General features: G+C 32.8%; 5 protein-coding genes across 7 annotated transcripts in view; 3 read left to right on the top strand and 2 right to left on the bottom strand.

Annotated features, from left to right (window-relative positions):
- The window catches only part of LOC108194493 (uncharacterized), a 19,010-nt gene extending 2,652 nt beyond the window's left edge, over nt 1-16,358 (top strand). Inside the window, exons 6-12 of one of the 3 annotated variants that reach the window (XM_017361451.2) lie at nt 4,131-4,169; nt 4,694-4,786; nt 5,013-5,111; nt 11,779-11,880; nt 14,977-15,060; nt 15,281-15,346; nt 15,998-16,358. In XM_017361451.2, coding sequence (XP_017216940.1) covers nt 4,131-4,169; nt 4,694-4,786; nt 5,013-5,111; nt 11,779-11,880; nt 14,977-15,060; nt 15,281-15,346; nt 15,998-16,081 — 567 coding nt within the window. In that variant the 3' untranslated portion in view covers nt 16,082-16,358. The remainder of the gene's footprint in view (nt 1-4,130; nt 4,170-4,693; nt 4,787-5,012; nt 5,112-11,778; nt 11,881-14,976; nt 15,061-15,280; nt 15,347-15,997) is intronic. The other 2 variants (XM_017361453.2, XM_017361452.2) reach the window with 2 other exon arrangements.
- Nucleotides 16,359-25,520: 9,162 nt separating this feature from the next.
- Nucleotides 25,521-28,079, top strand: LOC108194477 (berberine bridge enzyme-like 24). The gene has a single exon (XM_017361425.2). It carries the CDS (start codon nt 25,590-25,592, stop codon nt 27,216-27,218), a length of 1,629 nt encoding a protein of 542 aa, XP_017216914.1. The 5' UTR covers nt 25,521-25,589; the 3' UTR covers nt 27,219-28,079.
- Nucleotides 28,080-38,233: 10,154 nt separating this feature from the next.
- LOC108194554 (tetrahydroberberine oxidase) lies at nt 38,234-40,102 on the top strand. The gene has a single exon (XM_017361515.2). It carries the CDS (start codon nt 38,284-38,286, stop codon nt 39,916-39,918), a length of 1,635 nt encoding a protein of 544 aa, XP_017217004.1. The 5' UTR covers nt 38,234-38,283; the 3' UTR covers nt 39,919-40,102.
- Nucleotides 40,103-42,685: 2,583 nt separating this feature from the next.
- LOC108194491 (ribosomal RNA small subunit methyltransferase, chloroplastic) lies at nt 42,686-47,318 on the bottom strand. The gene is made up of 10 exons (XM_017361445.2): nt 46,960-47,318; nt 46,705-46,854; nt 46,249-46,305; nt 45,861-45,956; nt 45,513-45,608; nt 44,747-44,831; nt 44,032-44,084; nt 43,422-43,505; nt 43,232-43,342; nt 42,686-43,153 (listed from the first exon to the last, which is right to left on the bottom strand). The coding sequence occupies exons 1-10, from the start codon at nt 47,194-47,196 to the stop codon at nt 43,058-43,060; spliced, it is 1,065 nt and encodes a 354-aa protein (XP_017216934.1). The 5' UTR covers nt 47,197-47,318; the 3' UTR covers nt 42,686-43,057.
- A 4,501-nt stretch (nt 47,319-51,819) lies between these two features.
- On the bottom strand, nt 51,820-53,899 carry LOC108194490 (gibberellin 20 oxidase 1-D). Its single transcript, XM_017361444.2, has 3 exons — nt 52,950-53,899; nt 52,538-52,859; nt 51,820-52,404 (listed from the first exon to the last, which is right to left on the bottom strand). The coding sequence occupies exons 1-3, from the start codon at nt 53,492-53,494 to the stop codon at nt 52,144-52,146; spliced, it is 1,128 nt and encodes a 375-aa protein (XP_017216933.1). The 5' UTR covers nt 53,495-53,899; the 3' UTR covers nt 51,820-52,143.
- Between the last annotated feature and the right edge of the window lie 7,049 nt (nt 53,900-60,948).

Here is a 60,948-nt window from a genome sequence, read left to right on the forward strand (position 1 = left end):
GTCCCAAACACCATTATTCTTTTTCTTTGTCTATATGCTTAGAAGAGAGCATGCTATTGAATGTCTAAGATGTTTGCATATACAATTATAGCCAACACTTAGGATTTGTTGTAGTTATAACATGTTAAATAATTGCTACGTTTTAATAATGTATACACTTAGCATGCAAGCGACAAACAACCAAGAAAATGAAAACTTACTGATGCTTATATCTGGATTTTGTGACCTGGATATCTATAGGAGCTAGTTCAAAAGAAAGACATATTAAAAACCAAAATAAAATGGCATCTAAAATTTTACCTTGTCTACTTAATGTGCATAACAAACTTGTAAGGAAGTCAGACATAGTTTTTGATTATCAAAGTACAAAATATCTAGCATAATTAGCAAAAGCGATACTAAACAAATAATTTTGAGAGACTAAACACATCCAAATTTATGCTGAGGAGCCTGTTAATGCTAGCTCCAAATTGAAATTTAGAAATTGCTGATAAGACCTACATCAACATCATTCATACACCAAGTACCATGTACCTTTAACCCCACAAGATCCTTTGCCTATTTCCATATTAAATGAGTGTCCTACACAAAGAACTTGAATTGTGAGTATATGATTAAGTAACTAAAATGCACAAATTTCGAATTTCGAAGGCATGGATGAATTTGATTTTAGGATTTTTGAAGTTCAGTGAGGCAATACAACATCAAAACTGAATAAAGTACTTAAACAAAAGAGGATATTTAACAAGGAAAGCCAGAAGGTCATTACTTTAAATCCTTAACTTTCATATATTCACTTAAAAATATATTTGTAATTATATATTAGAATATATATAACATAACAAGAAAGAATATAAGGAAATTCTTAATGATACTTCAATATATCCCTTGATAATTATTCCCATGCTAGTTATTGAACTCACCATATTTACATATATGTAACTTCCATACACAACTTGTAAAGCGAAAACATATAATATAACTACAAATTATATATGTAGAAATGTAGTGAAGAATCTAACACATAATTAGCTGGGATAAAGAACAATTGCATACCTTAATGGAGCAAGGGATTCTTCAAAGCTACAAAATCTTCCGATGGTCCAAGATCCCATATCTAGGATCGTCTCAGGTTCTCCACAATCAAGATCTAATAAACAATTTTCATCTTCCAAAAGTATTATCATCAAATCATATTTCCAGTATCCCAATGGATATAGACCAGAGCAGGGCCCATAATTGAACTTTAAAACCCAAGAACTTTCAACACCATAATCAGTCATAACCCATAATTGGAATTCACCAGTAAATCTCCAATAAATCATGGCTAAATCTTCATTTACCTCTGCAATTTGCCAACAATTGAAATATGAATCTCTATTATGATCCACAGCCTTGATCATCCCTAGCTCCTCATTTTTAAGATTAAAGGACAATATATAGGCTCCTCTACTGTATGTGGTACCCCAATGGAGACACCCATTGGAATATACAGAAGTTTTCATAGGCTTTATACCAAATCCTTGGCCAAAAAAGGGAATCAATCGTCCAACAGTTGTATTGTGATTAATCGACCATGAATTTGTACTCATCTTGTACAATTCAATGTCAATATCTTGAGAATCACGATTTTTCGAAACATTGACAACCATATATTCATTAATTTCCCTTATAAAACCAAATTGAGTAAGAGGAAAATCACACTTACTACGATTCTCAAATCTTGGGAGATATCTAGTTTGTCTAGTAACAGGATTCCACAACAAATAGTTACCTTCTGAAACAAAAGCACCACTAAGAACATTAAAACATATCAAACCATTACAAGAACCAACAAGAGACAATGCACCAACATATGGAATTGTAAGAGTCAGGGGGGATGAACTAAGAATCTCTTTGTCATCATCAATTGATAGGAGACTATTACAGCCTTGAATGAATGGGATTCTAGTGATGTCAATGAACCCTAATAACAGTGATCGCGAAGTTTCGGTGGTGATGGGCCTAGGGAAACTAAGATGAGCATTTACAAAATCAGGGTTCCGGATGATGGTACAAAATGATTTACACACACATTTGCAAATTAATACACACTTTACCGACAACCTCACGAAGATTTTACTTTGTAGATCTTCTGGTAGTTCAACAAATCGACTCTGATGACTCATCTTTTAGTAGATATAATCTAAGAGATGTGACCCCGCTGGATTAATAATACCCCAATTCCATGATAGAATTTTTTGAAGATCACCTTGTGGCACCGAATTTGAGGAAGATAAATTGAACAAGTATGGTTGTCTGTATTTGGGAGTTGGGATGTAAAGTTTTAAGCCTAAATTGGGGTTATAAATTATAACTATGATATAGCGGTTTCTGAATATCTCGGCGAAGCTCTTGAATTTACTAAATATAAATAAATAAACTTCTACACAATGGTTCGGGACAAAACTCAGCCTTCATAGCTTTTCTTTCTATCTAGTATTTTCTCCTAAGAATAATATTAAACCTTATTGCAAAATTATATATCTCCTCTCATAGACAACCTCCATGGGCCGGGCCCAAAACCAAAAAAGAAATAAAGTTGATAAACAGTTATGCATATGAAAACGCCTTCATATTATAATATGTTATAAACATGTGAACAAAATAGACTGTGATTTCATTTTTTATTTCTTTTTTGGTTTTGGGCCCGGCCCGTGGAGGTTGTCTATGAGAGGAGATATATAATTTTGCAATAAGGTTTAATATTATTTTTAGGAGAAAATACTAGATAGAAAGAAAAGCTATGAAGGCTGAGTTTTGTCCCGAACCATTGTGTAAAAGTTTATTTAGTTATATTTAGTAAATTCAAGAGCTTCGCCGAGATATTCAGAAACCGCTATATCATAGTTATAATTTATAACCCCAATTTAGGCTTAAAACTTTACATCCCAACTCCTAAATACAGACAACCATACTTGTTCAATTTATCTTCCTCAAATTCGGTGCCACAAGGTGATCTTCAAAAAGTTCTATCATGGAATTGGGGTATTATTAATCCAGCGGGGTCACATCTCTTAGATTATATCTACTAAAAGATGAGTCATCAGAGTCGATTTGTTGAACTACCAGAAGATCTACAAAGTAAAATCTTCGTGAGGTTGTCGGTAAAGTGTGTATTAATTTGCAAATGTGTGTGTAAATCATTTTGTACCATCATCCGGAACCCTGATTTTGTAAATGCTCATCTTAGTTTCCCTAGGCCCATCACCACCGAAACTTCGCGATCACTGTTATTAGGGTTCATTGACATCACTAGAATCCCATTCATTCAAGGCTGTAATAGTCTCCTATCAATTGATGATGACAAAGAGATTCTTAGTTCATGCCCCCTGACTCCGACAATTCCATATGTTGGTGCATTGTCTCTTGTTGGTTCTTGTAATGGTTTGATATGTTTTAATGTTCGTAGTGGTGCTTTTGTTTCAGAAGGTAACTATTTGTTTTGGAATCCTGTTACTAGATAAACTAGATATCTCCCAAGATTTGAGAATCGTAGTAAGTGTGATTTTCCTCTTATTCAATTTGGTTTTATAAGGGAAACTAATGAATATATGGTTGTCAATGTTTCGAAAAATCGTGATTCTCAAGATATTGACATTGAATTGTACAAGATGAGTACAAATTCATGGTCGATTAATCACAATACAACTGTTGGACGATTGATTCCCTTTTTTGGCCAAGGATTTGGTATAAAGCCTATGAAAACTTCTGTATATTCCAATGGGTGTCTCCATTGGGGTACTACATACAGTAGAGGAGCCTATATATTGTCCTTTAATCTTAAAAATGAGGAGCTCTAATGTGATGCACGCCACGCGATACAAATTTCTGTAATGTGCAAATGAGCAATGTTTCTTTCTTTCTAGGACTTCTGTGATGCGCATAAATGCATAAAGTTTCGCTGTACTTGCAGTTAGGTTACTAGAAATTTTTGAGTAATTATTATGAGGTAAAAGTTGTCCTCTTCAGAATTGGTAAATTCCTATTGAATTATAGGATCTTTGGGTATCCACTTGCAAAGTTTAGCATATGTTGTTTAATCAACTTTGTGCAAATATGACACTTTGCAACATTTTCTTTTGCTGCAGAAATCATCTGCAGTGGATGTATCAGAAGAAAGTCTCAAGGTATAATATGCCAGAAGTACAGATCACCACAAAATAGGTCTTTTGTAGATTTGTGTTGACACGAAATTTCATTACTATTTCAAGTTAGTTATGACTTTATATATTCATCAATTTAAGATTGAGACTGGTAGAGATGAATTCATTATTACAACTGAATAGCGTATCTGCAGTTAAGGCATACATTATCAATTTATTATTGTTTCTACCTTCACAGAATTGTCGTGATGGTCAGACTAAACTTACAACTTGGTTTAACACTAGGGTACCCATTTGGCTGACTTATCAGATTGGATCATCATTTCCCTAACATTTTGATTGGTATATATATTTTGAAGCAATTTGTTCATAAATATTTAGTAACAGACTCATTTCCCCGGGGTCATTAGCCACATGTTCTGTTAAAACTTATATTGAACTATAATCACATGATACAGATAGTGCTTTACACATAATCTTACTTCTTTATCTTGTGAGTACCCAGCTCCCATAAACGTCCTAATATTACCCTTCTATGATGCAAGTAGGCAGCTTTTGAAGTTAATGTTTTAGGGCCGATTTGTCTTACACGGCTGCTGGTTCCCTTCATGCTGGACCGTGGGAGGGGACACTTTGTTGTGGTATGTGGCAAAAAAACTTTCCATTAATATCAAAAGTACCACAATTTTGCTCGTACTCTACTATATGTTATATAAATTCATACTTTTCATCAACAGATAAATGGTTGCTGCTGAATATCAGGGTTCTTCCCATTTTTCTTCGCATTATATTAATTTTTTTTTATGTATGCATTTACTGGTTGTTTTGCACCAATAAGATTTTATATTTTGTTTGTTTGATATGCAGATGAGCAGTGCTGCTGGCAAGACTCCTGCACCTGGTCAAGCAGTATACTCTGCTACCAAGTATGCTCTAAATGGATACTTCCATACCTTGCGCTCAGAGGTATACCTGTAAATGTATATGGACGTTAATATATAGGATTTACATTGCTTTTGGAAGCAAGGAACATAGGATAAATGTTAGATGTCCCTAATTAGCCTAACCTGATTCCATAATATCCCTTTCAGGAACAACAGTGCTGTTTGGAATGAGCTTGACAGTTAGAGTAGTCATCTTATTACCAGGAAATCATGTAGTTTACACCATCTTCAAAGAAACATATTGACTCCTTTAAACAGAAACATGTAATATGTAGAAGTCACTACATTGAAATACATAAAGATGATAGTTATTTCTCCTAGTAATATTAATGTCGCTCAAGCATATTTGAACTTGGTATCTTGTTGTGCGTAAGTAGATATCCCTATAGTCTTCGATGGGAACCACGTAGGTTGCCCTTCCCCTCTAATAAGTTTGACTCCCATTCAATACATATTACCTCTACCTAACTACGTCATTTTCTTGTAACAGAATCTATGCAATAGAAGTCTAGGTTTGATTCGACTCTGCCTCTTTGCCAACCATTGATATCATTTAAGCATTACTATGTAAATATATATATATATATATATATATATATATATATATATATATATATATATATATATTTGTCGGGTTAAATATCGAGGTGCTCACTGAAGTGAATAATGTTTCATTTAACTCATCAAATTCCATTCGGGCTCTCTAAAATAACTCAACTCTATGTATATATCATTCTGTTATCTTAGATTTTATGATGTAACAGAAGGTCTGACGTGGCAATTAAAGTGATAAATAGAATGATTACATGGCTTAACCTGCTCATTGTGCCATTTATTACCTATTTATGCCTTCAAGTCTGTAACAAAAATGCTATTAGAGATCTCAATTATGACTATTATATGTTCTCTTTACTCTTGAATATATTTTGTATTCTTTTCGGCTTCGTCAACTCTTTTAGCCAATATTACATATCCATCCATATGCAATTTTCTGAATTTTTTTTTTTTTTTTGTATTGAGATATGTAGATGTTGTCACCAAGTGTTTGAGTTAGACACAAATGTGGTATAAAGAAGTCTTAGACAAATATTGTCATTAAAATGAATGACCGGAGAGTAGCAACCCAACTTTTACAATAGCAAACTTCTTAGAAGCTATGAATGACAGTCATGCTATGGAATTCAAATATGAACATTCTTCTCTCAACTTATAATTAGCTGTCCAAGTAGTAGTAATAAAAACATAGTTTATGTGTCTCTGGTGATCACAAATCATAAAATAAAAATTATAAAAGAAGGTAACTTTATAGTCTAAGTCTTGTCACTGAATCAGCTTCACCTCGTTAACATAGTTATATCAAAAATTTAATTTGCAACCCAAAATAACTTGGAAAGACAACACACTGATACGTAATATTAATCTAGTAGTACAAACCTAAAAGCATCTTAATATTATGAAAAATACAATGACAAACTAGACTTATAAAAATAAAACAAACTCTTATATCAAACTTCATATCAAATTTCATACTATTAAACATCGGAAAATATATTTGTTTTGTTTAATAGTGCTCTCAACCTCCAAACAAACTTTCTTTCAGGCATGCCATTAGAAATTTCCAAATAAATTACAGCAAAATAATAGGCACTTACTCTAGCAAAATTTAACAAATGGTCTGGGATGTGCAAAATTCAATCAGAAATTCTAAGTCATACATAATTATTTAAATTCAATCAAATGGTCCAAGCCGTACATAATTATTGATTCTTCTGCAAGATTAAATGAAAGATTGTAAAAATATAATTACATAATCATTTAATCTTCTGGAAGAATAAATGCTTAATGAAGCATCAAATATTTTGCTACAAGGGGTTTCATTTGGTAACTTATTGACTCAGGTGGTTTCAGGAGTTGTTACCAAAACTGCACTTTTCGCTGTACCCTTTCTGATCGGTAATTTAGGCCTTCTAGCATTCTGATCTCCACATTGTTTTTTTTACCTTCATGTACACTCGGAGCATTTTCACCTTCACTTTGAGCATTTCTAGTTTCTTCATCAATCAGCTTTAATGGGCATTTCATTTTTTTGTGACCAGACTTTCTATATATGCTACAATGCATAATCCTCCTATGACTAAATCTTTGAACTTGAGTTGTATCAGTTTGACCTACCCTTGTTTGTCTGCTAGTTCCACCCTCCCATCCCTCCTTTCTTCTCAACCTCTTGGGCTTGCCTTGGAGTTTTTTAGGAATTACAGGCGGCTACAACTTTTCAGTCGGTTGAACCTCCCAATAATCTTCCCCGTCTAAGGCCTCAAGAGAATAGCTATATGTTGCAAGATATGCATCCCTCTTGTAGTAGTTAAAGAATAATCAACTGGTTGTTCCCTTTTGTCATGAATTGCAGCTTTAGCGTGCAAATAAGGAATACCAATTAAATCAAAGCTGTTACAGTTACATGATTTTTTAAATAGATCAATTGTGACAGCTCGTGCTTTGCTTAACCTGTATCCAAAACCCTAAATTAATACTAAAATTAAATGTGAAAAGTCGAATCAACAATGAGTTGAACTTGTTACCGAATATTTGCTTTGTCCCAAGTAGGGGTGTTAACGAAACGAATTCGAAACGAATACTATAGTTTTTGTATTTGTATTCGGTTTAAATATACATATTCGGATTTGTATTCGTTTATTATCCGAATAGTTATTTGTATTCGTATTCGTATTCGGTTAAGTTCACGAACTATTCATATTCGTTTAAGGCACTCATTTAAAAGAAAATAAAAAAAATAACTAAACTGCTGACACGTGACAAAAGTTATAAACTCCCATATTTCACCAATTCAAGCAAACTATAAAAAGTACTAATAATACAGACTACAGTCATCCAACTCAAATAATATAAAATTCAAATTACTGATTGAACAAATCTGGATAAACCAGAAGGTGTGACATTTTGTTTCTGATTTGTCGGTCTGTGGCTATAACTAGAAGAGCTCCCCTTACCAGTACATAATCTTATTAAATAAAAATATAATATTTTTCTATATAATATAAAATAATATATATATATATATATAATTTAATTTCCGAATAATTAAACGAATAGCGAATACGAATATTTATCTATTCGAATTTGTATTCGTTAACAAACCGAATATTTTTTAAGATTTGAATTCGTATTTGTATTTGTTAACAAACGAATACGAATAATGTTAAACGAATTCGAATACCGAATATTTCATTAAATACTCGTTTCGTTAACAGCCCTAGTCCCAAGCTGCTCTCCTTTCTCCTGACAGAGTAACATTTTTATCCAATCTCTTTTTAATCCTTGGACACACTTGATTTTGGCTACTCAACATTTCATCTTGTTTGTCTCTTATTCTATTCATCAACTTAAAATGAATCTCTTGTAACATGTTTGGTAATGGCAAATACCTGCGTATTCAAACAAGCAAAAACTCTGATTATAAATAATTTGTTTTAGCATTTTAATGAAATTTAAGAATTATGTACCTTTCATTTATAATCCATGTGTTGAAGCATTCAGACAAATTATTTTCAACATTGTCAGCAATTGAATGAGTTGGAAATGAATGCCTTTGACCACATTTTAGGATGTATCTTTTTCAAAGCTTCATAAGCAGGTTTGAGATAGTTTGTATCTGCTTCATAGCATTTTGGTGTGCTACAGGGTGTGTAGCAGTAGCAGCCATCCAAAATGCATTCTTTAGAAGTTGGGAAGGGTTTCCAAAAAAAATAAAAAAGACAAACATAAGTAATTATATATTATTTTATAGTTAATCAATAATTGGAGTTACTTTTCTAAAGTTACTATATATATGCTTGGTACAAAATCTTTGTTTAGCATGGGGTAGTTTTTCTTTCATTGCATTTTCTAGATCCTTATGTTCATCACTGATGATGGTTAGACCTGTGCCATCTCTAAGATACAGTCCTCTTCTAAAAACTCAATGAACCATCTCCATGAATCTGTGTGTTCGGACTCTACAACCGCATATCTTTCCGTCTCTTCTGACGGCAGATAACAATTGACCACCAACTAGTGTTTTTAAGAAGCACCCATCTATACCCTTGACAGGTTTGCATCCATTTTTCCACCTCTCTTTTAAAGCAGCATAACATATATAAATCCTTTGGAACCTATTGACATCATTCTCATTTTGTCTTGTACCATTTATAATGACCTTATTTTGTGGATTACATCATAAAATTTGATGTCCAAAATCTCTCAATCTTGAATAATGCTCCACCAAAGATACGTGCACACCCTCTAATGCAGCTTTGCTCAATCTCATAATCTTAATTCTGGGGACTTCAATTCTAATTCAGTTCGCATTACTTATATTATTTGTTTGACTCTCCACTAGGGATTTTTTTGTATCCTCTCACCATAAATATTATTGAGGTATCTCACAGTTGCTAGTCTGCTGTTATACGGTTTTGTACAAAGATGATTATCAAATAAGGTCTTTATTTCAACAATGTCACTATCTGTTCTTATGCTCGCCCATATCTTAAAAGGGCATCCCTTATCACACTTTACTTGGCATCTTTCTCCACCAGTTGTTGCAAGTACAAAGCCCTCCTCTCCTAATCCCGTACTCCCTAACAATAGTCCTGAATTCTGTCATGGATACAAAAGACATCCCAGCTTTCCACCTGATCATTTCGTTCTTTTTAAAGTTACTAACACTTACAACCCCCCTTCTCTTCTTATTAATGGCAGGAGGCCCAACATTGCCAAATTTAAAGTTTTCATCTTCACTGGAGGATCCAATAGACCTAAACTCATTGGAGTCATATTCTGGCTCATCACTCGTGTTGTCGACCATTGCATTATTCATCTCATGCTTAAATAATTTCTTGTTCTGTTTGTTGAATAATAGCTCTTCATCACTTTCCACATCTAAATTTTCATCAACCACATCAAAATCACTATCACTTTCATCAGTTTCACCATCATCTACATCATCAGGGTCATCAAATCTTTATCACTTCTCAAATTATTTTCATCATCACTTTTATCCTCAAGTTCAGGGGAAGAATGATCAGCATATAATTCGATCCTACCATAAGGACCACACACCTCAATCATATCCCTGATTGTCTGTCATATTAAACAAGTCTCATTTAATTTTGAAAACTATGCCCATCATTTTTTAAATACATCAAACAATTAGAATTGTATTTATACAATTTAGCCCAATTTTCCAAATCTCGAAATGAAAGCAAATCAGTATCTATGTCATTAAGTACTTCAATATTTCCACCAATATAATAACATTCAGGATAGTCGAGAAACTTGCCATGATGGTGAAGTTCGATGTTCACTGTAGAAATATCACTCACGTTTGTAGTCAATCTCTCGTCAATATGATTGCATACAATTAGGGTTTTGGCCCCATTTCTAAAAAACCTGCAGTTATCTCTAAGTTTGCTTGTATGTTTTTCATTTTTTTTTCTTTTTTAATTGTCTTTTTCTTTCATATGTTTACCTATCTAAAGCCATGTAGGATACACGGTGGCATGTCTAATCACCAGTTTTAACTTTATATTTTTTAATCTAACAGAGTAATCTCAATGTTAACAGCTTTTGTTAAATCATAAGAAGTGAGATAATAAGATGATATATAAAGGGAGTTGAGTGATTACAGTGAGCCCTCGTAGAAATCAGCAAGTTAAATGAGACATTTTAGTCACTTTAATGAGTACGTCGATATTTAACCCTATTTTTGTATGTGTCTGTGTCTGCATCTGCATCTCTGTCTATGTCTTTGTCTCTGGCAGATTCTGTGTGTGCCTGTATTCATATCCATGTCTTCGTTCATGGAACAACATTACAAAGATGAATACCAGCTAGTATATTCACTATAGTTAGTTCCGAAATATATTCGTACATTATAAAGTGTAAACAAACTTTTGGAAAATCAGTTTAATTTTCATGATTAAGCCACATGGATCAATGATATACTAATACAATAGTAATTATTTGGAGTCAAACTATCACCGATTTGTCATAAAAATTATCTTTTGCATTTACAATTTGCAACTTTTGTGAGTGAAGTAAGGGAAAAACTCAAAATGCTCTGGCAGTATGGTTAAAATTTTAAATTCTTGGCAGTTCAGGTTCTTATCTTCGTCGAATCATATCATAAGACGCACAAAAGTTTTGGCCTACGTTTATCTCTTAACCCTTAGTTATAATATATGTTAGAAGGTATGCAATCACTTTTTAGGTAAACTCAATGTATGAGTTTATTAGCTTTAATTTATCGTTAGCCATATAATCATAATATATAATCATAATATCATTGCAATATGACATAAATAATCCTTTTTGGAAGTTTGAAGTACCCAGAAACCTTATGTAAAGGCATATTGTAGCTTTTAGGTTTATAAATGGTGGTTTATTTCATCGAAAACCTTTTCCCAATAGTTCTAACTAAATAATAATACTTGTGATATACAAATTTCTGCAATGAGGTTTCCCCTACTTTGTTAGGAAAATTGCTGACCTTTAGAATTATGACAGGAACTAGTCCGTGATATTAAATAAATTAATATAATTATTTTTAGTATTCAGAGATGACCAAGTTTCTTTATATATTGATTTTTAAATGGCACAAAGATCATTAAAGCATATAATATCTTGCCCTGCAGTTTTGTCGTAAAGGGATTAATGTTACAATAGTTTGTCCTGGGCCAATTAAAACTTCAAGTGCTTCTGCAACAAGCAACTCACAAGAAAAGGAACTTGCAGAGGTACATCCTGTTAACTCTTGATATAGTAAGAAGTTAACACTAAACTCATGTTTTGCTTAATTGAAGCTTACTAAAGAACTTTTGATCCTAGAGTCATCCTAGCCTCTTAACTTTCCTGATTTTCTAATGATATAAATAGGCTATTAATGGAAATTGTAAAGTATGCTAATGTTCCAAGTTCCTCTTTCCCCATTCTATGCATTGGCTGAATCTTATTTCTGTATATTATCGGGCTCGATGCCTTGTAAATTTGGATAGCCATCAACTACTGGATCTATATTTGGCTAATTTCTTTTGTCAATGATTTGGTCTGATAATTTACCCATTTATCATTGTAGTCCTTTGAGTTAGTTTAACCCAGATCTTCCTACCAGGTCTTGGGAATTAGAAGATAAAGCCCTTATTCTAGTTCTATTTATCTTATGGTATGCTGAAAGACTTTGATACTAGAAGTGATTCCCCATTAGCAGACTTTTGGGTGAAGTGGCTGAGATCTATTTGGCAAGGTTTTAACTTTTTTAATGAAAAAAAAATTGTGAAGTGGAACCGCAGATCACACTGCATGCTCGCTCGCGATATTCCTGTCCCTGGCCCTAAAGAAAAGGCCACAACAATCAAGCAGATGAGGATTGGAGGGCGAGTACTTTTCATTTTATGATCAACAGAGAGAAGGGCTACTCCTAATCATTATTCAATTGCTATCTGTTCATGCTCCAGAATAAGGCTGTCTGAAAGAACTTTGGGTACATTTTATAGCCTTCAGAGTAGGGGATTTGGGTGAAGCATAAATAGGGTTTCCGTTAGGGCTGTGCATTCGGTAAAAACCGAACCGAACCGAACCGAATTTCGGTTAACCGAAACCGAAATAATGGAAAAACTGCTGCCGAAAACCGAACCGAATTATGTTCGGTTTTGGAACCGAACCGAATTGTTGATTTCGGTTAAAACCGAAAACCGAAAAACAAAACCGAAATCTAAAATACAAAATCAATACAATTGCTTACAAATTGCAAATCAATTAAATTACAAAACTGAAAACTGAAAACTATAACCTTTAAACTAACAATTAAAATCAATAAAATTGCAAATCTTTAACCAAAAACACGAAACACCAGCTACAAGATCCAAGCGACGAAAATATTACAAGATTCAAGCAACGAAAAATCAAAATACCTTGACTTGATTCAAGCTCCGAGCGTCGTTTGTGGCCTTGTTGGGTATTAGGGTCTGCGTCGCCTTTCAGATTTGGACTCAAAATCTTAGTTAGATTGCCTTCTAAATTAGGAACTAGGGTTTATGCAGTGAGTCACTAGATCGGCTATTCGGTTTGGCGAGAATCTCTTCTGCGGCTGCTGGGTGTGTGTTTTGTTTCAGGTAAGTTAGGGTAGAATGGACTTAAGTCAAGTGAATAACCGAATGAATATATCAATTGTTAAGTAATGTATATGTATATTCGGTTTTTTATTCGGTTTTTCGGTTAACCGCGGTTAAAAACCGAATTACCGAAAAACCGAATTTCAGAAAAACTCCTACCGAAAACCGAACCGAATTATGAAATATGGTTAACCGAACCGAATTTTTTTCGGTTTTTCGGTTCGGTTTTCGGTTAACCGAACCGTTTGCACACCCCTAGTTTCCGTCACACACATTTTCCTTGTCCTCAACTCCTGAAGACTCATTACATCTACCAGATCCTGGAACCTGGAACAGAGAGTTATTACGATTATCATTTACAACGTGTATGGTTGTCTGTGTCAGATAAAGTTCCTTCCCCTCTAAGCATGTTTATAGGTTGCTAATGGACTGCACCTGTGATTCCACTCAGCAGTATCTAGAACACCCCTTAAATTATTAAACAGTGAAGATTGTTCTGAGAGCTATGCCCATGTGGTCTCTGATGTGGCAGTCTTATTTCATAGGTTCCACGGCCCTCCACTGACCTTTGATATTCCTTAAATTGTTGATTTTGGAAATGGACTAAATAAATTCCGGGTTACCAATAAATTCCTTATGCAAGGGAGGACTACTAGCATTATTATATCCTCCATATAATTAGTGTAAGGGAAGGGTCCTACAATGCTTAAAAAAGAAATACACACTTTTTCAATTTAATATAAATAAAAATAAAAATACAACTAAATTGACAACATTTTATAATTTTTTCCTAATATCCTTATTATATGAATTTATGTAGATAAAAATGAAGTAATAAATTAAAAATAAAATAAAATAGAATGTACGGACACCTGATATCATATAGTATTGAAAGAACACGAGTTAATTTTAATAAGAAAAACGAAAAACAGAATATAACATAAAATGTAAAGTATAACATATTAGAAATAAACTTTGCTTTGTGGGGGATATAAGCTGGATTATGATAGATCACTTGGTTGAAGTTTCGTTCATTATTACTGTGTCATATGGTGTAGAGCTAATTTTCTGAGTCAGTGACTGCGAAGGTCGATAGGGATATTTTTCTATGTGTGTGTGTGTATAAACATCTTTTTTTTTACTGCTATATATTGGCAGTTACTGCATGATACTAGATTTGCATTTGTCTTATGTTGAATCTTTTTCACGACTTGATAGATGATATAATATGATTGGTTTAACTCAATTTCTTGGTTCTTGATTGTGGCCTTGAACTAATTAAGAATGTTGTACAGAATTTATTAAATGAAATTTTAATGAATACTCTCATCCATAGGTATCTATATATATCCATAGCTATCTACATATATTACATATCATCATCATCATCGATTTGATATTATTATTATTATTATTAATTATTTTTTTTTTCTTGGGGAGGAGTGGGGGAGGCTTAGTTACGGATGATTCAGAATTTCCCTTCATGTTTAATGGTGTTGTGCTATATGCTGAAATTTTGAAAAATAAACTTGAGACGTTCAAGAGCAGTAAGGAAATTTTAAACTTTCTGTATCCCAGTAAGGAAATTTTAAACTTTCTGTATCCTTATTCATTGTTGTTCAAACACTATTTGATTAATCAGTCATGTTTTAGACGATACAGCACAGTGACAGGAGTTATTCGTTATTATCTTTTAATGAGACTTTTTCATATATTTTTCAGAAACGTGTTTCATCACAGAGGTGTGCTGAACTTACAATTATTGCCGCAAGCCATGGTCTAAAGGAAGTCTGGATATCATATCAGGTCAATAATTGATTTTCTGTAATGCGATGGTTCTCTCACCAATTAAGTTCTATTGCTAAGCTAAGAATTTATGATTCTTTCTGTTTTGGTGAACTTAAGTCAGTCTTTCCAAAGTCTTCTGGTCCGAACCATATCAAATACCAAAGTACTGACATATAATTTCACTGAGTGTTTTTAAGATTATTACTGTAGTTAATATTTGCTTATTTTTTTTATGCAGCCTGTGCTTGCAGTAATGTACTTGCTTCAGTATATGCCATCTATTGGCTTTTGGCTCATGGATAAGGTAATCTTTAATATCACCTCATGTCAAGGTTTGTAGTTAGGGCTGTAAACAACTAACTTGGATTTTGGATTTAAACGTAACATGATTTTGTGTAAATTTCATTACTCAAACATGTATATAAGATTCCATGTTGGCTTCTACACAAGATTCCTTTAATATTTGATTATTAAGATGTAGATGAGATTCGATATGTTAAGCTTAATTGTTGTTAAATTTTGTGAGTCTAACAAATCATATTTTTATGAATAAATGAAGTTTTATGATAGTGTTCTTTATTGTTCTTTGTGTAAGGGTGTTATTTATGGAGCAATGGCCTGTACATATATTATTAAATAATCAAACCATAATAACTATCTGGCAAATTTAAAGTCAATCACCCATTCTTTATCATCTACTTGTAAAATTACCTTATATAGGCTGAGACCTTGATTGACTAAGCTGGGTCTTTAAGCAGAGATCAAGGGAAAAGTATTCTAATTTTCATTAATTTTCTGAAGAAACTTGATATTACTTCCGAGACACTGAAGAAATCCTACTCGTGACAGCTAGAGTTTGTCTGCCTTGTCAAAATTTACCTTTAAGTTGTTGATGCTGGTCTTGTTATTAATTTCTTTCTTTTCATTGATTTTGGGTTACTTTCGATGGCTACAGATTGGGGCACGGCGTGTAGAGGCAGCAACACAGAAGGGGAACACATACTCACTCAGTTTGCTCTTCGGTAATAAGAGAGCATAAAATCATCTTCTGTCATGTGTAGCTCATCTTTGTCATTTACCTTTTGGTTTTCTGGCAAATCTCTACCCCAGGCCCGTGACTAAAAACTTCTGGTTATAATAACCTTTTAATTTTGATTTGGAAATGGGGCACACTCCAAAATAACAGGCAGTTTACCCCAAATTCAGTTTGCTTGGCATGTCATATTTATAGGAATGTAACATGGTAGGTTAGGTAAATTAATAATTCTTCGGACCAAACCTCATATTTCCAGATATATTTCAGACAGTTTTCATGATGTATTCCGAACAGAATGGGTTGCCAATAAACCAGTCAAAAGTAGAATATTACCATTTTAAAGAGCTTGCACAGTAACTAATTTCAACATGGAGGTTGGAAAATTAATACTTAGTTGAAGATGATGCAGAAATTAGCTTCTAAACTAGAACTATTAAGGATAGATATGCAGATTGCCGATTGCAGCTGGCAGCTCATTATTTATGACTTTCCATAAAACAACCTATCCAAACTAATAAATTTTGTATAGCCATTAGTAAACTACTCTTGACAGTAGCATAACATGTGTATATAGTATTTAGTCTTAGAAGTGCCTAAAATTTTAGTTTAAAGCATCTTTAACTATACAAAATCCATAGTTCAAGGTAATTAAAAGTTACTATAAATTTCGTCAAAAAAAAAAAAAAAGTTACTATAAATAAAAATTATAGAGAATTTGTAAAAAAATCTCACCTCCAATGTGACATTTTTGTTGGCTATAATTTTAGTCAACCTCCTGAACATTTTATTAAGAGCATCTCCAACGGCGTTGGTTATAATCGTTGGCTACATAGGACCTGTAAGACATTATGTAAAATTTGCTGAACTTGTAAGACATTTTGCTTCAATGGTATTGGCTATATTGGTTGGCTATAATTTAAAAATAGTATGTTATTAATATTTTAGATTGTTAAAATAGAATTTATCAGTTCAATATGGTAATAAATGATGTGCAATCTTCCTACAGATTTCTTAGAGCATTTCCAACCATCTAAAACCCTTGGCTAAAAAGTGAGTTGGCATACTTAAAATAAAAAAATTTAGCCAACAGCTCCAAAAACTCAACTCCAACCATGCTCACCTGTTTTCTATAAATTTAGCCAACCTCCTATGAATGGCTAAAGTTGTCGAACCTCTACAGGTTTGTAAGAAAATGTATAGGAAGATTGTACATCATTTATTACCATATTGAACTGATATATTCTATTTTAACAATTTAAAATATTAATAACATACTATTTTTAAATTATAGCCAACCAATATAGCCATTACCATTGAAGCAACATGTCTTACAGGTTCAGCAAATTTTACATAATGTCTTACAGGTCCAATTTAGCCAACCATTATAGCCAACGCCGTTGGAGATGCTCTTACATACCTGTAAAGGTTCGACAAATTTAGCCATCCATAGGAGGTTGGCTAAATTTATAGACAACAGCGGAGAATGGTTGGAGTTGTGTTTTTCGAGCTGTTGGCTAAATTTTTTTATTTTAAGTATGCCAACTCACATTTTAGCCAAGGGCTTTCAATGGTTGGAGATGCTCTAACACAACTTAAAATAATACTCCCTCCGTCCCTCTCATTTCTTTACAGTTTTTTCACACTGCTCGACACGCATTTTAAGGCGCATATAAAACATAGTTTTATAACTTATTTTTAAAATTTTTATTTTTTGTATAAAAATTTAAAAATCAAATTTTTATTCAAAAAAGAAAAGTTTAAAATAATTTATCGAAGGGAAAATAGATTTTTTTGCCACCCAACTTATTATTTGTTTAGAAACCTACCACTGAACTATAATTTTTTTCTTTTTTGTCACTAATGTTAGGTTCGGATTTTTTTTGTCACTAACGTTAGGTTCGGATTTCATTATTAACACTATGTTATTTTTTTGGTATTATTAAAATATAGTGTTAGTCTACAATATAGTGGCGATCTGATATGTGTCTATATCTTAGTGGCCTAGGTAGTTTATCTTGGAGGACGAGAGTTGGACACGCATTTTGAGACTCCAAAAAATTTCAAAAATTATTTTATTTTATTTTTTCTGAATAAAATTTAATGTTGGTTTTTTTTCCATAAAAAAACGTTGGATTTTTTCTGTCACTAACGTTATGTTTTGATTTGATTATTAACAATATGTTATTTTTTTAGCATTATAAAAACATAGTGGTAGTCTGCAATATTATAATGATATGATATGTGTCTATAACATTATATACATTCATCTATATGTCCCTTAGCTAGTTTACCTTGAAGTATGAGAGTTTAACAGCCATTTTAAGAACCTAAAAAATTTAGTTTTATGAATTATTTTAAGACTTCACAAATATATAGTGTCACTTGACTTTATAGTTCTTTACAACTACTTGTCACGTATTTTAAGGTTCCCACTTTTTGTAAATATAGTTCCATAAGTTAATTTTGAGATTTCGTTTCTGAGTAAAAAAATCCGTACCCTCGTCCTCTAAGATAAACTATCTAGGACACATATGGAGTACTACATATACATATAAAGATATAGACACAGATCACTATTATATTGCAGACAACCGAAAAATAAATTTCCGAAAAATATCGTTTAGATGGTCGGAAAATTTAAATAAAGGTCTGATTTTAATTAAATATAATAAAATTTCTCAAAATGCCCATTCAAAAGTTAACGGTAACGACAGAAGATAACGGAAAGGGTGCAAAGTGTCTACGGGTTAAAAGGAAGGGGCTGCATAGTGTTTATTCCAAAATTATTAGGTGCAATGTGCAACATGCTGAAATCAAAGGGGTGCCAAATGCAATTAACTCTAAAAAGAATAACATAGTGTTAATAATCAAATCCGAACCTAACGTTAGTGACAAAAAAAAATCCGAACCTAACATTAGTGGCAAAAAAGAAAAAAATTATAGTTCAGTGGTAGGTTTCTAAACAAATAATAAGTTGGATGGCAAAAAAATCTATTTTCCCTTTATCGAACTACGTTTTACGAGAGCATTCGAATGTGTGCCGTGCCCTCGTCCCCCAATGTAAACAAATGAGGGGGACAGAAGGAGTACATACTAATTCTAAAATATAACGGACCAGTATAGCTAGTCACATTGAAGAACAATGTCTTACGGTTCAACAAATTTACATAACGAGTGTTTTATATTATTTTAACCAATCAATTTAGCAACCCCAAGGGAGATGCTCTTAAGCTGGTTAACACCAAATTTGCCTTTACTCCTTAGATTTGTCCTCATAACCTCTGCCTACAACCTCTTAGATCATATAACAATTTCCCATTTTATTTTTTAAAACACAATTAATCTTTTATCTAACAACACTTCGATATGATGTATTACTTTGAAATCTTGTTGAAATTCTCTCATCTTCATTTTGTGTTAGTCCTTGTATGATTTCTCAATGATATGATCTAACAAAGGTGTCATGTGTACTGATATGCAACTATAAATGAGAGAATTGTAAACACTTTTTATACAATGCATTGGAACCACCTACTGCAGGCCGAAATCTGATTTAAGACACTGGGACAGAAAATGCACAGAAATGCACACAAACACTGATGTTTAGAAGAGAATACGGTAATTATTTAGAAATATATCATGAACCGTGAACTCTCTCTTATATATTATAGGTATAGCATTCTAGGTGATGATTGGCCAGATACATGAGCCTGAAGAGATTCATATATTAAATGTGAATTATACATGACTTGCCTAATGCATCATCCTTTATGATACATGATTATCTTCTCAGTGCTTCCAGAATTACAAGAAGTTTGCACAATATTTCAACATCCTCCTTGTGCAGTCTTCAGGAACCAAGCCAAGTTGTATCTAATAAACTCAAATTTAGGCCGTTTGGACGAACTTAAAAAAAGTGATTCCATGCTTAAAGTATAGAAGTGGATTAGAAGTGAGAAGTAAATAAATTAATAAAGTGTTTGGAAAAGAAGTAGAAGCTATGAGAGAGTAACTAGCATTCTCAGTTTTTTTTTTTAATATAAAAATTAACAATTGAAATCAACTTTGTACTTATCAAAATCATAAAAAAATAATTATATTACAATTATATTATAGTATTTAAGATAAAATTGTTAGATGGGGGGAGATTGTAATAGGAGAAAGATTGAGAGATGAGGGATATTGGGAGAGAATGGGATGAGAGAGATTGAGGCTATGTTTGACATTGTTGATTTAGTTTTTCCAGGAAGTTGTCATAAAATGTCAATATCAAAACTCATCAAAAATATTATTTTTTATATTATAATTCAAAATATGTAAATATCAAAAATATCGAGAGAAAAGAGTGAGGAGAATGACCGAGATTGAAAAAGGATATAGATTGAGACAGATAAGAGTGATTGAGAGTGATTGCATGTTTATTTTTGTTGAGTATCGCATATGAAAGTTTGTTTTTATTTCAATGTACCTAGTTATGAGTTTTTTTTTTATATAAATTTAGTAATGTAAATGCAAGTTGGGATTCAGTTGAGTTTTATATATTGCAAGTTCACTTTTTAATTATTCTGTTATTTATGTTAATGACCGTTATCTAAATGTAATTTTATTTTCTTGAATTATATAAATGTATGTTTTTTGTCCAATAACCTGATTACAAATTTTGGATAAGTTCAATCATGTTTTAGCTTATTAACCCGAAATTCCTCGTATATTACTGAACCGATTCTATACCGTCAAATTAAACTGGCTTCTTGCAAAAGAGTTGTTACACATAAATACTCTCATACAGGTGTGTAATGAACAAGACACAAATAATTGTACCAGCTTATCCGCGTTGTGTTTATTTTACTACAGTACTACCTTGCTGCATGTCAGCACGTGTAATATGACCCCAAATTAGAGGAAATCTCAAATAACACCACGTTGAAATCTGATTTTTACTGAAATCTCATTACTTCGAAATCTCGTTTATACCAAAGATCAAAAACAATAGTAAAAACTGGTTTTAATAATATATACTAAATTATAAGAGTTAAGTTAAATGAAATCCAAGATTTCATTGAACTCTTGAAATGTGCTGATCTGCAAATAAAATATAGCTTAAAATATTACAAAACATATTATTTTTCGAATAATAAACTACTTAAAATTTGTAAACATATAATAAACTACTTAAAAATATCTTAAAATTGTAAAAAACGACCGAATAACAGATATTAGAAAATAATGAACTTATATTATACAATAATATCATAAAACTGCAATAATTAATTTTACTATCTTCAATTAGCATGGAATATATATATATATAGATATATCACTACAAGAAAAATGTAGACATTAATATTAATTTAAGATGTAGACATTAATTAGCATGTTGATGAAATATAGATAGGTATATATATAATAATTAAAATTTTATTTGTATATAATTTCTGATAAATGTAGACATTAATGTTACCATTATCTTCAAATAAGAAACCAATGGAGTCAACTATATAATATGCTCAACTAACGAAATTGAAATAATTTCTCTTAGCTGGCTATAACGTGGATATCCAATAATCTCAGAAATTGTTTGCAACTACTAACCATACTGCTAAAGAAGTAAATGAGCGCATTATTTTACTCCTGATACCATGGTTTTGTACAGTCTGTTCATCAAACATTCTGGCACTATATCATACCGATAGTTCTCCTGCCAGTTCAGACTGAGTTTGGTATCATTGGCCGCATTTTCTTGAGAAATAAATTAAAAATTATTTAACAAAATTTGAAAATGTTGTAAGTTGATCATTGTAGATGCATGCAATAGGATAATTAGATGGAGATATAGAAATATTTGGCATGTAATAGTAAAAGTGTTTTGCATGCATGTAATTATTTTATATGCTTGATGCATGGCCTTCACGTGCCTATAAATAGAATACACGGTTGAATGTAAAACACTGAGGTTTTTTTCTATGCTCAACCTCTTGCTCTCCTTTATATTTTACTCCAATACAAATCAAATTAGTTTACAAACTAAAAACTCAATATTTTATTACTATTTATAATAATAGTAATCATTATTTTGTACATCACAGAAACATATCTCTCAAATATATATATATATATATATATATATATATATATATATATATATATATATATATATATATATATATATATATATATATATGGAGTACATAAAAACATTGGAGTATTGGAGTACAAAATCATAATTTTTTAGTTTAATCATAAATAATATCTCTGATTATCCAAATTTATAGATAACTTATAATTTATAAGTAGTATTAAACATAATAATCAAATAATCATTAATATCTTTCAACTTTAAAGAGCATTAAGATTATTGTTCTGCTTAAAAGTTATACTGCAGAACATAATGTCCTACAATTTATAAAAGTAATTGTTCTATCTTTTGATTACAATGTTTATGTTGGAGAACATAATTTGCAGGTTGTCGGATGTTTACAAATATTGTAGAACAAAAAAATTACAGTAAGATTTAAATGACTAGATTATATTGTATCAATCTTGTACTCCAATACTCCAATATTTTTTGTACTCCATAGAACTTGATTTTTTTACACACACACATACATATATATGCAATGTATATGATCACCATCTTCACTCAAATCGTAATAATGGACCTCTTACCATTGTTACCAGCCGTTTGCATGACTTGCCACCATCACCCACCATCACAAATAGTCACGGACGTACACTTGCCAAAACTAGTGGCTACTTACCACCATCATACACCTTTTCTTACGGCTTGTTATAGTCAAGAACTTTCATAAAATTGAAATTGATAATCTATAATCAATCATGAATATTTTAGGTAAATAGATTTTCTCAATTTTAAATGGTAAAAATCGTTGTTTATGTAGTACTGTATAAAACAGTGATTAGTGTAGTATAAATTTGTGATACCCGTAGTTATAATAGTGGTATAAAAACTGGTTTTTGTTTTTTTTTAAAATTTGGTTTGTATTTGATCACTTGCACATATATATATATATATATATATATATATATATATATATATATATATATATATATATATATATATATATATGGATATAACCAAATAAATTCTTTTTTAATTTACAAACTTACAAACTTTTTTTTTTTGAATTTATTTATTCTCCCAACCTGTTAATCCTTAATTATAGAAAGTATCTATGTTGAAAATTATTGAAAAAACATCACAGTTTTAAAAATAAGGCATAGATAAATCGTGCATTCTAACACATTTGTAAGGGTTCAACATTGGGGGTAGAACATTAATTATCACTGTGTTGAATATGTATATATATATATATATATATATATATATATATATACATACATACATACATATATACATACATACATATACATATACATATACATATATATATCTATATGTACATGTATGTATATATATATATATATATATATATATATATATATATATAAACTATATATAAACTATACCTCTGGGGTTTGAGTAGGGTTTAGAAAGATAAAAATTGGTTATATAATACGTTCGGTTCTTACATTGAAAAATTAGTTTATGTACTTCTCCAACACAATTTTAATCGATGTTCAACAAAATATCTTAAAAAATGTTGAACTCAAGTTATATATGTGTACCAGAACCCTCCCCTATATATATACTAGCTTATAACCCGTACAATGCATGAGACTTTTTTAAATATTTTATAAAATTTTATTCTTACCATATTTAAAATGATAAAAATATTATTTACAAATTCTACCCATGTTGGCTTATTATAGTATAGTATAGTATAGAAGTATATTATATATATATGAGTTAAGTTCTATGGAGTAGACAAAAACATCGGAGGATTGGAGTAGATAATTGGAAAAACTATAATCTAGTCATCTAAATTTAATTTTTTTGTCCTACAATATTTGTAAACATTCGACAACCTGCAGATTATGTTCTACAATATAAACATTGTAATTAAAACTGATATAGTGCTTTGCTCTATTAAAATATTTAAGAATGTGAGTTCTCACAAAGATAAAAAATTATCAAAACTACTAGTGAGGCTGCATATTTAATCTCTTTATGAACTTCATGGAGTCTAACTCACATCTACTCTCTTTCCGCTATTTGAAATATGAGAAAATCATTTGTTTGATATTTGCTTTATAACAAATATGAAAAATCATTAAAAATCTTATTCATCAAGCCTAGATTATTAATAAAAAAATTAAATTTTAATAATGTGTCGATATTATAATATACCGTGTCAAAGTATTGATGCTTTAATATTTTAAATTAACAATAAAAAAAATCTCATATATTGAAGTACTATATAGTTAATTTGAAAATTAAAAGAGCAACCATATCATGGTGTCAAATTCTTTTTCCTAATGTAATTATAAAGTTAACAGTTTAATTAATATTTTTATAATAAAATAAGGTGTGAGTGTTTTTAAAATATATGACATATATTTTAATTTTTGTTTATACAAAGTGTGTGGGATGTATGCTAAAATTTATTGTGTTCATACCCCATCATATATCACTTTATTATGACGCCAAATCTACAACCTCTTGATCTTAAGCAGGAGAAATTTTCTTCTTGAGTTTGAATATATTTTAAGTGCTATCAAAACATTCACATAATTTATATAATAGAAGTACATTTTGGCAATCTATAGAACTACTCATAAAAGGAAAAAAAAAAAAAAAGACGTACGCATGTGACACATGCTCATCTAATCAAAAATTTGAATATTGTAAGTCAAATATTCAGAAAAAATTATGTTGTATTAGATGAAATAATTAATTAATTTCAACTGTAAAATAGAGAACCTTTCAATAATATTGAAAGTGTAATATATTTAAAATCTAAAAGTTTCGGTACTTATTCCGAATGAAATTTTGACTTGGGTAGATAATATGATAATGGACTCTGTATCCTAACAAATTAGAATATCAAAAAAATCAATTCAAATATTTTTTTAAGTCATAAATTTTTTTAAATATACAACGCTTATTATTATTATTAATGCTATTAGATTGCATATATTATATTTTCACACTTATATTTTTATTAAAAGATAAAAAAAATCATATTTATGTTCCGAACAACATGAACACACACAAATATTATTTAAAACACAACATAATTCAGCCGGTCACGCCTCCTCGTACAGATTTCTTTTACTAGTTAATATTTTCATGCAGATTGTCAAAGTTGTCGCAACTATTGTTGAAATATAAGCATAAGATCCATAAAGGGGTCTTCTCTAACACTTTAAAGTTTTAGATGGAATGATTCTCTACATGGTATGAGAGCTCTAGTCATAGAGGGTCTTTCTCTAACACCTTAAAGTTTTAGATGTAATAGTTCTCTACACATGATCTTTCCTCGTTTTCCACCTGCCTTTAGTGTGGCTGAAATCTTGCAGTAGTATAAAAAGGATGCACTGAAAGCGTATATCTTCACATACCAAAATCCAAACAGAGTTGTCAGCAAATATGAAGAATGCAGATAGTTTAGTTCTTTCCATTCTTTCTTTTGCACTCTTTTCCACTATTTCTTTGGCCACTTCTTCACAAATTGATGCTAGTTTTCTTCGATGCCTTACCCGAGTTTCTCCAAATGCTGAATCTATATCCCGAGTTATTTACACTCCAAGAAACTCTTCCTACACTTCTATCCTCAAAAGTACCTTACAAAATTTACGATTTGCATCGTCCGAAACCCCGAAACCTCTTGTTATTGTTACACCGGTAGACGAATCCCAAATCCAAACGGTCATATATTGCTCAAGAAAAACTAATATCCAGATGAGAATTCGAGGTACAGGGCATGATTTCGAGGGTGTTTCCTACGTATCACAAGTTCCATTTGTCTTGGTCGATATGTTCAATCTTCGATCTATCGACGTTGATCCTGAAGCTAGAACTGCATGGATTGGAGCCGGAGCTACCCTCGGTGAGGTCTACTATGCAATTGCACAAAAGAGTAAAACACTTGGCTTTCCAGCTGGTGTTTGGTCCACTGTTGGTGCAACTGGTCTTATTGGTGGTGGAGGGTATGGTATCTTGCGACGCAAGTATGGTCTCGCGGCTGATAATGTGCTCGATGCTCGGATGATTGATGTTAATGGGAGAATTCTAAACAGAAATTCAATGGGGGAAGACCTCTTTTGGGCTATTAGAGGAGGCGGTGCTTCTAGCTTCGGAGTCATTCTTTCTTGGAAGATAAATCTAGTTTCCGTCCCAAAAATAATGACTCTTTTCGAAGTTGTGACAACTTTGGAGCAGAATGGGACTGATATAGTCCATCGGTGGCAAACTGTTGCACCGCATCTCCCAAAAGAGGTCGAAATAAGAATAGTCGTAGAGCCGATTAGAACAGACTCCCCGGCTGATGGTATTGGAACGGTGTTGAGTGAATCTAGTCAAATTCGAGGCAGCAAGACCATTCGGTTCAGAATCGTTGGCTCGTTTCTTGGCCGAATAGACCAACTTCTTCCGATAATTGATCAGGCTTTCCCCGAATTAGGATTAAAGAGAGAAAACTGTAACGAACTAAGTTACATTCAAGCCGTGCTTACTTTCTCCCTAATTTCCCCGGAAAGTCCTCTCGAAACTCTCCTGGAACGATCATCCTTGAAGATTCCATTCAAAGCAAAGTCCGATTTCGTGAAACAACCAATATCAAAACGAGGCCTGAATGGAATGTGGGATAGGCTTCTTCAAACTGAACCACAAACAACAAATGTGATCCTCACCTCATACGGTGGTCGGATGGATGAGATTTCGGAATCTTCCATCCCATTTCCGCACAGAGCTGGGACATTGTACATGATGTACATTAGGGTGCTCATGGATGGAGATACTACAAAGGCCTTGGAATGGATCAGAGGCTTGTACAGCTATTTGGCACCCTTCACGGCTCCAAGAACAGCGTATGTGAATTATAACGATTTCGACCTGGGAGTGAACAATCTGCATGATCCGACTAGCTTCGAGCAAGCCAGTGCATGGGGTAAAAAGTATTTCAAGAATAATTTCGACAGATTGGTTGCGGTGAAGTCGAAAGTTGATCCTACCAACTTTTTTAGACATGAACAAAGTATCCCTGTAAGAAGCTGTTGATTTATTTTAGAGTAAACTTCAAAGTTGTGGCCAAAGTTTACACTGATTTTTAAAAGGTTGGCCAGAGTTCCAAATTCACAAAAAGATGGCCAAACTCCAGCCAACGTTTTGAAAATCGATGTAAACTTTGGCCACAAGCTTGAAGTTTACTCTTTATTTTATGTCTAGCTTTCCATAATGCACCTTATCAAATTTGAGCGACAAAGATATTATTGGGATCATGTACTGTTGTCGAAAAATAAACCCTTTGTTTAAAGGTCTACAATAAAAGAAGTATTATTTTTTTTAAAATAATTAACGAAGAAAAACTCTACTCTACCGGTAATAATTGGGAAGATTTTTATAGCTCCAGACCAAGATACTAACTTTTCCGTTTTGCAGAGAACTCAAGTATTTCGGCACTCGTTTTGTTGGAGAATCTGTAATTCTGTATCATCACTTAGATACTTAGCTCGCTGATCAGTGTTCTAATAAATGCATGCTAAAAATGTAGGTATACCTAAGTAATTTTAATTTAATGTGAGGATTCAAGTATTACTCCTCTGCGTGTCAGTAATAACTAATAATAGAGATAGTACAGTACTCTATTCGGCTCAAACAATGAGGTAGGTTTTGAGAGAGTAAATAGTGATCCGAGTAACGACAATCACTTCTGTGTATGTGTTTCTGGTTGTTGGATTAGTGCTGATAGAATTGAGTTGATTACCCTGTATCTCTAAGAGCAATTCCAAAAGTGCCTCAAACTGATGTCCTAAATTAAAATTTAAGGCATTTGGAGTAAATGAGTGCTCAAACAATGTTCTACTGGTGCCTTAAAACACTAGGACATCTCTCAAATGTCTTATTTTTGAGGTATAAGTATGCATGCCCTAAATCATTTCTACCAATATAAAATTAGTTTTTCTCATTTCAACACATCTCGCTCCTCTCTCCTTTTCATTTCCCTCCAACAATAATTTAAATATATTACTATTTTAATAATAAGGCACAATAATAAGACATATTATGGAGTTGATATATTAAAATGATGTCTTAAATCACTAGAACATTATTTTTTTATTATGTTTATGAGATAATTGCCAGGACATTGTTGAACTTGCTCTAAGTACCGCCATTTTTCTGACCGTTGAAAGATTTCTAAATATATAAAACACGGTATATGTACTTGTTTTCTATCCCGTATTTCTAATAAATGCATGCAAAACATGTAGGTATACCAAATTAATTTAATTTAATGTGAGATCTACTGTTACTGTCAAAGAGCAAACGTCGGTTATAATTGTTGACTAAATTGAATATGTTATATGATCTGCAACGGGATTGAGTAAAATTGATAGGTTAAATTGAACCTGTGTAAAATTTATTGAATCTGTTGTAAAACATTATGCTTCGATGATATTGACAACATTGGGTAACTATTTTTTAAAAATAGTATATTATTAATATTTTAGATTGTTATAATTAGAATATACCATCACTTTAATATGACAATAAATGACATGTAATCTTCTTACAAATTTCTTACATGTATACAAAGATTCGACAGATATAGCCAAAATCAGGGGCGGCTATATTTATAGACAAGGAAAATGTATCAATGGAGTTGAGTTTTTTTTACATTTATATTTTTTATTTATAGTATGTATAATGATTTTATCTAAGAGTTCTACATGATTGAAGATGCTCTATGATATTATGTAAAATTTGTTGAACTTGTGATACATTTTATTTTGATGGTACCGTCTATATAATTAATTGGATATATTTCAAATATAATGTTATTATTGTTTTAAGGTGTTATAAATAAAATGTATTGTTTGATGAAGTGGTATTTGCTATAAATCTGTAATGGTTCGACAAATATAGTCATCCATAGGAAATAAGGAGAGAGTATGGTAAGAGTGTCATATTTTCATGAGATTATCTGTATTTATTATCTTTGATATGCCAATTCATTTTTTAACTAAAGATTTTTAATGGTTAGAGTTACTCTAATAGAATTACTACAATACTACATTCGGTTCAAACAATTAGTTAGCTATTTTACATATTCTGCCCCGCTAGTTTTCAACCGGTTTGGAGCACAGTCACGGAATAATATATAAATTAATATATATAATATTATATATATATATATATATACATATATATATCGTGTCAGGTTCCAGATAGATCCGCTTAAACTTATAATCTTAGAACCATATTAATAATCATTAACTTAAATGTGTGAAATTAAACATATGAATGTGTTTTAAAATAGTACATACTCCCTCCGTTTTTTAATATTTGACGTTTTGACTTTTGGCAAACATCTTTAGGTGAGTTGACCGGATAGTAAAAATTATTATTTTTGATCAATTTTTTTTGTGAATTAAAATTTTGATTATATATTTTTATTCAGAAAAAGAAAATTTAAAAAATAATAATTTTAACTACTCGGTCAAAGCACTTAAAGATACGTGCCCAAAGTCAAAGCGCCAAATATTTAGAAACAGAGGGAGTAGTACTTAAATACACATGTCTTCAATCAACGCATATTCTTAATTTTAATGAAATTTATTATAATTGATCATTCTTGACAAAAAAAATAAAATAAAATTATAATTGATCATTCTAACATGAAAACACATTTAATCCTTGATTCATATAAAGTGATATATACATTTTCAAAAAAAATAAAAATATAAAGTGATATATACAAATTAATCTATTATACTGCTGCAAAATCGTGATATATGAATAAATCGAATATATCTGTTATGACTTTATAACACTGTTATCTACACATACTGCAACAGAACTCCAATATATGAAGACATGGAGTGTATGTGTTTTATTATTATTTATATGTACTGCAGTAGAATTTCGTATTTTGTAATATTATATGAGCTAGATACGTACTACATCAGAATCTCATGTTATTTAATATTCTATGAGCTAAATATGTACTACAATAGAATCTTGTAATATTATTTTAGCTGGAATGTAGTGCAACAGAATCCCGTGTTTTGTAATATTACATGCACTGCAACAGAATCTCCTGTTTTATAATATTATATTACTAAAATTGATTGAGAATCACATATTGTAGGTTTGATTTGCATAAATAACAAAGTGCATATACATGTTAATTGATTATTATAATAAGTGGTAGTAGTTAATGACTATTATAATTTATATATAAGGTAAGATATCTTAAATAGCATTTGGTGTAATTTATATTTATATAGCTAGGAGGATCGTGATCATTGAATTCATATGCATCATGTGTGGTCCCTAAGTTCTAATTTTAATATTGGTTCTAATATGTGTGTGTGTGTGTGTTGGGCTCCTTGGAACATAGATATATTGGATCTTCGAATGCCCAATCCAACATCGTTGGATTATAACAAAATGAACGGCAGATTTGAGAGACAAGTGGATAATTTTTTTTAGTTTAAAAAACTACTAATAACTACCGTATACGTATTATATGGGAATGTATTATATTACATTTCAGTCCTGCGTTTTCCTCCCATCTAAATATCATTACTAGTCCTGCTAAAATTTCATTACGTATTCGTATACGTAATGAAATCTAAATATTACATGTACTGCAACAGAATCTCCTGCTTAACAATTTCTATGAGAATATCATTACTACCGTATACGTATTCTATGGGAATGTATTATATTGCAACAGTATTCTATGGGAATGTATTTGTTAAGCGATCTGAAAACAAAACGACTATTTGTTTAGTTCGTTCTTTGTTTCACAATCAGATTGTAGTTGACAGTTCGGAGGTTTGTCCCGGCTGGATTTGCGTTTCGTATTAATAAAATCCTTTGTTTGTCAAAAAAAAAAAATTATTACTAGTCAATTAAGTCCTATAATTTCTTCCCTGAATCAGATCAAATCGCAATCAAGATAACAGGACAGCAATGATCAAGTAAGGGATTGAGGAAGTTGACATTTGAAAATTGTACCTCTTAGATCATTGTTGCAGTACAACAAAGATGAGTTCAGATACATGACTAACTCAAATCGACATGCAACAATTAATATTTACTTCAAAAGAAAGTGAAGCAGTGAAGAGTTAGGGACAAAAGGCAGTGAAGATAACGAAAGCAGAGGCATCTCTTAGAGTCAGGGACAGAAAGCAATGGAGATAAGGAAAGTGAAGCAATTAATGCTGTAATTACAAGTAAACTTTTTTATTTATTATATATATTTTATTTAATTGTATGGCTGAGGTTAAAAGACAACTATATTTAATGGTCAAACAAGATAAATTTCTAGTTTTTATTTTTTAAAAATAGTTCTATTTAATTAAAAGTATATATGTATATATGCTGGTGATCAAATACAAACCAACCCTTAAATAAAAAATAAAAAGCAATACACTTTGGTGATGTTCTCAATACAATTTAGTGATATTCTATTTAAAGTTTAGTGATTTGTATTGTAAAAATTGGTGAAAACTTCCAAAAATTGATGAAAATGTACGGATCTGTTTTTTACATGATTCTGATGGTGGTGGAGATGAAGGTGGTAGGCATGAAATGAGGTAATGGAGCAACAATTTCGATTTATTAGTGCATTTGTGTCGCAACCCATGATTTGGTGTATAGTCATAGAATACTCATAACTGTGTTGCTGCAGCTGATAACCGGAGGTCCGATCCGATGGCGATTTTAAATTCATATTTAAATCATGAGACTCATGTACAAGATATATATATATATATATATATATATATATATATATATATATATGTCATTGCTCAAAAAAGAACACTGTTAAAAAAAGAACAACACAGAACACTTTAGAATCGAATATGGAATCTCATCTAAAACTTGAATTAAATTCAAATTTTAAGCTGAATAACGTTTTATTATGAATGATAATAGTATCCACCATGTTTAATAACAAATATTTATTAAAAATAACATGATTCTATGTAAAATAATCATGCAAAAAATATATTTATATGATTCTATTCTGGATTCTATTCTGGATTCTGTTCTGGATTCTATAATATTTCATATCTATAATTTGGATGAGTTTGGATGTTAGATTTCATATATTAAGTTTAATTAGTGTTTAGCTATGTAGTTATAAACTTAACAAATAATTATTTGTGAAAAATGAAGTGTCATGACAGTGTTCTGTGTTGTTCTTTTTTTAAAGTGTTCTGTGTGGAGTGCAACCCTATATATATATATATATATATATATATATATATAGTGAGGTTCCAGAGAAAACCAAATTATCAAGAAAACTGAGAAACCCTCTTAGATGCCGTTGATTATTTTTGTCATATATAATCATTTCCCAAATTAAATTCAATCAAAAAATATCAAAATCTAACACACACAAGGCCAAAATCGTAAGGAATCTATTATTGATTAATTAGAAATCTTATAATTTTGGCATCTGGCAAAATCCAATCAAAGCACACAAATTAATCACATATCATCACATATCAGATCATTACATGTATACATTGTGATGAAGAACCGCTAGAATTGTAAGCAGGAGAAAACTACGAGATCGTGTAAACACTATGATTCATCAATCGAAGGTTTGTACGACATATTATTCTCATCGATCTTAAATCTTTTTCATACCATTTAATTGTTGTGACTCTTGTATTTCTTTTCAAACTATCGCAAAATAGCCTCGCTTCATTTTCAGAGATATAATGATGGAGAAGAATCTCCATGAGAACACCGACCGTTTGTTGTTTCGAGTCAAACCTATCTTTTTAAAAAGAATCATGGACAATCTTTCAGATGCACAAAGGCAATGGGTTGTGGAGACTGGATTCGAAAAGGTTCTACTTTTTAACATCAAAGAGTACCCTCAACCTTTGAGTTTTTTTAATTTCAAGTCGTACAAACCAATCGAGTCAACAATTTCAAGTTGGGCAGAAGAAGAACGAGGCGGAAGATTGATTTATGAGAAAATTAGTTCATCTGTGAGTTCCCAAGTGTGGAGGATAAAATGCTCAGGATGTTCTTGAGGATAGAATGCTCAAGAATCTCCATGATCCAAACATTTCGGAGAATGCTAACCTATGTTCTTAATAGCTCTTGTTTTCCTCGGAGGTCCTACTTTTTGATTCTTTGATTTCCTGTTTCTACGACGCGAGTAAAGACTTGATGGATGTTGATCAGAATCTCTTGGAGAGGGAAAGTTTCGAGGATTCTACATGATCTTCTTAGAATACTAGGTTCTTTACTAAGATGGAAGTTGATCTTGAGTTAATTTTTGGGTGTTCTACTTTGTGTTCTAGTTATGTTTGCTTAGAATACTACGTTCTTGTGGAAGTTGTTCTTCAGTTAGTTTCTGGGTGTTCTAGTTTGTGTTCTAGTTGTTTCTGGGTGTTCTAGTTTGTGTTCTAGTTATGCTTATTCAAAGAAACTTCTAGTAGAATCTTTTATTCAGAGAAAACTTGATAATAAAACTTTTAGAATCTTAATTTTAATATTAAATTAAGACCATACAATATTCTTTTAGAATATATATTCAAGATTCTCTAAAAAAAATTAATAACAAAATTTGTGCAATGCAAGATTCTTTTAAAATTTGAGATTTTTCACGTATAAATTATTTACCTTATGATATTCTTGTGACTCTTTTAATAATTTTAATAATTACTTTGAAGAATCTCAAACCAATTAATATAAAAGAATCCCAATACAAAAATTATAATAATATCTAAAGAAATACTTTAAGAAATCTCCTCCATCCAAAAATAATAAATAAAAACAAATGCTAAAATAATATCATTAAATCTTTTCTATTTATCAAGTTGAATCTTTTAAAATTTGAAATTTGAAATTCAAACTGAATACACACTGATTAATTAAGATATGAATAATATAGAAAAGGAAATCAATTAATTGTATATCTTATTATTTATGTTAATTAAAGAACGTGTATATTTTGTAAGATGTTAATAAGAATGTTTAATGATAATATTTTAATACTATTATTTGTTAAAGAATTAATAGATTTTACGAACATTTGGTAGGATATTAAATAATTTTTGTTTAATGCTTTAATTATTTTTTTTAACTATTTTACAAAAAAACATGATGTGTTATAATTTTTTTATTTTTGTGATAAGTGAAAGATTAATATTAAGATTTTATTAACCATTTTACTAATGATGTTAAGATGTTTAACACCATTTTACTAATGATGTTAAAATATTAAGATTCTATTAACCATTTTACTAATGATGTTAAAATATTAAGGTTCCATTACCATTTTACTAATGAAGTTAACATGTCAAAATCTTATTTTTTATCCAATAGTAAATAATTAATTAAAACATTAAATAGAAAGCATTTAGTATCATAAATGCTTAATATTTAATTTAGTAATTTGATATTAAAACACTTAATCGAATCTTAAATATCTAATCATTAACATGACCATACAAAATCTTTTTGGAATATATGTAGGAGATTCTCTAAGATATTTTATTATTTTTAATAGTAAATATTTGTGTCATGCAAGATTCTTCTTATTTCCTTTGTTTTATTTTTCAGGATTTTTGGAAGAAGACGGGTTTTTCTTTTCGGACATTAAAGTTTTATTGTCTAAATTTCCCCTGTCATCTTGCATGTCCGACGGTTAGATAATAAGCTTTCTTGAATGAAAGAATTATCAGGGTGAATTGCCGATTCATATTTGTGAGATTTATTCTCATCTTCAAAAAAAAAAATACCTACCATATAGTTAATGAGAAAATATTTGATCAGATTCCGTTGAGTAATTTCCTACACAGTAGCTATGAAAATATCTCATCTAAATTCTCTTTAGAATAAGATCTTAAATAATAAAATTTTAAAGATTCTCTAAGATATTTTATTATTTTTAATAATATATATTTGTGTCATGCAAGATTCTTTTTAAATATGCATCAAAACACTTAATGGAATCTGGTTATATTTTATTACTTTGAATATAAACACTTGAAGAAATCCGATTACATTTAAATGACATTTATCATATGTGTTATATTAATAAAACTAAAATACCTATCCTATAGTTAATGAGAATATATTTGATCGGATTCCGTTGAGTAATTTTCTTACACATGACGGTACCTATGAAAATATCTCATCTAAATGCTCTTTAGAATAAGATCTTAAATAATAAAATTATAAAGATTCTCTAAGATATTTTATTATTTTTAATAATAAATATTTGTGCCATGCAAGATTCTTTTAAAATATGCATCAAAACACCTAACGGAATCTTGTTATATTTTATTACTTTGAATATAAACACTTGAAGGAATCCAATTACATTCAAATGACATTTATCATATATGTTATATTAATAAAACTGAAATACCTTTCCTATAGTTAATGAGAAAATATTTGATCTGATTTTGTTGAGTAATTTCGTGCACGATAATACCTATGAAAATATCTTATCTAAATGTACTTTAGAATATGATCTTAAATAATAAAATTTTAAAGATTATCTAATATATTTTATTATTTTTAATAATAAATATTTGTGTCATGCAAGATTCTTTTAAAATTTGAGATTTTTCTTGTATAAATTACTCACTGTATGATATTCTTTTGACTCTTTTAATATTTTTATTAATTATTATTTCGAAGAATCTTAAACCAATTAATATAAAAGAATACGAATACAAAAGTTATAATAATATCTAAAGTAATACTTTAAGAAACCTCTTACGTCAAAAAATAATAAATAAAAATAAATGCTAAAAAAATGTTATTAAATCTTTTCTATTTCTCACGGTGAATCTTAGAAAATTTGAAATTTGAAATTCAAATTTAATATACACTAAATGCTCTGACTATTAATGAGATATATATAATATAAAAAAAAATCAATTAATTGCATATCTTATTATTTATGTTAGTTAAATAATATTTATATTTTACTAATTTAATCCTTATATGTGAGCTTGATTGATGCAGTATGGATAATGCGTGAATATTGAAGCAAATCTTAGACAAATCTTTTTGAAGAAGGAAATGTACTGATTGAATGCATTAAATGCATGTATTTATTGAATGCATTAAATGTATGTAGAAGATTACTATACTATCCTTTATAAATTAGATTTAATTGATATTTGATAAATATTATGATTATGAGATGAACGGTGATTAAGTGGGTTTCTCAGTTTTCTTGATAAGCTGGGTTTTCTTAGGATCTTCCTCATATATATATATATATATAACCTCCAGCTCTGTTTGTTGATGGTAAAGCGGCTTCTGGACATGGATAATAGGGGTTGTGATGTTAAAGGAAAAAAAAAAGGATGTAATGGAGGGGACTGTCACTACAAGAAAAGCAGGCATTTCTGACCGTCAAATTCGGTCGGAAATGAACGAAATTGATCGAGATAGGGGCAGTGGACGTGTAGGAGGCGGTGGCCGGCAGACATGGAGTTGCTGGAAGTGGAGGTAGAGCTGGAGAAGATGATGGTGGAGGTGGGGTTGGATGATTTAGTAATATTTTGTTTAGTATTTAATGATATTCTAATTAGGTTTTTAGTTTATAGAATAAAGAGATTTGTAGTAGAATAATACTTTATGCACATAGGTATAATAGAAGTTGTGGTTCTCCGATCTAAAAATATTCGATACACAATAATATACACAGAACTCGGTAATAATATTTGTTGTCCAAATTTATTCATCAATGTGACCAGCAAATATTATTGTAATGCGCATACGTTACACGAACGAAAGTATATAATAGCATGGAAGCGCACGTAGTTTACACGACTGAGCTGTACAATAATATGGAAATTTGCTGTATCTCAGTCTAGAAGCCGCCTTGTCATATTTCATCCACTTTTTTTCTAATTTCTTACATCTTTACGAGACAATTACAAAGACCCGATCATGTCACAAGGTCCTTAAATAGGGGAAAAGCACATGTAGGGAGAGTCATCACTCCGTATCGACTCCGATTCGGACCATATATACCTAGTTAAAACAATAATACAAATATATCAAAATAATAAGGCTTAACGACCTTTTAGCCCTCGAAGTATGGGTGGAAGTTCTGATGCGGTCTCGAAGTTTAAAAACGTACATTTCGACCCTCAAAGTATCTTTGTCGTACCTCTTAGCCCTTTTTAAAAATTCCGGTATAAATCGGGGGATAAACTTGACAATTCATATTCGGGGTAAAGTTTTTGGGCGTACGTTTTAACCCTTAAAGTATACATCTCGTTCTTTTTAACCCCTAAAGAATACATTAAAATACATTAGATTTTCCTTTTAACCCTTAATGTTTAATGCCTTTTTAACCCTCACGTGTGAAATGTAAACTTTGTCCACCCCGTTATATACTGGTATTTTTAAAAAGGGCTAAAAGGTACTACAAAGATATACTTTGAGGGTCGAAAGGTAAGTTTTTAAACTTCAAAACCGCATCGGAACTTCCATTCAAACTTCAAAGACTAAAAGGTCATTAAGCCAAATAATAAAGATATTTTAACTTACCCTGATTTTTATGTTGGATCTGCCATTATGAACGATGAAAATATATCAAAATAATTTTGGATTGCTTGCATTTTGAGGGTTGAAGAAGATAACATCTTGCATTGCATGTATAGCTATGCAAGCTGTTGATACCTGAAGTTTGAAGGGAAGCTGCTGGTTTTTGAAAAATTCATCTACTGAAATTCCTTAGACTAAAATTATATCCTTGTTCACCTTATTTAAACAAACTGGCATTATTTTTAGCTGAATTTAAATAGCCACGTTATAGGAGAGCTGACTTTAGGTTTTTTTAAGTTTCTTCAACTGGGTCATGAGCCTTTTAGGTTATAAAGACAGTTGACATTCCATAGTAGTTGTGTTATCACGACACACCCAACTTATGATTGATTTAGCTTTGACATGCAGCTAATGGTCAGATATCAATATAAATCCCCATGCAAGCTGGCCATTTGCCGCAACTCTCGCGCTCCTCACCCAATCCGTAGTTGTCTTATAATGCCAATGCTGCTATAAATAGCAAGCACTTGTAAGATCTCTTCACAACCCAAACTTGCAATCACTAGAGATGAGGATTGCAGTTAGTTTTCTTCTTTCTTTCGCTCTCTTGGCCACTGGTTCATGGGCAGCTATGCCTATAACTCATCAAGGTTTCCTTCAATGCCTTAGTAAAGTTTCTCCTAATGCTGAAGCGATATCTAAAGTTGTTTACACTCCAAGCAACTCTTCCTACACTTCTATTTTGAAAAAAACTCTGCAAAATCTGAGGTTTGACACACCGGAGACCCCGAAGCCTGTGGTTATTGTTACCCCCGTGGACGAATCCCAAATCCAGACGGTTATATATTGCGCTAGGAAAACTAACGTCCAGATGAGGATTCGAGGTGGAGGGCATGATTTTGAGGGTGTTTCTTATACCTCAGAAGTGCCATTTGTCCTGCTAGATATGTTCAATTTTCGGACTGTTACTGTTGATCCCGTGGCTAAAACTGCAACGATTCAAGCCGGAGCTACTCTTGGTGAGGTATACTATGCAATTGGTTCAAAGAGTAACACCCTTGGCTTTCCGGCTGGTTTTTGGTCCACTGTCGGCGCTACTGGCCTTATTGGTGGTGGAGGGTATGGTATCTTGCGACGCAAGTATGGTCTCGCGGCTGATAACGTGTTTGATGCTCGCATGATTGATGTTAATGGAAGGATTCTCGACAAGAGAACAATGGGGGAAGATCTCTTCTGGGCCATTCGCGGAGGGGGTGCTTCGAGCTTCGGAGTCATTCTTTCGTGGAAGGTAAACCTAGTTGATGTTCCAGCGACAATGACTGTGTTCCTGATTGAGAAAAAGATCGAGCAAGAAGCGACTGACATTGTTCATTTGTGGCAATCGGTTGCTCCCAAACTTTCTAAAGACGTCGAAATCAGAGTCCTAGTAGATGCGGTCAAGAAAGACACAACACCTGAACCTAGTAAAACAGTACTGAGCGAGGAGTCGAGCCCGAGTGTCAATTCTGATGATACTACTGCGATACGGATCAGATTTGCCGGCTCCTTCCTCGGGAAATCAGATGCCTTTCTAGCACTAATGCAGAAAAGCTTCCCCGAGTTGGGCGTGAAGAAAGAAGATTGCCAAGAGCTTAGTTACATACAAGCGGTGCTTGCTTTCGGCCTCTTCTCCCCTGCTTCTCCTCTTGAAGTTCTCCTAGCAAGAGATTCCTTCAAAATTCCTTTTAAAGCAAAGTCCGACTTTGTAAAACAACCGATTTCCAAACAAGGCTTGACTGGAATCTGGGATAAGATTGTCCAAGCTCCCCCGCAGACAACAAACATGATCTTTACTTCATACGGGGGAAGAATGGATGAGATTTCCGAATCTGCACTGCCATTTCCTCACAGAGCCGGAACTTTGTACAAAATGTACATGAGGGTGCAACTGACTGAGGATTCTGCTAACGAATTGGCGTGGATCAGAGGCTTATACAGCTACTTGACTCCTTATACCGCTCCCAGAACAGCGTATAACAATTATAATGATTTCGACTTGGGAGTGAACAATGCGCGTGGTCCTATAAGCTATGCGCAAGCAAGCGCATGGGGCAAAAAGTATTACAAGAACAATTTCGACAGATTGGTTAGGGTGAAGACAGTAGCTGATCCCACCAATTTTTTCAGGAATGAACAGAGTATTCCTTCTATAGTAGGCATTTGAGAAGCTGAATGATTAATTAGCTTTCATCTGATAAAAATAAACTCATCAATATGATGTGTAACCAATCACCTTGCAGAAGTCATTTAAGTTTAATGTTTGATTTGTAATTCATAACTTGTAAGTGCTCCCTGTACTATATATAATTGATATGAACATCATTTATTTGTCTGCCTTTAGTTTACAACTCTGAGACTTTTTAATCTTTAGACAGTATATTGAATCTGCAGATTAATGAAAAAATACAAATGCATATGCGATTTCAATGAGATCCAATTTTGAAGATACCACCCAGGGCATCCGCGCGCACTTCATAGTGTCACTATTTTTTTTTTAACTCATTTATATGTTTGGCACCGGTGTATGTTTATTAAATCAAACATACTCAATATATGTCGTTTAGAGTATTATTAAATCAAACAAACCCAATATATGTTGTTTAGAGTATGATATGTGAAGGATAAGATGAACAAGATCATGCGCCAACATTCAAGTCCCATATTTAGAAATGCACATGATGCAAAGAAACAAATATATCTCTGGAAGGTCTAAGTCATGAGATTCAAGAGGTGAGGTCCTCTAACAGAGACTTATAAAGGATGTGCAGGATGTGTTGAAAAATGTGTGTATATAAGTCCCACTTTCACAAGTCATATTTTAAACATTATGACTAAGAGATGTGTGAGATAAGACAATTCAAAGATACGTCCTCAATAATAGAAATTATTATTTTCTACTAGGATTGGACTCAAATATTTTGACATACATTAATTTGATTTTATTTCAGATCAATTGATATGATGTATATCTTAATATAAATTAATCTGATTCTGTTTTAGATTATTTATGGAATAGAGTAGTTTGTATGGAAAAGTGTAGCGCACAAATCTCGCGGCACCTATATATTCCTCTAGGTTGTTAGGTTGTTAGGGTAGATCATCTCACAAATACCTAGCCGTCACACCTTTCCTCTGTCCTCTCTCCTTTGGTGTTAATTCTATTGCTCGATTTCTAACTCGCTGGCGGTGTCGTTCTTCTTTAACAACATCGTAATCCATTTTCTCCTGGGAAGCAATTGTTCTACACATACTGTGAGGAGGAATACACTTTAAGAAGACAGTTTTGCACTGAACTCGAATTTGTTTAAGTCATTTGTTTTCTGTCTCATCTTTTAAAAGTGTGGAAAGAAACACTAAAGTGTTGAACCTAATACATAGAGATATATGTGATTTGATATTCGCTCCCACTAGAAAAGGAAATAAGTAATTTATTATATTCATGGATGATTGTACGAAGTACTGCTATGTATATTTGCTTACAAGCAAAGACGAGGCTATAGACAAATTTAAAATCTATAAAGAAGAAGTTGCGAGACAACAGCTATAGACAAATTTAAAATCTATAAAGAAGAAGTTGAGAGAATAAAAAGAGAAAATCAAAATGATATGTAGTGATCGTCGAGGTGAATACATCGAACCTTTTGGGGAATACTGTTCACAACGTGGTATAATCAATGAGGTCACTGCACCATACTCCCCTCGGTCAAATGGAGTGGATGAGCAAGAAGAATCGCACTCTCAAAGAGATGATGAATGCGATGTGCTTAAGCTCTAGCTTCCACAGTTGTTGTTGGGGGAAGCCATCTTAAGTGCAAATTAATGTGGGGGAAGCCATCTTAACTGCAAATTAATATATTGCTCCCAAACTTCCTAAAGACGTCTAAATTAGAGTCCTAATAGATGCGGTCAAGAATGACATAACACCAGAACCTAGTAAAACAGTATTGAGTGAGGAGTCGAGCCGTAATGTCAATTCTGATGATACTATAGCGATACAGATCAGATTTGCTAGCTCCTTCCTTGGGGGAGCAGATGCCTTTCTTGCACTAATGCAGAAAAGCTTTCTGGAGTTGGGAGTGAAGAAAGAAGATTGCCAAGAGCTTAGTTACTCCACAATAAATCATGTCTAAAGATGATAACTTGATATTCCAAATCATGGTTGTTGTGTTGGTAAGTCAAGTCGAGTTGACCAGCCTCTCCAACAAGACAAGTCGTGAATAGTCGAGATTAGTCGTAGACTAGTCGACACTAGTCGACAAGGTAAAATTTAATAATATATTATATATACTTATATTTATATGTGTAATAAATTATATATGTGTGTTCTAACTTCTAAATTCTCACTTTTAACAATGCATAAACAGCCTCGTTCAATGCATCAGCCAATCTTGCAGATTAAACAAAGCTATTTTAATTGTGTGTGTGTACTGGCATTAAACAATCCTACTGCAACTAGTGACTACTGAGTACAGAGTGTGCAAGTGTGTGTAAGTGTAAGCAATAACTGAGTATGTAAGTAATAATAGATTAAACAAAGTTGCTGCAACTCTGTAAGTGTTTGTGTGGATAACTGCATATATATAACTGTGTTTGTGTGTGTGTACATGTGTTATAAGCGTGTGTGTGTGAGAGGAGAGGATGAAGAGTTTACCTGGAGAGAAGAAGAGGTAGAATGGAATCAATTCAATCGAAGTCGAAAACGACTGAGATGGCTTGGAATCGACGAGAGGAAGCTGGACTTTCGTTGTTAGGTTTTAATACAAATGGGTTTTATGATTTATGCAACTGGGCTTCTATTTATTTATTTTTTTTATTATAAACACCGGTCGACTCTGTCATAAGTGGGACGAAATACTTATATTTGTCTAGTCGACCAGCCCAGTCGAGCCCTGCACACCGATTGCTCGACTAGTCGAGCGACTCAACAACAATGTTCCAAATACATTTTGGCGTCTTATAATTATCAAATGTCACAACAACAAGGTTAATACATTTTAATTCATTATAGGATTACCAAGAATACATGTTGAAAATCCCATCTTGCAAGCAGAAACGTGTGTCGTTTTCTCTATGTGAAGTTCTCTGCTAACAGGGTTGTGATTCCAAATTAACTCTGTTGATCGAATCCCATCCCAACTATATGCCGGCGTGAATTATCCTGTAAATAGTGTCGTAGAGGATGCGGTGCTCTTGCAGCTTCGGAATCTGCATCTCAAGTTATGTATAGACGATCACTATGAGTTCCCATGTTGAGAGCCATAGTCTTTGCATGCTAGCCAAACAGTGGTAAGTTTGCAAGGGTATTAATCTTCAAGTCCATCGTAGACAAAGGTGTCATTCTTGACAATCACAGCATGCAAATTCACAAAATCTTCTATTGTCAGCTCTTCTGGCCTTGACTGCAAAAATAAGTCTACGGAGTAAGGAAAAATGTAAGTATCGAGAATCTATATGTAACAACTTTTTTTTCTGCTCACTGTTGCTGGTAGGTTAATGTTTTTTAGCGCTTCTTCAATCTCAGAGGCCGAGCATATGTGCTGGAGTGATTTCCTCAACATTTTTCGTTTCCCATTAAATGCAGAATTTACCTAAACCATAAGAGACTAGCACATGTTAGGCTAAAAAGGTCAATATAAAGCTATTGATACATTTTGAGTTGGTTCGGACCATCGAGAAAAAGCTTTTTGTTGAGGAAACCGTAGGGTAGTCTACAGCTTGCTTCAACCTGAATGCAACTATTGCTGCATCAACCTATACAAGAACAAATACTGATCAGCTCACTGAGTGCGCAGCCTATGCCTTATACAAAGAAACCTACAAACATGAAAATTCAGTCCTCAAAAAATACTTAACAGTTCTGGATATTAGTTTAGTACAAGTTTTTGCTCTAGGAAGAATAATATTTAGTAAGCCACTGCTCTAGGTAGAATATCATCAGTAAGCAACTATGGTGCACCTAATCAAACCAAGTGCACCCTCCTATATAACTGTGTCAACTGGTTTGTAAAAATTCCTTGCTTCTGTAATTTCAAATTTCTAGAAGTCGAGTTAATTTACGTGCTAATATTTTAATGTGATTTGGCTCAAGCTAAAATGGCTATATATGCAGATAACTTCACATGTCTGTGCTAGCCAACAAACAAGTCCAAATTTAAACCATTACTTATCAGATGACAACCCAATATTGAATAAATGATTTTTACTAGCAAGTGCAGCATATACCGCAAAGAGCATCAGTACAACTCTTACAATTTACAGAAACTATTTGACCACTTACTTTCGGCTGAGGAAAAAAGTTTGTCCTTGGAACGTTGAGCTTGTACTCAGGATCTGCGGCAATCATGATAAGAAAAAAGTTTACTAGAATACCTGAACTATTTTTCAAGTACCATATTTTCTATTGTTATTGTTCTGACATGTTATAGTGACATTATGACATATCACCTCCATAATATTTTCAAAAAAAATAAATTAAGATTCATGAACAAGCTTCGACATGGTTAGACCAAGTTGTCTGTACAGGCATGCAACCTGGAATTCTGCAGTACACAAAGGCACACTATTTTATTGGTTGCACTACACTTTATTAATCCTAAATCGCAGCAAGAGAACTTTCTAGAGCAAGAAGGTCAGCTGAAAAGCATCAGCACAATCAATCAAAGGGGTTGGACTTGGAATATAAATTGTAATTTTAGCACCCCTTCCGTATGAAGAGGGAGGAGGGGATATATATTTAGCAATTGTTTTGATTCCTTCATCCGAGTAGAGCAATCACGAGGTAGAATAATAACAAAGAAGAAAATCCTTTTACACTACTTAGGGATATTAATTTAGAGGATGTATAAAGCAATCTTTCGGGGGCATGACAGCGAATGAAAAGATACTATAAGAGGAAGTGAGTGTTCAATAATCTTCAATGCATATTCTCTTGTTTTGTTAAGCCGTATAAAAATCTCAAGTTAGTTGAAAGTTTCTTGAATCATGCAAATTACCTGAATAATAATTGATGAAAATGTTTATAGGTCGATATTCAGATGTTCGCAAAGATGGATCCACCAGACGCAAAGCTGCTTCCTCCTGAAAACATCATTTAATGACAACAGATCATTGACAATATACTGTCTATTCCTAAGCTGTTTCTCCAAATCTGTAAGCTAGCTAATTGTTACTAGACTCGCTACATCCTACACTGTCTAGGTCCTTAATCATACAGACATAATCTAAAATTTTTGAAGATGGTATCAGCATTTGTAATAACAGATCAACAACTATAATTTCGATAAATAACAACAATATTTAAGCTCTCAATATAGCAGCAAAGGTAGCAGTGACTTTCAGGTGCTCTGAAAATTTTAATGACAGTTTTAATTCCAAAAATGCATAATATAAAATAAATTTGAGATCGTTGAGAGACTAAGGTTTGAATCCTTTATCTGAAACATTAAACCAACTCAGCCATTTTCTAGTACATTCTAGTACATATAAATGACATATTCGCACATCTCACGGTACCCCAAGACTAACCCTCTATAACAAGTGCCTCCCCCTAACTCCATACATACAATTCCTTCTCTTTTGCAACTATAAATAAATGATTAAAATGAAATCACTACTTAACAATCGATTACGGTTTAGAAGTAATTTAATATCAAATCAGTCAAGGAAACAAACACATCAAGTTTCTGAAACATTCTATGGCATATAGAAGGCAGGTGATATATGGAAAGAATTTTCAAACTTCGAATAAGTAATTTGTACCTGGAGCAAAAGAACAACTTCTGAGAAAATATCTCCCATCGGAAGAAGAAGCTTGATTACATCTGTACTGATATTAAATGGAAGATTAGAGACTACCTGCAAAGTATTAGCTAAATTAGCTATCTTAATATGTGTATTTCCGGAAGTATTTAATATGAAAGATCCTCCACTTTAGTTGCAGGCTTCTTAGCATTTAGCATAATAAAAATTTATTGTTTTGTTCAGGAGCAGAAGTACTTTGTAAAAAAAATGGCCAAAAGAGACACCGACCAAATTTTACCATGACGCATAACAAATATATAAAAGTTTGAGGAAATAGAAAGAAGTCAAGAGAGATAGAAGTTTTACCTTAGCATGTTGTGAACTTCTATTCAATGAATTACCTTCCAGATAAGGTAACAAATGGGAGCGAACATGACATCTTGTAAAATCTTCTTGCAAAACCTACAACATTTTATTGAAAATGTTAGAACTCTTAGATCACCAGGCTGTCTGCCAACAACAATTTCACACGATCAGAAACAAAGTAAAACATGGTTTATAACCCAAACAATCTTTATCAATCATCTAAATCTATTACCACTATTTAGCACTTAATCTACCAGAAGTATGCATCACCAGGTCATACCAAAAAGCCATTAAAACAAAAAGTTATCCAGATACTGATCATGCACGCATAGATTGCATGGAAAATTTCAGTTATTAAAATTAAAGGGAAAAGGAAGGGGGATTATACCTTGACAGTGTCAACACTCGCAAACCTTTCTCTCACAATTTCAGCCATGTAAGGGTCCTACACGCAAATGTAAAGATAAGTCATGGCAATGACATGATTTCTTTAAGCATTAAAAAACTACACTCATCAATAAAAGGTAAAAATAGAACTCATAACTCTCGAAGTTAATCTCTCTCCTTCTATACTCAACAAGAATATTTATAAACAATATGGAATGTTTATCAGAGAAAAATGGGCCTAAGGATGATCTTCGGTAACTCGCATAATATTTTGTGATATCATAGTACATTCCCCCTGTATATCTTAATTAAAAAATGTCTTAAACTTAGGTAACTTACTTAAGATCATCCTTGGAACCAGCAAACCCATGTTTATAATTCTTACGCAAATACAAAATCCTCAACCATTAAACCTAACCTTACTTCGCATAAAAAAACAAGGAGGCTACAATCAAACCTTTTCGATAGCAAGAACAGTGGCACCACAATCAACAAGAACATTCGTAAGAGAGCCAGTCCCAGGCCCAATTTCAAGAACCACATCTCCCTCCTTCACATCAGCTGCAGCTACAAGTTGCTCATTTATAGAAGAATTCAACATATAATGCTGCAAAAACATAAAAAAAAAAACAACAAAAAATCATAATCCAAAAACCGCACACCACCTGTTTGATAAAAGTCCTCACTGAACTCAAACACGAAATTTCCTCACCTGGCCAAGAGATTTCCGAGGCTTACGGCCTTTGGAATTGAGGGCCTTGAGAGTTCCGTGGTAATCATCTTCTTGGCTTCTGGGTTTTGCTTCAGCTCTTGCTTTAACTAAAACACATGTTTTTGTTTTTGTTCTAGTGTAAGTGTTGTGTTGTGATGGAGGTGAAGATAAATTGTGTTTTGCAGTGTAGATAAAAGAGGTAGACAGTGGTGGTGAAGTGTTCATGGTAGTTGACATTGTGTTCGAGAATCAAACTGATTAGTTGTGTTCGACTTCATAAATTCATCGATCATTATCTGAATAATAAGTTAATTAATTGTAATTACTTAAATTTAAACATAATTATTACTTATAACCTTTCATCGGATATGGAAAACTACTCCGGTCCTTCTTATTTCTCGCATTTAATGCCCTGTAGACAATTTTCTTTTTTTTTGATAAATACGAAAATCTCGAGCTGAGCCGGGGTCAAACCTGTTACGACAGAGGATAAACTCTTACCCGATCGTTCTCGCTCGGTAGACACTACATATAAACATTCTTTGATATTTATTTTTTAAAAATTTTCCTCTATATAAATGTTTAAACATCAATTATAATAAAAAAATAAAAATAATTGAATATAATTTTAAGAAACTTTAAAATACGTGCAGAAATCACTTGCCCAGGGTAAAGAATAAATAGCAAGTCCTGTCCAATTGAGCTGGCCCAGCTGGTTAAATCTGCTTCCAGTTCCATATCTTGTTCTTTCGGTCCAAGACTCCAAACTACTGTTCTGACTTGTCCATAGTCCATACACAAGCCCAGCCCCATAAACACCTTTACAAGAATTTACTTGTACAAAATTAAAAGTTCAGTTTCGTAAATTTAAAAAAAAAACAATATTCATAAAAAATAAAATAAAAATTAATTTAAGCTTTACAGGTTTTATCTAATTTAACTTATATATAAAGTTCAGCCCACGTTTATTCTTGTACCCTCCAGCTCATGCAGAACGGTTTTTTAACAAAAATAAATATTTTTAAATTTTAATTTTTCGGTTGAGTTGCTGCATCACATTAACATTGTCTCTTGAACAAGAACTAAACATTAGTTGTTTATCATAGGCTCATAGCCCATGATTTATACATACACTAATTTTCTTTCATGTGCTTTGCATGTACAGCTTGTTTTTTGTTGTCTTTTTCCTTGTAAGTGATCAGAACCCCAACAGGCCTACATTGTTAAATTTTGTAGGACAATTAATCTCCCAAATTAATGGATTTTGTTAGGTAGAAAATACAAGAATGAGTGAGATTAAGCAGTGATTAGGGTCACTCAAAGGTCACTAGGGGTGATGACTTAATCTATTATGTAGTTAAAAAGAGATTAGGACCATGTATATTTTTTGATTTGTTATTTGGTTGTTTTCTTTGTTCTTTGCTCTGTCTTTCTTGATTTTATACTCCTAGAAGTTGTGGTCTTATAACAAATTTGAGAAAGACTAGGGTAATATCGGTTTTCTCGTAAATGTAGCTAAGGTGGTCCTGACAATAGACCGACAAAATGTGCGTTTTGATATATATTAGGACCTCAAAGTTCAATTTCGTCTATGGCCCCATAGATCTCAGGCCGGTCCTCTATGTAGCATGGTTTCAATCCCATTTTTTTAAAGATCAATTGCATATTATTGTTTGTTTATTTTAATTGTTTGTTTGCATGTCTTGTTTGTTATGTATATTTGTTCGATCGTGTGGTTGAGGGGAGTGTTGAAGAATATTGGTCAATTAATATATTATCAGAGTTCGTTTTAGACCGATTAATTTTTGGCCTCCTTTTAGAAAGCATTATACTAATAGTTAATAATGTAACTTAGATTAAATACCCGTACAGTGAAAGATGGGATTATTTGCTTATGAATTGATCTTGTATTCTTGAAATCTTGCTATTCTTAAAAAACTAAGATAACAGCTCAAATGATCTTGTGGCTAATGGCTTGTACGTTATTGTTTATTTACAGGGTACATTGGTGAGATGTTAAAATCTGTTCCAAATTAATTCAGGAGATCAAGGAGAAAGCTGGTGGGAGAAGAGACAAGGTTTATTCAAGTTTTGTCATGTTTAGGGTTTGTTGTTGAACTACATATTCTTTAAAGAAAATAATTTCAATTGGTCACCATTATTATAAACAATCCAAATTTCATCAGATGAAGTTCTTAGCATGATAGCATCCAAAGCACATTAGTTTTTTTTGTTGTTGCTTTTTTTTAGTAAAGTTTAGAAATTTACAAGTAGTGTCTATTATTAGATGAATCTAGAACGAACGAGAACCAAACCCAAAATTTGAGATGAACGGATGATAAGGCCTATCAACGTGGCTATCCCATCGCACTCAACAAAGCACATTAGTTAAATTAAGTGTTTGTAATTATCAAGTACTGACCTTTTTAGGCAATTAGCAGTTTAGAACATACTAGAAGAAAAGATTCCATGTCATCATTCCCACTCAAAAGGTTGAAAGAATTATATAGATGCTACTTTTATTATGTAGTTTAATTTGAGTCATACATCTATCATCTTGAATCTTATCTCTAATGGGATAACTTTTATGTTGGTGTTCAAATATTTTGAGTGCTGACCGAATAAATTCCTCTTTTTTCGTGACATGTCACTGGCAGAATAATGGCTAAGCAGCTCTCTTAACATACTTTGCCAAAAGCTTACAAGTCATATTTGTAGGAATACTTACTATTTAAAGCTTTGAACATATCCTTTATGGTGCCGCTTTCTAAGTCAGTCTCTCCCTCTATTCCTGTATGTCTCCCCCGAAAATCGAGAGTAGGGCCTTAGGATGGTTTGATGTACACAGACCCTGTTTTCTTCATTTCGCCTCAAGTACTGGTGTCGGACACTCAACCCTTGAACTTGGACACTTAATTTAAGCAAAAAACATGCACAATTTTCAAAATAGTGCTGAGTCCGACACATGGACACATATCCATGTTGGACACTTCTAGACGAGTACGAGTAACATAGGTTTCCTTGATACCCCCTCTTGACCCTCCTAAGCTGGTTTGATAGAATACTGTACATAACTATACTGGAGTGGCTCAGATGAGACTGCCTAGTCTGCTTTTAAACTCAAATCACTGATGTTCAACTATTATCAACACAAATTACATAAGAGTTCAGTTATTCTAGTATAATATATAATAAGTAATTCTACATTTAGAAGTGTTGTAAAATGCAGATGGGTTTTGGTCCCTGACAACTGATTGTCAGGGAGGCTTTATCTAACACACAACTCCATTACCATCAGATCTGTATTTCAAGGGTCTGGATTGAAACTTGTTTTTTTAGGTATCCGCTATAATTTTCCGCGGATAGGAACTTTTCCTATCTGCGGAAAATTATAGCGGATACTTAAAAAAACGAAGTTTTAATCTGGACCCTTGAAATATAGATCCGACGCCCCTGGAAGTGTGTGTTAAATAATCTGTCCCTGACAACCAGTTGTCAGGGACCAGGACCCAATGCAGATTTACAGTTTTTTTCCAGGGCATTTACTGTATACTTTAGTTCGAAAGAAATGTGAAATGAACTTTGGGGGTATATAGCAGAATTTTACTTCGATTACTAATTAACAGATAGTGCCATATTGAGTATGTAGCTGCTTCTTGCCTTCTTCCAGTATTATGCATATTGCATCTGCTGGAGCGATGCTAATATACTATTTGTCACTAATACTTTTCCAATATCTTATAGAATTCCAATTTTGATCAATAAATTTGCTTTATTTCAAAACTTCATTCAGATATAATTGTCTGATCTGTTGGATCATTACTTGTCCTGAAGCTTTTCTTAAAATGTATTCCTAATTTCCTATTATCCTTCCCTTTCATATACCAATGTCTTACTCTTGCAAGTAGAATATTACAGAGACAAAAAAATTTAGTGATTGACAGGCTCGTAAGTCGTATCACAAATGTTAATGTTACAGGTTAGAGCTCGAGTTTCTGGACAAACTCGTCATATTAGAGAGAATGACAGATGGATATATAAATATTGGAAATTTTGCTTTGGAATGCACTGGAGAAATACAGTGGTATAAATAATTTTCTTAAATATATAATTCCTTACCGTGGTTTCCGAATGTGGGATTGTTGTTCTTTGATTTGAAAAAGATGTTTTTGCAACAAAAATCCAAAATTTAAATGTTCACTTATATAGAAGACACGATGAGCCATTGACGTAAAGACAAGAATATTTAGAGTGAATATTTATGAAATGATTCTCTGTAAACAAGTTAACATACTCCCCACTAGGCAGGTGTGCTGAACCAACTTGGTTATTTCTAACAATAAACTTTGTTCCTTAATTCGCATTTTATCTTCCTGAATCATTGAAAATCGAGTCTTTTTAATGTTATTGCAATGTACTGGAGACAAAACTTCTCAGTCCAACATTGAAGGCTTTGCCTGAATCTTGAACTTCCAGACCATTTGTAAAGGTAGTGACTTTAGATCCTTTGACATATCATACATTATGCTGTCCTTTTCTAGTGAACTAGTTAGTTGCCAATATATTCTTTTGTGTCGTAATATCAAAGACTAGTTGCCCTTAAGATGCTGCAGTATTGCTGCTCTTTACAAATTCTTCAAAGAATGTGCGTACCAGTATTATGTGATGTGCGTAATATTCTTTTAAAAACAGCTTGTTGGACTGCTTCTAATGGGACATGAATGTTTTCTGGAAAAATATGGATCCTTCTAATACATATGTCGTAATTTTATCTGATTACACATTTCCTGTTACGGATTGCAGTAATATAGTAAGTATGTTTCATCAAGGCATTAGATATTGGACATGAAGTATCAAATATAGACCAGAAACTTAACGATAGTCTTCAAGCAAAATATTCACATGAAACTGTCAAATTACAACCAGAAACTTGCAAATAGTCTTCAAGCAAGATTAAGCTAAGCTGTATCTTCCTAATCAATCAAAGCACAAATCAAGACTCGCTTCATTACTCGTTTCACTCTATAACTTTTCCTCTTTCTTAAACTTTCGAAATATTAATTCTTTCTTAACCAGTACATTGTAGGACGTTAACAGCTAAAAAATCTTTAGCTACTCCCCTTTTTGTTGATCTCTTCTGTCCTCTCCTTCCAACACGAACTTAGTTCACATTATATATTTGTATTACTTGTTTCTATCTTGTAGCCAGTGTGCAAAAGCGTCAAGTGTTTTCATGTCTGATCTGTAGTGTTTCTGTGTGAATTCGAGAAAAGTTGACCATGTGAAATCAGGGAAATTTCTTGCACTGTCCAGAACCAGCGCTTCTGGCGGCCTTACCACCTTATCCATCTTAGGGGAAAGAAAAAATGCAAGAGATTTCCTTGGTGTACAATTGTTTACCACAGCTCTGTGCAAGCAACTCTTGTAAATTCCGTTGGATAGGGCCTGAAAAAGAAATCACAGAACTACATTAGTATATTTCCTTGCTGTTTAGAATTACAACTAGCTTTGAAAATTACTTGACTACCAACATCTTTTGTTGTGTGTGATAGAGTTAGACTACTAATAGTGAACTTACCATGAACGTGTCACCAATATTTACAACGAAAGCTTCCTTGTCAGGAAGGATAGAATGCCATTTATCGTCAAAAAACACCTCAAGACCACCAACATCATCTTGATGAAGAATGGTCAAGGATGTAGGATCACAGTGAGGTCCAGTTCCTAGAGTTTGATCCGGTTTCTGACAAGGAGGATAGTAATTTAATCTCATTATGGAGTCATTTCCTTCGAAAAACTCCCGAAGATATGATGGACCAATACCAAGGCTCATTCCAAGAAGCTCCATGATAACAAGAGACAGATTGCTCATAGCTTCGCAATATTCTTGACAAATCCTTCTACAAAAATAAAAATATATTACTAAATACAGAACTATTATGTGTCGTAAATAGCATAATTGATATGAGTTTTATCAGTAAGCTTCTTACCCAAACTGCCTGAAATCTTCACCTATTGCATTTGTGAAATAATCTTCAACTTTGTTGGCAGATTGTTGATCAGCAGAATATCGAAAAGAGAGCGTTTCTTTCCATGGAAGCTTTGAAGAAAACCTGTTAGTGAAGCTACTAGCATATCCAGAAATATCGCCGGCCTTTTTCTCTGCTCTTTTCTTTTCCAAGAATGGCATTCCAAAGAAGCCACTTATATGCTTGTGAGCTTCATTTATCAGTTCCAAATCAATTCCATGATTCACAACTTGAAAAAAACCATGCTTTTGACAGGCCTCATTGATGAGCATTATGGCATTTGAGATGGCAGAGGGATCACCAGCAAGATACCCTTTTAAGTCGATGGGTGGTACAACAAGTGGAGGTGATCGATCAGAACATGGCTTTTCATGGTCAGGCCATATAAACTGTGCAGGTATGTTTAGTTCATGTTGAAAAAGGGATGCGTCAAATACCAGTTCTTTTTTTGTTTCATTTGTTGGCGAAGACCGAGATTTGAGTGATACAGGAGATGGCATTGGCATGCTTGAACAGGTACTTAAAAAATGGACAGGGGTCTTATTTATATATATGTATGTATGGTATAGCTCAAGCCTCAAAGTAGAAGGATTGTTGGTAGGAACTAGAGAAGATAGGATCGTAATAAGGTGGCAATTGAGTCGAAGAGAAAAGCCAAAGCCGTTTCTTGGAGAAGTCGGTTAACAAAAGCTGGAATATTAAAAAGAGTTCACTATTGAATCTTTCTTCTCTATCCCTCTCAGTTTAGTGTGCATGACACTACGTCCTGTGTGTGTTTTTGTTTTTCTATCTAGAGGGTAATGCAGAGATAGTAATATATAATGAAATGTGACATAAGACATATAGATATAGGCATGTTAATGCACATATTTATATAGAATGTAGAGTCACAGTAAGCTCTCTTCCATGGGATACCTCCAGCAGGATTATGTATTGGCAAGACATGTTTTTGTCCTGGGCCAGGATTGTTAATTTATCAGCTCCAATCACTAAAGCTTCTATGATGGCAAGCATATTTTTATAGATAAACCAAATCAGCACCTTTGTCCTGCAGCATAAGCCAGCTTATGTGAGGTTGAGAACTGTAACTGTTCACAAGTCCTTTTGATAGTAAAGCACTTATAGGAATCCGAGATGTGCAAGATTAAAGTTAATATAGGGATGATTAAGTACTTCCACATAATTATTCGATATTTCATTTTGTAAATTTTTGGGACCTCTGCTGTTACCATGAAGAAAGGGAAAGAAGTTCATGCATTCATTTGAACTCATATATGATAGTTCTAACTATGTTTCCCCCTTTTTTCAAGGTCTGTTCCTCGGCCAACGTTGGATAACAACCAAGTGCAACAATATTTCATAGCGGAAGCTTTAACGTTCCTCAATGTTTCACTGAGGAAACTCTGTTCCCCGGCCAACGTTGAATAACAACCAACTGCAGCGGAAGCTTTCACGTTCCTCAATGTTTCACCAAGGAAACTGCAATGAAACACTGAGGCATTTGGTTGCTATTCAACGTTGTCCGTGGACCAAATCCCTTTTAAGATTTAGAAGCTGATGTTAGTAAATTTAATTGTTTTAGGCACATTGAAAATCAATGTCAAATAACACAAAGAGATCAAAATTGCAGTATGCTACTATGCTTTGAGTTTCAAGGCAGTGTAGGACCTTTGTCTTGTTATAGATAAATAATATATATACTTTTAAGGCAGTGCCTTTTTAAGGTTTAAAAAGATATTTTTGCTCTCCGAGATTTTATCCCTATATATGTATTTTATCCTTAAGAAAGTGATTGGTAGTGATCTGAGTAACTTATTCTTTGTCTTGGAAGGGAAATAATATATTTACTTGTGTAATAACTGTTAAAGTTTAGAGTACAACACTTGTCAATAGTCTATTCCAAAGGATGAAACTATGTCTTTATATTCCAAAGGCTAGAAAAGTATTTTCAGTGTTCATCGTGTCTCCAACAATTTCTAATCATCAAGAAGAGAAGAATGTCCGTTAGGCCAAAGCCAAGGGATTCATTTTGTGTTTTGAATTTCATGATATTGATAATTGATTTCATATGAAAATTATCGTAAATTAAATTGTAATATCCGGGGTCAGGAAGCTAGATCGAATATGGGGAAGTTAAAGTATACAAACTTTTGTAAGGTTCAACCCTGATTAAGTTTGTCATAGGCAGTTACTCTGGAATTTTAGCTTAATAAGAAATATCACATGCTTAATAGTTATTAGTTATTACTAGTTTAAGCAGGACAAAGGGAAGTGATTTTCACTAGTGACCAGCTTTACCTTTAATAAAATGCATGCATTCATAGATTAGCTTAGACTGATGTAACTAGAGATGTTTAAAAAATCTGAAATCTGAAATCCGATCCGATCCGATCTGAAAAAAAATCTGAAAAACCCGATCCGAAAAAAATCCGGTCTGGCCCGGCCCGGTCCGAGGGCCTAAAACAGACCTAGTATTTTCAAAAAAATCCGGATAAAATCCGATTTTTGAAAAATCCGGATAAAATCCGATTTTTGAAAAATCCGGGCTTTTTATAACTAAACCAGGCCTAGTATTTTTGGGAAAGCCCGACCCGGCCCGATTTTTAAAAAAGCCCGACCCGATCTGGTTTCAAAAAAATCCGGATTTTTTTGGCCCGGTCTGGATCTGGCCCGAACAGATCTTTTGTGCATCTCTAGATGTAACTCTGTATAGTGACAAAGGTCTGTTCTTCATATATCTATATGTTTAAGAAGTCCAATGTGTTTGCTTCTGCTGGATTATTGCTTGGATTCACTTGCATTAGATGTTACAGACTAAGACAAGATAGGAGTGATGATTATCAGTTTTATATGTACGGTATGACAGTAACATTCTTCTAGGATAGTATGTGAGAGTATCGCAAAGGCTGACACACTTGATGAGTATGCAACTATGTGGTATATACCTATTAGCATTCGGCTTCGGCCATTCGGAAAATTTTAGTCGGAGTCGTGCGTAGCCGTATCATTATGTTTTCGACATAAGTATTTTATGTGGTATTTCGGGTCTTTTAAAAGTATTGTGGACATGGAATACACATACATAACATCCATATTTTATATGATATTTCGGTGCTTCTTTCTAAACCGTGCTATTTCTGGTTAAACTTCTCCTGTTTATGATATTTTGGAGTCTGATTTATGATATTTTGGAGACCCCCAATGACCTGTACTATCTCAGCAACTAATCATAGCCTAGCCGATAAGTACCCGTAGTTGCAGAGTTGTCCCGACGACATATTGTTACTGGTGCAAGCAAAGGAGCAGCCTAAATAATTATTAGGACAATGAAATTGATGGTTTACCAAAATATATGAATTATGATGGTTGCAGCATTCATAAACAGTTGAATCGTGTAAGTTGATGGCCCCAACAAGTCGATCTAATGCTTGGTGCAGATGCAGATAAAGATATAGTACAAATTCCTCTGAAATGTCAGCCTCTGTTAAGAAGAGATCTAGCATAGCAAATCTTTAGCCATTGTGGCCTATGCTTTCCTTGAGATATTGGGGACAGGAATTTTGGAACTAGATGGAATTATGGAAATAAAGCTAGTATGAGTGGTAGTGGAATAAAAAAGATTATTGTGCAAAGACAACAAGTTTTAGGATAATTGTGATTACATATTCGCATTACATCAAACCCATAAGGACCGTTTGGAAACATTCCTTTCATTTCAAATGATGGATTTCAAATGATTGGATTTGAGTTGTCATTTCAAATTATCAGATTTATACTAACATTTGAATGAGTGGATTTCAAATGAAATCCAAATCCAAATTCCCAAACAAGTTATTTCATCAAATCCAGAATTTCAAATGAAATCTTAGTTCCCAAACAGGTCATAAAGTTAATTTAGTAATATGCAATTTTCTTTAGTGATTTTGGGAAAAAAATGTAAAGAAGGTCAAGTAGCTTCTTTATTTCCAGAGACAAGGTGTCTGTTTGGGCAACGAAGCTTCTAGCTTCTTTTGTTAAAAAGCCAGTTTCTGCTTTTCTTGACTCGTTTGTGTAAAAAGCCAAAAATACTTATAAAAAACTGAGAATGCTAACTTTTGTTTCAGGATTTCTACTTCTTTGCCAAACAATTTAATCACTTATAAGTTTTAATTTACTTCTTACTTCTAGTCTACTTCTTTATTTTAAGCAAGAAGCATTTTTTTAAGTTTATCCAAACGGCCCAAGATCTACGTATACTTGGAACAAATATACATAGTTTTAATGCAAAATGATATTTCTTTAAATCTTGCTAATTTGAACATGACCAAGAAAGCATATGCTAAAACGATCATTTAGGTAGGACTGGGTGAAAATAGACCAGAGAAGAACCTTCAAGTGCTTTGGCCCTTTGTTAAACATGAAACATCATAGGTTTTTGATGTACAACAAAGAAAATTACAAGAAAGGAGAAACAAATAACTATTGGTCCACAAGAGAAAGAGAAGCATTTGAGTTGAGATCACAATCTCATCCAAGGATAGAAAGTTAACAGAAGCTTTAAAATGGTGAGTTGTAGGTATAGGAAAAGTTAGGAAATATGGAGCCTGTTTTCTCTAAATACTTAGTGGATGCTGCACCATGAGATCAAATGAAGAAACATGATAGGGTCACAAGAATTGACTCGTCACCTATATACGTGCTATCAGTATGTAACATTGATAATTTGAGATATTAGTGTAAAATAGGACTAAATATCTATTCAAAAAACAGTTGAAATAAAAAAGGGCTGGCTAACCTGTGTCCTGAGGGCACATGTTAACGTGTATTTAATGCACATCGGTTGTGTATTTAATGCACATCGGTTGTGGTTGACAGCTTGTATTGATGATTTAGAATATTTATTATCGGGTTGGCTAACCTGTGCCCTCAGGGCCAAAGTCCGTTAATGACATTTTACCATTGTCTGGTCTTCTTGGATCTGGATGAGAAAACAAAATCAAGATGACAAGATTACGAGTCATAACAGTAAAGTTTCAGCCAACCCCTCAACAAGAAAACAGAGTTTAGTGCGGACTTACAAAGTGATATATGATAAGCATTATTAGCAGTTCATCTTACAATAATCAAGAGCTAGACGTATAAATCAGTACATTGCTGATGTATAAGATCATCCATCAGCTTTGCAATTGAATTTAGTTAGTATATAATATGTAACTTGCCCAAATAAACAGAGACCACTTTTTTTTTTTTTTTTTTGTCATAAGACTTTCATGTCAGTGAATTGTACCGAAATACAATATCAAAAGGATCAGAAGAGCTTCTTTCATCAGAAAAAATGTCAACACGCATTTCTTTACGTTAGTACCTCCCCCGTCCCTGTCATTTCTTTACGGTTTTTTTTCAATGTTCGACACGCATTTTAAACCTTTTATAATAAAACATAGTTCTGTAACTTATTTTTCAGATTTTCTTTTTTGCGTATAAAAGTTCAAACATCAAATTTTTATAAAAAGGAAAAAAGATTAAAAAATTAGTTACGGCGACGGGATAGATGGAAAGAAAATAGATTATCTATGTGTGGAGGGTGGTGGTGTATGGTGGCTGCTGTGTGGTGGCTTGATGGCTTTAGTGTTTATATTTGCTGAGTGCCCAGGTGTGTGCCGAAAGTATGTGTGTGTAGAGAGAGTGTAACCCTTAAACCTTTGATCCTTGGTCTATTTATAAGCCAAGGATTAGGGTTTAAGGGTGCGTACCTTGGATTCTGACCGTCCACCTGTTGGGGCTGGATGCTTCACACCTGTCCAAGTGTTAGCTGTGGAATATATAGTATTTTGAAATGTTCCTGCAATTGTCTCTTCTGTGCAGTAGTTGACCGTTAAATACTGTCCTTGTCATGTCAGACTGTGGCTTGTTCAGATGTCGGCTTGGACCCTTGTGTGCCAGTCTGGGGGAAGGGTGGATAGGTTGTGTTTGGGTCCGAGATTATCTACCGAGTCCGGGATCATCTCCGGGTCATGTAGTGCTCGGGTCCGGATTCAGCCAATCCGGGATCCAAACCAAGGCAATCCGAGTTGTACCCTATCACCGGTAACTCAACATACAGAGAGAGATTAACAAAAAGAAGAAGATGAAATTGATTATCTAATGTTTCACTGCTATTTCTAGTGAATTATTATGTTAGAATATAATTTATGACCCATTTTTTGGGTCGAAAATGGAAACATGCACCCATCTCTCCGGCTTTAACTATTTAATTGTGAGAAACTTGAGACTCCGACCAGAGTTTTTAAGACATTAACGTGTTAGAGGAAAACCATACCACGATCATATATTATATTCTAACAATCGGGAATGCTTATTAAAATGTTCTCTTAATGTAAACCAGAAGCTATGAGGCCATGACCCTGTGACGATTAAATATTTTACTGATTGTTAAGAGTGAATACTCTTTTTAACTATTCTTGCCATGAGAAATTGAGAGGAAAAAAGAGTAAAAAGACTTTTGTGTTTGGGATAGTTATCCAGCACATCTAAACATTGACATACATATGTGATCCCCCATTTTAGCTCTTGGTCTTCCACTGGATGATCATCAGTACTATGTTCAATTTAAGGATAAAGGTGTTTCCCGTTAGATTTGTCTTTCATACGTTAATAGTATCTTACTATTTTTGAGTGATAGACCTAATTAATAGATTTATTGACAGATGATGATAGTCCCTCCCTCCATCCCTCTCATTTCTTTACAGTTTTTTTTCACTGCTCGACACAAATTTTAAACCTCTTGTAATAACACATAGTTCCGTAACTTATTTTTGAGATTTTCTTTTTGCGTATAAAAGTTCAAACATCAAATTTTTATAAAAAAGAAAAAAAATTAAAAAAATTAGTTACGGAACTATGTATTCAAAGAGCATTAGAATGTGTGCCAAACTCTCGTCCCCAAGGTAAACTACCTTGGGGGACATAGGGAGCACTTGTCGACGACCAAAAACTTATAGATTTCTTCTCTGCAATGCGTCACTCATTAACATTCTACGGCATGCACTTAGAGTTGGTCATGCTTTTAGTATTGTTTGTGATGGATTGTTTTCGATATGAGAAGTCTAGATTGTAATTAACAGATTTTTACAACTTCAGAGTCCATTAGTTTGTGGTAACGACAATGGTTGCCTCTGAAGTCTGATCCTCCTGTTCCACTTAATATGTTCTAAAACAAAACAACATGATCATACTTGTTTAAGCCTCTAAGAATGAACTTAGAACAAGAATAGTTCACCACTGAGAGTGGAGTGCCAAAAACGAGTGTCTAACATTGCATGTGCTTAATTGGTACTGATAAGAAGAAAGTTTTTGTTGATAAAAGTACTGGCTGAGACTATATAAACAGTGAGCTCACTTGTAATTAAAGAGATGATGCAGCAAAAAGGTGATTTCTGTTCACATGTTATCTGAATATCTGCAAGTTAGCTCTTCAATCTCTTTCAAGTGCCGAATAGTGATGCACACTTTCTCCACGTAATTCTTTGCTGATTGGCTTCACTTCAAATATGAGTCGAACTTGAGCACAAAAAACACTTATTCAAAGGATAAGAGAGTCATAAAATTATGGTGATGGTGTCAAGGTAATGATTTTTTTTTATTTTTTTTTTTGGGTTTCCAGGTGCGTAGCAAAGACGCAGGGTAGATTAAGATGTAAAATTCAGTTTCGTATACCTGAGAGTTACTGTTAAAGTTGCTTCTTCTAATCATTATTAGTAATTTCTAAGAAGTCTGTGCATGAAAATTTAAGGATTTACTGATAAGAAGAAAAAGTATGGTATTTTCGTGCATCACAATTTGTATTGCTTTCTAATGAAAAACACTGAAATTCCTGTTAGCAAAATAACAGCAAGTGATTCTGAAGTTACTCTGTAGCACTGAATCACATGTTAGCTTGTACTGAATCTATACTTCCTCCACTTAAGAATAGACAGGACAT

This window comes from Daucus carota, chromosome 7 (genome assembly GCF_001625215.2).
Source record: "Daucus carota subsp. sativus chromosome 7, DH1 v3.0, whole genome shotgun sequence".
In the NCBI taxonomy this organism is placed as follows: Eukaryota; Viridiplantae; Streptophyta; class Magnoliopsida; order Apiales; family Apiaceae; genus Daucus; species Daucus carota.

What these genes read in the sequence shown, in the direction of transcription:
- LOC108194477 (XM_017361425.2), top strand. Translation starts at nt 25,590, where the DNA reads ATGAAGAATGCAGATAGTTTAGTTCTTTCCATTCTTTCTTTTGCACTC.
- LOC108194490 (XM_017361444.2), bottom strand. Translation starts at nt 53,494, where the DNA reads ATGCCAATGCCATCTCCTGTATCACTCAAATCTCGGTCTTCGCCAACA. An exon ending in GAAGATTTCAGGCAGTTTGG is followed by an intron (nt 52,860 to 52,949) that starts GTAAGAAGCTTA and finishes TTATTTTTGTAG; the next exon opens with AAGGATTTGTCAAGAATATT. An exon ending in ATATTGGTGACACGTTCATG is followed by an intron (nt 52,405 to 52,537) that starts GTAAGTTCACTA and finishes TTTCTTTTTCAG; the next exon opens with GCCCTATCCAACGGAATTTA.
- LOC108194491 (XM_017361445.2), bottom strand. Translation starts at nt 47,196, where the DNA reads ATGTCAACTACCATGAACACTTCACCACCACTGTCTACCTCTTTTATC. An exon ending in CGAGTGTTGACACTGTCAAG is followed by an intron (nt 45,957 to 46,248) that starts GTATAATCCCCC and finishes AAAATGTTGTAG; the next exon opens with GTTTTGCAAGAAGATTTTAC. An exon ending in AAGTTGTTCTTTTGCTCCAG is followed by an intron (nt 44,832 to 45,512) that starts GTACAAATTACT and finishes TGATGTTTTCAG; the next exon opens with GAGGAAGCAGCTTTGCGTCT.
- LOC108194554 (XM_017361515.2), top strand. Translation starts at nt 38,284, where the DNA reads ATGAGGATTGCAGTTAGTTTTCTTCTTTCTTTCGCTCTCTTGGCCACT.